General features: G+C 40.6%; 1 protein-coding gene across 2 annotated transcripts; it reads right to left on the minus strand.

The window, feature by feature from the left end:
- Positions 1–15,577: 15,577 nt before the first annotated feature.
- On the minus strand, positions 15,578–53,353 carry LOC145537100 (plastin-3-like). Of its 2 annotated transcripts, XM_081567769.1 has the most exons (13): positions 52,710–53,353; positions 49,992–50,299; positions 36,889–36,970; positions 35,949–36,114; positions 33,899–34,041; positions 26,203–26,298; positions 22,401–22,596; positions 20,749–20,827; positions 19,907–20,021; positions 19,586–19,719; positions 18,620–18,743; positions 18,273–18,397; positions 15,578–16,809 (listed from the first exon to the last, which is right to left on the minus strand). In XM_081567769.1, the coding sequence occupies exons 2-13, from the start codon at positions 49,994–49,996 to the stop codon at positions 16,677–16,679; spliced, it is 1,398 nt and encodes a 465-aa protein (XP_081423895.1). In that variant the 5' UTR covers positions 49,997–50,299; positions 52,710–53,353; the 3' UTR covers positions 15,578–16,676. The 2 variants fall into 2 exon arrangements, with proteins under 2 accessions (XP_081423895.1, XP_081423896.1); XM_081567770.1 differs by lacking the exon at positions 49,992–50,299 and having other exon boundaries at positions 52,710–53,028.
- Between the last annotated feature and the right edge of the window lie 18,736 nt (positions 53,354–72,089).

Consider the following 72,089-nt stretch of genomic DNA (forward strand, 5'->3'; position numbering starts at 1 on the left):
TCAAAAATAAATAAATTTAAATTTTAAAAAAATTAATTGCTTTAAACATAACAGAGAAGGGCCATTAGAAGTAATATTAAGTCTGAATAAGATGATATGGTTAGATAGCATCATTGATTCAATGGATATGAATTTGAGCAAACTCGGGGAAATAGTGAAGGACAGGGAACCCTGTGTGCTACAGGTCATGGGGTCACAAAGAGTCGGACATGACTTACCAACTGGACAACAAAAAAATCTGACTTGTAGGATACTTTTTGAATAACTATAATAAAACAAATGCAAATAGCTACTGCTAAAAAAAAAATAAGATCGAGAAAGGAGTACAATAGGGCTGTTTGCAGTCACCTTGTTTAACCTGTACACTGAACACTGCATGAGAACTGCTGGGCTGGATGAGTTACAAGCTAGAATCGAGATAGGCAGGAGAAACATCAACAACCTCAGATATGCAGATGATAGCACTCTAATTGTAGAAAGTGAAGAGGCACTAAAGAGACTCTTGATGAGGGTGAAGAAGGAGAGTGAAAGAGCTGGCTTAAAACTAAATATTAAAAAAACTAAGATCATGGCATCCAGACCCATTACTTCAGGGCAAATAGAGGGGGAAAAGGTGGAAGTAGTGACAGATTTACTCTTCTTGGGCTCTAAGATCACTGCAGATGGTGACTGCAGCTATGAAATCAGAGGGCACCTGCTTCTTGGTAGGGAAGCTATGACAAACCTAGACAGTGTTGAAAAGTAGAGACATTACTCTGCCGACAAAGGTCCATATAGTCAAGGCTATGGTCTTCCCAGTGGTCATGTACACTTATGAGAGCTGGACCGTAAAGAAGGCAGAGTGCCAAAGAGTTGATACCTTGAACTGTGGTGCTGGAAAAGACTCCTGAAAGCCCCTTGGATAGCAAGGAGATCAAACCAGTCAATCCTAAAGGAAATCAGTCCTGAGTATTCATTGGAAGGACTGATGCTGAAGCTGAAACCCCAGTATTTTGGCCATCTGATGTGAACAGCTGACTCATTGGTAAAGTCCCTGATGCTGGGAAAGACTGAGGGCAGAAGGAGAAGAGGGTGTCAGAGGATGAGATGGCTGGATGACATCACTGATGCAGTGGACATGAACTTGGGCAAACTCCGGGAGATTTTGAGGGACAGGGAGGCCTGGCATGCTGGAGTCCATGGGGTCAAAAAGAGTTGGAAATGACTGGGTGACTGAACAACAGCAACAAGTACCTCATATAAGTGGAATCATATAATATTTAACAATATTTGTAACCTTTGTATATTGTCACCCTGCTTATTTAACTTATATGCAGAGTACATCATGCAAAATGCTGGATGGATGAAGCATAAGCTGGAATCAAGATTGCCAGGAGAAATATCAATAACCTCAGATATGCAGATGACCCCACCCTTATGGCAGAAAGTGAAGAAGAACTAAAGAGCCTCTTGATGAAAGTGAAAGAGGAGAGTGAAAAGATGGCTTAAAACTCAACAATCAGAAAACTAAGATCATGGCATCTGGTCCCATCAAATTAGTTCATTTCAGTTCAGTCACTCTGTCATGTCCAACTCTTTGTGAACCCATGAATTGCAGCATGCCAGGCCTCCCTGTCCATCAGCAATTCCTGGAGTTTACCCAAACTCATGTCCATCGAGTCAGTGATGCCATCCAGCCATCTCATCCTCTGTCATCCACTTCTCCTCCTGCCCCCAATCCCTCCCAGCATCAGGGTCTTTTCCAGTGAGTCAACTCTTCACATGAGGTGGCCAAAGTATTGGAGTTTCAGCTTCAACATCAGTCCTTCCAATGAACACCCAGGGCTGATCTCTTTTAGGATGGACTGGTTGGATCTCCTTGCAGGCCAAGGGACTCTCAAGAGTCTTCTCCAACACCACAGTTCAAAAGCATCAATTCTGCAGCGCTCAGCTTTCTTCACAGTCCAACTCTCACATCCATATATGACCACTGGAAAAACCATAGCCTTGACTAGATGGACCTTTGTTGACAAAGTAATGTCTCTGCTTTTTAATATGCTATCTAGGTTGGTCATAATTTTCCTTCCAAGGAGTAAGTGTCTTTTAATTTCATGGCTGCAATCACCATCTGCAGTGATTCTGGAGCCCAAAAAATAAAGTCAGCCACTGTTTCCACTGTCTCCACTGCTTCCCTATCTATTTCCCATGAAGTGATGGGACCGGATGCCATGATCTTAGTTTTCTGAATGTTAAGCTTTAACCCGACCTTTCATTCTCCTCTTTCACTTTCATCAAGAGGCTCTTTAGTTCCTCTTCACTTTCTGCCATAAGGGTGGTGTCATCTGCATATCTGATGTTATTGATATTTCTCCCGGCAATCTTGATTCCAGCTTGTGCTTCCTCCAGTCCAGCATTTCTCATAATGTACTCTGCATATAAGTTAAATAAGCAGGGTAACAATATACAGCCTTGATTTACTCCTTTTCCTATTTGGAACCAGTCTGTTGTTCCATGTCCAGTTCTAACTGTTGCTTCCTGACCTGAATACAAGTTTCTCAAAAGGCAGGTCAGGTGGTCTGGTATTTCCATCTCTTTTAGAATTTTCCACAGTTTATTGTGATCCACACAGTCAAAGGCTTTGGCATAGTCGATAAAGCAGAGGTATATGCTTTTCTGGAACTCTCTTGCTTTTTTGATGATCCAATGGATGTTGGCAATTTGATCTCTGAGTACACTTCTTAAATGAATGACCTTGTCTAATTGAAGTGTACCCCACAGTGACCACTGTGATTCTAGGTGGTCTTAGTAAGATTCTGCCATTTTTGTAGGTAGTGATAGCTTCAGAAGGGAGTGCATTACTGAAACACAGTTTTAGCAGGTGTGCCAGAAGATGGTGTGCTTAATTCTTTGAAACTTGAGGATGCCATTTCTTCAGCTAAGTCTTAGGTCTCTCGGAGACAAATTAATACCTAAGAGGAATGTGCTACTGGGTTGGGGATTTTGTGGTGTTTTACAGCATACCTCTTTGTATAGACCTTCACCCGCCTGCTAATGCAGGAGACATAAGAGATGCAGGTTTGATCCCTGGGATGGGAAGATCCCCTGGAGGAGGGTATGGCAACTTACTACAGTATTCTTGCCTGGAGAATCCCATGGAGATGGGAGCCTGGCAGACTACAGTCCATGGGTCACAAAAGTTGGACACGACTGAAGCAACTGAGCATGCACACGCTTCTTGAGGTTGGCAGGTAAGGTTAGAGTTAGGTAGCAAGCACTCTTAAGGGCTTTTAAGTGCTTCACCTGTAGTCACCAATTTTGTGGCTATGGTTTCCAAGATTTGCATTAGCAATAGATCTATTATTTCTTTCACAAGATTTCTTTACAGTGGCAGACATCCTAATGTTTTTAAATAGTCTGACATGTGCCTACTTAGATTCTGATGTATCACTGGTCAAAGCAGTTAGAATTTCTTATCTTGTTTCCCCGAGTCCCCCTTTGGTTTATGCTGTGGACTTACCTTGAAGATTTGCAAAGCCCCTAACAGTGCCCATCTTGTTTTCTTAGATTGAAGGGTATCCATTATTTTCCCTTGTTGAAATAACCCTCCCTAGTTCAATGAGACTTACTGTTTCTGGCTGCCTGTGCACGGCTCATGAGACCTATCAAAACCTCCTGAAGTTGGCTTATGTGCTAGGGGAAGTTGGCAACAAACTCACATGCTGTGGCCCAGTAAGTCTCACCTAGAAAAGTCTGGAGTCTTTCACGCCCCAATTTTCCACTCAGAAGGATTAGGAGAAACAAACTCCAAAAGCTCAGAACACAAAATAAGCAGGGATAAACCTGAGAGAAGCTTACCTGAGATCCCAGAGAATGGCTGCTGCTGCTGCTGCTAAGTCGCTTCAGTCGTGCCTGACTCTGTGCAACCCCATAGACGGCAGCCCACCAGGCTCCCCTGTCCCTGGGATTCTGCAGGCAAGAGCCCTGGAGTGGGTTGCCATTTCCTTCTCCAATGCATGAAAGTGAAAAGTGAAAGTGAAGTTGCTCTGTCGTGTCTGACTCTTAGCGACCCCATGGACTGTGGCCTACCAGGCTCCTCCATCCATGGGATTTTCCAGGCAAGAGTACTGGAGTGGGGTGCCATTGCCTTCTCCGAATGGCTGAAGAGGCAGCAAACCAACAGGGTTCTGTGAGTATCTTCACCTGTGTTTTGGAGCAGTTCATGGAATCTCAGTAGCTCTCTTCAGGTCTCAACTCATTGCCAAAACTGTCAGTTGATGAAACAAAACAATTTGGTTACGAGTTTGATGTCCTTTATGTAGGGGAAAACAGTCCCTGGATGGTGAAGTGCAGTGCCTCACAAACAGTGAAGCGCTCTTCCTGAGGGATTTTGGGAAGAGCAAGTTTTATAGAGGTAAAAGAGGCAGTGCCAAAAGACGGCATGACTTGCTAGGAGGTCGGGGATTTCCTTCTAAGGCTAGTAAGCCCTGTTTTCTAAGGTAAATCTTAGTTAAAGCGGAGTTGGCGGATAGTTATCGGTGTGTAAGGATTCCTTGACAGGTGTTTCCTATAAGTGCCTGCTGATTTAGGTTTATATTTGTGATGTGGGCCTGGCCACTGGGGTCCTGATATATGACTCACCTTTATCAATAGGTACAGCAAGGAGTGTTTGCCATAGAGTAAATTCCACTTTGGCTGGTTAAGAGGTTATCAAGGCCTGAGTGATTGTCCATAGCAATCCTGATGGGTTTAGACTAGTTTGTCTTTCAAAGTTGAAATTGTATTACTTATGATTTATTAAGGTCTAAGGCAAGTTTTGGGCTGTGTTTGTCAGTGATATTACTCGTCAGAGGGAATTTCCACTTATAAAGTATGCATTTAACCAGAACTTCTGGAGGAGTTGTTTTTTAATGAGCTTGGGTGCACTGCATTTTGAAGGTTTCTGGGTACTATTTTTTTTCACATGATCCACAGGAAGGATGGTACCTTTAAATATGTAGAAGTGCCTCATAATTATCCTGAGTACACAGAATAAATCAGTGTGTGGCAGATCGGTGGAAGCCTATCCATGTAAAATGGAGTACCCTAGTTGGAAGTAGACTATGCTGGAAGTGTAAGTATCATTTATCACAAGGGAAGACCAGCTTGGTATCCTTCAAGGAAGATACTTTTTTTCTTTTCAGAGTGCATTTTTTATTTGTTGTTGTGGTAGAATATGCATAACAAAATTCACCATCTTAACAATTTTTAAGTGTATAGTGCAATTGTATTAAGTACGATAAGACATATCTTTTGAGTGGAATTAAATAGGTCAGCAAAGCAGGGTGTTTTCGAAAGAGGGTGAACTGACTGTCATGGTCAAGAGGCCTCAATATTATTGTCTACTACTGACTAGCAGGTCTTGCTGATGGTATTATAAAAACCTTAGCAGAAGTGTTCTGATACTGTAAGGTCAAGGTCCATTTTTATAAGGCTGAAGAGTGGGATTAATGATATGAGGGGAGCTTAAGTGCCAAAAGGGGCTTATCAGAGAGTCTTCCTTCCAAGATGTTTAAAGGAACTTATATTAAATTAGTGTCCCCAGGGTCTGGTGGAGGATATTAGATCTAGCAATCAGATAAATTCAGAGCAGCAGCTATGACTGGGAAAAACATATAGGAGAGTTTTGTTTTCCCTAAAGTGGCAGAAGAGGGCAATAGGGGTTTAAAACTAACTGGATGGTGATAGAGTATCTAACAGAAGATAACATATAATGGGATGAAATAAGAAAAGATTAAAAAAATTAAAAAGATGAAAATAATAGGATGAAGATAAGCTTTAAAGAAGGCTTCGTGCCGAAGAATTGATGCTTTTGAGTTGTGGTGCTGGAGAAGACTCTTGAGAGTCCCTTTGAGAGCGAGGAGATCAAACCAGTCAAACCTAAAGGAAATCAACCCTGAATACTCATTGGAAGGACTGATGCTGAAGCTGAAGCGCCAATACTCTGGCTACTTGATGTGAAGAGCTGACTCATGGGAAAAGACCCTGATGCTGGGAAAGATTGAGGGCAGGAGAAGGGAGTGACAGAGGATGAGATGGTCGGATGGCATCACCGACTCAATGGACATGAGTTTGAGCAGTTTGAGCAAACTCCAGGAGATGGTGGAGGATGGGGAAGCCTGGTGTGCTGCAGTCCATGGCATTGCAAAGAATTGGACATGACTTAGTGACTGAACAGCAATAGAAGAGAGATCACAAGAGTGTTCCGGAGGGTGTAAAAGTGTCATAATAGGTAATATCAGTAGAAGGGTAAAGGGACAGAAAGAGTGTTAAAAAAAGAGAAAATTAATCTCCATTCTGTCATCTTGGGTGGAACCTATCCAGTTCTGAAGACAGAAGCTTTTGCTGTCTCGGGCAGAAGCTGCCCACTTCCGCAGTTAGCAGCGTCTGGAGGATTCCTACAAATCCTCAGTCTAAGGTCTTCTGATGAAATGAATGTCCAGTAATGTGGGAGGAAATGATGTATATCTTTTAAGGTAAACATTTGATATACTTAAAAAAAAAAGTCTAAGTATCAGTATCTTGGAGTTTTACTGATATATCGGTTGTTAACAGTACCAACAAGATACTTTTCACTAAAACTCAATGAAGTTTTATCTCTGTTGTCTATTTCAGAAGACCAAACCTCCAGGTGGCAGATCTCACAGGGGATGTTTAGGTAAGTAGTTTGAAGATGTGCCTTATATCCATTATTCATAAAGTTGGAGATATTTCATAAGTCTCCTGGAGTACTCAGTCACATTAGCCTGTAAATAAAGTAGAATCTGGAATTGGAAGTGAAATTCCCAGATGCACGAGGCAGCTTTTTATTAACATACAAGGAAGAAAACTGTGGAACCTTGAGTGGCCTGAGTTTATCATCATAGGGCTAATGGCAGTACTTTAGGCCTGGGAAGTCCAAGGGTTTTTGAGAGCTTTAATAGCTAAAATTCTAGAATTCTCCTAACTTTCTTTATTTTTTGAGATTGAATATGGTATGTACAGAGGAATTTCTGAGTAAAATGTTAATACTTTAAAGGATTTAAAAATAACGATACCAGCAAAATGTGTGTCCCTGTTACTAGAGAGATACCTTGGGATTTCTAACATCAGGAGTTGGAAATCATTTCACTTGGCTCTCCAGCAGAGAGGCCTCAAACTACCCCAAGAATATACAATAACCAGAACCCAGTCATCGCCCACTTGGAAATGTTTAAGGGGACCTTGAAGTTTGGGTTCCTATTTCCTACATTTACAGACTTTGAGAATGTGTGAGATTGCAGGTAGGACATGCCCTGAAACCACCCTCAGCAATACTTCTTACCATTTCCCTGACTGTTAGTTCAATGTTGTGGTCAAACTAGCTCTGCTATTGAGTGTGCTACCATGAAGCAATTTTGCTAAAATCTGTTTTTATCAAGGTTATCTTCTTAGATAATGGCCAAGCATCTCAAGGTCTGTTAAATCATTGTTTATTTTATAGGGGTTCCTGGAGAAGTCAGGAAATCTTTGTTTCTATACCATGTAGACATCATGTAGTTAACCTAAAATCACCTGTTTACTATCAATATAAAATATTCTCTTAAATATTTTGTAGGTTAGTCTGAGCACAGACAATTAATTGAGCCATAAGAACTGATTTAATTTCTATGAGAAGTTTTCAATATTTCAAGGGGATATTTAAGTCTGTAATAGCATATCTTAGGTAGCAATTTTTTGGTTTTACTTTTTCTGTTGGAACCATTAACAAATACAAATGCATCACAGTTCTTTGAGTCTCTAGGAGGTCTGTCCAGGGCACATAGACAGTCTCCTAAAAGCCATAAGCAACCATAGCGGTTTTCCGTTTCAGGTGAAGGAAGGCGCGTGACTAGCTCTGAAATATTGCAATATTTCTTAGGTGACTAGCTGAAAGGTGGTGAGCGCTTTTCTTTCATGGAAGAGTGTATACAGCACTAGAGCAATTACATTTAGTGAAGACTTGAGAACCAAGTTACTGAAGTTTTCACATGTTTTGTTGTTGCTGTTACAGCTTGCAAAGAGGGTATGTCTTGGTTACTGAATCTAAAAAATAGACTTTTCACCAATCCTATGTAACTGAGTCAGTACCCCCAGTGCCTACCCACAAATATTTTGAACAAAAAAGAAAAACAATCCGTGAATCCAGAATCCTGCAAAAATACTTGGCAGAGTCAGTGCGTCAGTCTCTGTGCTTAAATGTATGTTTCTTTTAACTTGAAATGTATTCAGTCATTGAAAGACATAACTACCATGCTTTATTTATGCAAAATTAACATAGGAATAAAAACTCTTAATTTGTCAAGTTGATCATCACCATTATTTTTAGTTTGGACTTGATTAAGTGGTAGAAAAATTTATTCTTATATAGAATTGAGACTCAAATCTTCATATTCTCTAGTGGCCACTTCAGGACACCCAAAGATAGTTTAGGCATAGACGATGTCTTAGTAATTGTATGATTCTGAATTTGGAGCCTAGATTTGGGAAAGGCAAAATCAAGGCTAGTTGTCAGAGAAGACAAGGTGTAAGTCCTAAGTATCTAAAGACAAGAAATATTTATAATCAACACCATAAAACCACACTAGATTTTACCAAGGCTAAAGCTGTATTAGGGAAAAGATAGCAGCAGTACCTCCTATCAGCGAGGAGAGGATGTTTGCTCATTTCTGAGACTTAGAGGACATTCATGTTTTGTCTGTGTTCAGACAAGATTACACAGTGGCCTTGTTTTGGTCTCATTTTGTCACCACCCCAGAGGGGCCTTGTCGGATGTTGGCGCGTGAATTTCTTCATGCTCACGAGAGAACAGACTGAGCCGTGAATGCCAGGCCAGCTTCCATAGGCCAGGGGCTATTTTCCGCTTTCTCATCGGTGACAGACTCTGAGAGGACTGTCTTATCTATATTTTAAGTCTTGGCTGTCAAGCCTTACAAGGGGCCCCTTCCATGAAATTCAGCCAGTTGTAGCAGTTTTGAAATTAAGATTTTGAAACCCAGGAGTAAATATGGGTCAAATCTGTATCTCAAGAAGAAGCCTGCTGCTGCTGCTGCTAAGTCGCTTCAGTCGTGTCTGACTCTGTGTGACCCCATAGACGGCAGCCCACCAGGCTCCGCCGTCCCTGGGATTCTCCAGGCAAGAATACTGGAGTTGGTTGCCATTTCCTTCTCCAGTGCATGAAAGAGAAAAGTGAAAGTGAAGTCGCTCAGTTGTGTCCAACTCTTTGCGACCCCATGGACTGTGGCCTACCAGGCTCCTCCATCCATGGGATTTTCCAGGCAAGAGTACTGGAGTGGGGTGCCATTGCCTTCTCCGGAAGAAGCCTGCAGGATTTCGAAAAACCTTTCTGGGACCCTTTATCGCCAATCAAATTTGCAAGAAATAAATCAGCAGCTAAAGCATCACTTTGCATTGGGGATTTTGCCAAGTACCATGACCCCAAGCCACACACATTGTCTACCCCTGTCCAAATTTTCCCTTTTTGACTTTGTACTCTGGATACAAACTTCCACAGTCACACTTTAACCTAGTGGTAAGTGTTCATATCCCAGATCTGAAACTGTTGAGCTCAAGGAAAAGAATGGGTCTCATTCATTTTATTCAGGCCTTAGACAAAAGCCTGAAATTAAGCAGTTGCTCAGTATTGTTTAACTGACCATTAATGAAAAATATTTTAACATAAGACTCAAAGTAAAATGTAACTTGGAGAACTTCTCTAGGCACAGGAAGTATATTGAATAAAAGGTGACAAAGAGGAAGACTGAAGTCCTAAATTCTTCCCTGAGGGACATTTCACAAAGTGGACAAAATCTGATAAATACCTCATGAGTTGCTGCAAGTTCCTTTACCTGGGGTTTAATGGTTTTACTTAAAAACCTTTCACCAATACTATTTGCTTTCCAGTAAGTGGTCGTCATCTCCATCTTGCTGATCCTTGAAATAAACCTTCCCATGCAGTGCTTCTGGGAAAGTATATGAAGGACAGAGAACCACTTCCCATTAAATTAGCAATGATTTGTTTTTAACTTTAGGAACACTTAACATGAGATCTACCGTCTTAACAGATTTTTGCTGATGACATGATTGTCTGTGTAGAAAGTCCCAAAAAACTTACCCAAAAACTCCAAATAAAATGAAATACTTAGGCATAAACTTTAAAAAATGTACTGAATCTGTATACTAAAAAATTTTAAATGCTGATTAAATAAACAAAGAAGACCTAACTAAATGGAGAGATATGCTATACTAAATGTCCATTGACAGAGAAATGGATAAAGAAGATGCGGTATACATATATAATAGACTACTACTCAGCCATAAAAAACAATGGATTAATGCCATTTGCAGCAACATGGATGGACCTAGAGATTATCACACAAGCCAGACAGAGAAAAACAAATATCATATGATATCACTCATATGTGGAATCTAATTTAAAAAAAAGATACAAATGAACTTGTTTACAAAATACAAACAGACTTACAGATGTTGAGAACAAACTTATGGTTACCAAAACAGAACCCTGGCAGGGATGGATAAATCAGAATCTTGGGATGAACACATACACACTACTACACATAAGATAGATAACCAAGAAGGACATACTTGATAGCACAGGGAATACTATTCTTCAATATTCTGTGATAACCTGTGTGAGCAAAGAATATAAAAAGAAGGAATATATGTATAACTGAATCACTTTGCTGGACACCTGAAACTAATACAACATTGAAAATTAACTATCCGCCAAGAAAAATTTTTTAAAGATATTTTTGGAATCATCTGGAAATTTTGAATTTAGACTTTGTATTAGACATATCTATGTTATACTTTGGAGATATCATGACAATGTTGTTGTAGCATGTGGGTTCAGTTCAGTTCAGTCGCTCAGTCGCGCCCAACTCTTTGCGACCCCGTGAACCGCAGCACACCAGGCCTCCCTGTCCATCACCAACTCCCTGGGTACACCCAAACCCATGTCCATTGAGTCGGTGATGCCATCCAACCATCTCATCTTCTGTCGTCCCCTTCTCCTCCTGCCCTCAATCTTTCCCAGCATCAGGGTCTTCTCCAATGAGTCAGCTCTTCGCATCAGGTGGCCAAAGCACTGGAGCTTCAGCTTCAACGTCAGTCCTTTTTCAATCAACACCCAGGGCCGATTTCCCTTTGGATGGACTGGTTAGATCTCCTTGCGGTCCAAAGGACTCTCAAGAGTCTTCTCCAACACCATAAGTTCAAAAGCATCAATTCTTTGGCACTTAGCTTTCTTTATAGTCCAACTCTCACATCCATACATGACTATTGGAAAAACCATAGCCTCGACTAGACGGACCTTTGTTGACAAAGTGATGTCTCTGCTTTTTAATATGCTGTCTAGGTTGGTCATAACTTTCCTTCCAAGGAGTAAGTGTCTTTTAATTTCACGGCTGCAATCACCATCTGCAGTGATTTTGGAGCCCAGAAAAATAAAGTCAGCCAATGTTTCCCCATCTATTTGCCATGAAGTGATGGGACCAGATGCCATGATCTTAGTTTTCTGAATGTTGAGCTTTAAGCCAACTTTTTCACTCTCCTCTTTCACTTTTATTAAAAGGCTCTTTAGTTCTTAACTTTCTGCCATAAGGGTGTTGTCATCTGCATATCTGAGGTTATTGATATTTCTCCCGGCAGTCTTGATTCCAGCTTGTGGAGAATGTCCTTATTCTCAGATTTATGATGAAATATTTAAGAGTAAAATGTCACAATATCTACAATTTACTTTCAAATGGTTCAGCAGAGGAACACACAGATACAAAACAACTATGTCAAAATGCTAACAACTGAGGAATGTAGGTAAAGAATATATACATGTTCACTATAACACTCTTAACTTCATTGTAGGTTAAAAAAATTTGTGTTATTTGCCTGAGTATGGTAATAGTGTATTTTAATCTTAGCCTTCTGATATTATAGAAATATGTAATATAAAAAGTAAAAACCCCTTGTTAATCACACTCCATCCCTCCAAGTATAACTACACAAATATATTTATGGAATTTCTAACACTTTTATCTATATGAAAGTGAAGTCGCTCAGTCGTGTCCGACTCTTTGCGACCCCATGGACTGTAGCCTACCACGTTCCACTGTCCATGGGATTTTTCAGGCAAGAATACTGGAGTGGGTTGCCATTTCCTTCTCCAGGAGATCTTCCCGACCCAGGGACTGAACCCAGGTCTCCAACATTGTAGGCAGACACTTTACCGTCTGAGCCACCAGGGAAGTCCCTTTATCTATATATATACTATCATTTATTTTTCTAAAGTGGGATTAACACAGGACATCTTTCCTCGTCATTACAGAGTCACAGCCATCTTTTTTCTAAACTTTTTATTGGAGAATAGTTGACTTACAATATTGTGTTAGTTTCTGCTATGCAGCAAAGTGTATGTTATACATATATCCACTTTTTTAGATTCTTTGCCCATACAAGTCAGTGCAGAGTATTGAGTAGAGCTCCCTGTGCTATACAGTAGGTTGTCATTAGTTATCTATTTTATATATATAGCAGTGTGTAAATGTCAATTTTATATATAGTAGTGTGTATATGCCAATCCCAATCTCCCAATTTATCCCCTCCTTTCCTTGTAGTAACCAAAAATTGTTTTCTACATTCGTGACTCTACTTCTGGTTTGTAAATATTTGTACCTCGCCTTTTTTTTTAGATTCCACATAAAGAACAGACTTTTGTTCTAAGTGGGAGAAGGTGAGGGTGGGATGATTTGAGAGAATAGCATTGAAACATGTATATTACCATATGTAAAATAGATGACCAGTGCAAGTTCTATGCAGGAAGCAGGGCACTCAAAGCCGGTGCTCTGAGTCACAGCCATCTTTTTAACAACTACATAACTATTGCATTGTGTAGATGGACCATATTTATCTCACCAACCCTTTATTATATTACAAGATGTATCATGGCACACTGCTGTACTTGCTGGCTGCACAGAGTTGAAGGATATGCTAGTTTTTGGTTTCTCTGTAATTACCAACTTGCCTTCAACAAGCTATAAACTGATCACTCTTCCATCTGTGGTGTCAGAGAATGCCTGTATGCTCATACCTTCATTAGCATCAAATAATTTATCAATTACTGTTTAAAAAAATCAATGGCAGGCAGTTCATAAAAAAGGCAGTTCTATTAAATGCCTATTACTCAGTGAAAGAAAACAATCTGAAAAGGCTATACTGTATGATTCTGACATTCTGGAAAAGGCAAAACTATGGAGATCGTAAAAAGATCAGTGGTTTCCAGGGGTTAGGGAATAGGGAGGGATGGCAAGGCAGAGAACAGAAGATTCTAGGGCAGTGAAAATCCTATATATTATACTATAAAGGTAGATTCATGTCATTACACGTTTGTCAAAATCCACAGAATATCCAAGGTAAACTATGGACTTTAGGTGATTATGGATGTGTCCATGTAGGTTCATCAACTATAACAAATGTACCACTCTGGTGGGGGATGTTGTTAGTGAGGGAGGCTCATGCATGTGTGTGGGCTGGAGGTATGTGGAAAATCTTTGTACATTTTACTCAATTTTGCTGTGAACCTAAAATTGCTCTAAAAATAAAGTCTACTAAAAAAGGCAGCTCTTTGTTGGTTGAAACTACATAACCCTCGTTACTTTTTGAGAATCAGCATTCCCTTTTAATGTTCTTTGTTTGATTATAGGCTTTGAATTGGATATTGATCTCCTTTGCCCATTTTTCTAATGGAACTTTCTCTTTTACAGATTTGTTAGATTTCTTAATATATTAGTGATTTTAGCCCTTTATTTGGAGGAAAGAAGAATGGTGTGTTCAGGCCAACTGTCTCATGTGAACACTTAAGTAACCAAAGGTGCATTCCTACAGATGGTGGGCTCTGTACAGTGAACCACCCAAGAAACTAGCTCCTGTTTTGAATAAAGGGCAAGATGGAATAAGTCTTTTTTATTAATATCTTGCTTCAAAGCCACTTCAAGGCATTACTTACAGAGAACTTTTGTACCTGGAAGGAAACATATGTAGATAAGCATGGGAAATACAAAGTAGAAGACAGGTCATAAGGGATAACTGTCCTGTCTTATCAGTTACCCTGGTATATATTTGCAGAGACTGGTCTTTTATCCTTATATTAAGAAAATCCATCATACGGGTACTATAGACTAAATGTTTCAGGCTCCTCCAAAATTTGCATGTTGAAACACAATCTCCCAGTGTGACGGTATTAGGAGGTGGGACATTAAGTTATAAAGGTGAAGTCATGAGTGGGGTTAGTGCCCTTATTAAAGAGACTCCAGAGCTCCTTGTCCCTATCACAATGTGAGGTTACAGCTAAAAGACAGCCATCTGTGAACTAGGAGGTGTGCTCTCACCACACAGCAAACCTTCCAGTGCCTTGATCTGGGACTTCCAGACTGCCTAACTGTGAGAAATAAATTTGGTATTTATAAATCACGCAGTCTATGATACTTTGTTACAGCAGCCTGAATGGACTAAGACAATGGGACCAAACATTTTTTCTCAGTCATCTATATTGTGACTTTGCTTACTCATTTATTGCAAAAGTAGAATTGTCACATTTATCTTTCTTTTATAGCTCTGGGGTTTATATCATATTAAGAAAGGTCTTTCTTATTCTTAGGCTGTAAATAAAAACTATTTTATAGTATCACCATGTAGTTCCTTAAAGGATTGCATTTCATATTACTGATTCACACAAAACGTTAAAACGGTACCATAAACAACATTTTGTCAACTAGAGATGATTTTGCCCCCACCTTGGAACATTTGACTGGTTCTGGAGACATATTTGGTCTACACACTGGGGGTATGCTACTGACATCTAGTGGATAGAGGCCAGGGACACAGCTAAATGCTCTGCAATAATGCACAGGACAGCTCCCTCCCACCTCCAACAAAGAATTATCCAGCCCAAAATGTCAATAGTGATGAGGCTAAGAAAACCTGTCATAAGCCACCTCTCCTCCCTGGTTGTTTGGATCCCCATTGTTTTGACCTTCTGTATACCATAGAACAGGCGTCCCTGGTGGCTCAGCAGTAAAGAATCGCCTGCAATGCAGGAGTTGCAGGAGATGCAGGTTCTAGCCCTGTGTTGGAAAGATCCCCTGGAGAAGGGAATGACAACCCACTCCAGTATTCTTGCCTGGAGAATCCCATGGACAGAGGAGCCTGGCGGGATACAGTCCATAGGGTCACAAAGAGTCCAACAAGACTGAAGTGACTTAGCACGCATGCAAACACATATCGTGTCATTACTGAACACTGAAAAGATTGAATGACATGAAAAGAAAGAAAAAGGGAGAAAATGGACTAAGAAATTTTGGTAAGTTGGAGAAAACCATCTTACCTCATTGAGGATTATAACCTTAATCTGTCCATCTGTGTAATTCAGCTCCAAAAGCATAAATTTAACAAACATCATATTATAAAGTACACCAGAAAATGAGTTAGAATATTGGAGAAAAAAAACTGGCAAACATTATAGGCATACTAAGAAGGGACAGAGGCACGAAGAGACTAATTATGTAAATGCCTTTATTTGAACTAATAATCGCTACCAGATTACATTAGAGTTAGAGTAACATTATGATCTTAAAAACTATAGCAAACAGCTTGACAAAGCAAGAGTACATTAGAGTACATTAAGTCCTACATATATGTTTATTTTTTAGTGACCACATCTCCTTATCTTAGGTGTAAAATTAGAAAATTTAATATACACTTAGCATACTTGGCCTACCATATCCTTCCTAAATTCTGAGCCCACTCTCTCCTCAAAAGTGTCATATTCAACAGCATTTTAAATCTAAAGAGAGAGTTTGATGGTACATGTTTTAAAACAAATAAGCATATATTGAACCAATGTTTCAGGACAAAATATGTCAAGTGTTTACAGCTTTAGTGTGGGAGGGAAGATGGAAATTCAAGGTACATTTCCCTCTATGTTTTTTACTTACTTGAAGACCCCTTAAAAAAGTAGCAAAATCAGCAGTCTTATTTAACGTAATCAAAATATTCTTAAATGTACAAAAAAGGATCATGTAGACAGAATACTGTAAAAAGATACTGATTTTAAGAATAAAAGAATATGAAAAGCTTCTATTACATTCTGCACAGCCAGTTACTTCTGTCAATTTTCAGTACTAGAAAGATAAGCAAAGGATACTCATATACAAATACCCTCTGACCACAGTTCTTGAATAAGAACTAGCATACTGGATGGAAAGCAAATTATTGCCTAATATCAATAATATTCATATTCAATCATCTAAGCAAGTCCCACGAGGTGGACATTCTAAGAGGAAAACAGATACATAGAAATACGTACAGCAATGGAAAATGTCAAGGGCAGCGATCTATGAGGAGCGAGTAAATGATTTGACTACGGGCACATTTCAGGTGGGCCTGACAAATCCACCTTGACTATGGGAAAGAGGAGTTGTTGCTACTAAAACTCTTTCACCTGAGGGCTCCCATGATGAGCTTAGTCTTGTGAAAACTAAAAAGTCCTTTCAATAACCAATAGTTTCTTAAGCCATGAGCACTTCGGCCAGAAATTGCTGTACTGCTAATCATGCACCTGGGAGCAAGGTTGTTTTTTATTCAAATTGGTTATTTTACACTCTCTTCATACCCCTGCCCATCAAGCATGCAAACACAGTCATGACCATCTTGGGCTTTACTTCCACAAGGTCTTCTGGGAGAGCGTACACCCTGGTTCCAAGTCTTCTAGCCATCGACACTGCGTACCTATTTTTTGGAGGAAACAAAAATTGAAGTGCAATTCTGGTCAGTCATGGGCACTGACATGAGGCATCTATTTCCTCTTATATACTCAACTGTCTAGGATGCAAAACTTCTACAGTGAGAGTTCAGATCAGAATGACTTTATTTTTCATTGTCTTCTCTTTTATTTTTTGAGGTCACTCATAAGTGATACCAGATTTTTAAGCTCTACTATTTGGGGCTGATGATATTTATTCACTCCTTTTCTACAATGTAAAATGAGAACAATTTAGGAGCACTGATACGAAAAAACACTTTTCTAGAATATGTGTGTGTGTGTGTATATACATATATGTATATATACCCAGATGTTGAAAATATGTATATATAATTACTCAGATATTGATATTCTCATTGAGCATGTAATAAGATAACAGTGGCTATCACGAGATCTTAGAGACACAGAATGGAAAACTGTGCCAGATGCAAAATACAATTTCATAGATGCAGTGAATACTTCGAAATATCCAAGGGAGGAGAGACAGTCTGTATGGTACATGCCAGTGTGGCTGAAGCAAGGAATGAAAAGGGTAGAAAAAGGAAAGGAGTTAAGAACTGACATGTCCAGCCGAGGAAATTTGCAGGAGCACCCCTCAATTAATACACAAGGCATTTCTAGGTGTTCTATAACAGGAATCTTTAAATATGATCAAGTTTCTGGAAAAAGAACTTTGAGGAGTTCTCTATAAATCTTTATCATATTATGCTGCAAATATTTTTTTCAAGGAGGGAAGAAATGATGTGATGCAGTATGTGATGCCAAAATGAAGTTTTACAGTAATGCTTCTTAGCTATCTTGTGAAGCCCTGTTGGGAGCTGATTTTCAGTGTATACTAGGAGAGCTTTCATGGGTTGCCCATGAAACCAGATCACAGTCTAGATCTTTGGAGAAGAAGGGAAGAGGCAGGTGGGAAGGACCTTCTGCATGTTGTCAAAATGCAGGGAACTTTCAAGGCACGGTTTCAGCTGAGGGTTTAGCATCCTGCCCACTTAAGGGACCAAGATAAACTCAGTGTATGTAGTAAGGTGGGCTATGCACAGTAAGTTTTAAAAACGTTTGAAAAGAGTGCAACAAAAGAAAACCCTATCAAAGGCATGGTTATCCTTAGCCCATTTTTCTTCTGTTCTAAGTTTGCAGCTAAGTTGCTTTAACACATACATTATTTCTATAACCTACAAACCAATGGCTGACTGAGCACCTACCTATTAGGTCAGGTGCAGCAATGTTAGGCTCTTAACGTATTTTACTCATTTCAAAATCTCCAAGGTAAGTATTATTGCTCCCATTTTATGGATGAGGAATCTGAGGCTAGAAGATGCTTCCCCCAGCTGACACCATTCTTGAGTGGCAGAACCTGAATGATAATGCAGATCTGCCTGCCTACAATGTCTATGCCCTTATGAGGATATTAGGCAGCATCCCTTACTTGGCATTATTGTGCTTGTCATCTTCTGTCAGAGTGCCACTCTTAACAAGGTCATAGTTTATACAGCCTGGCTGGATGGCGTCAATTAAATCCACAACTGCCAAACTAGAGCTGATCGTCTTATCCTAGAGTAAAAGGACAATACATTTGAGAATTTCCATGTGTACAAATTAATGCATGATCACTTATATAACGCTGTCAAAAACAAAGTCTAGTGAATTAGAAAAGAATCATGTCGTTAGCCCCACAATGATCTCACTCACAAAGAATCCAAAGGCTAGCTTTCCAAACTATAGATACTTTTTATAGCAAACATAACGTTTAATAGTCAAACATGGAATTCTTACCTTAAAACTCTGAATGGAGGTTGATTTTCCAGCTTCATTCAATGTTCTGTTCACCCAGCTTACAATGATGTCGTCATTAGCTTTCTGACCATCACCGAGATCTTCCAGGACATTGAGGGTATATCTAAATGAAGCAGCAGAAGAAATAGGTAACTAATGAGAAGCTACTGCATAGGATAGGGAACTCGACTCAATGCTCTGTGCTGAAAAAGACGGGATATATTTAAACATATAGCTGATTCACTTTGCTGTATAGCAGAAACTAACACAACATTGTAAAGCAACTAAACACCAATAGAAATTAATTTTAAAAAAGCAGCAGAACAGTTTCTGTCCTAGTTTATTAGAAAAAAAATACAATTATTAGAATGCTTTATCTTTCATTTCTTTTCCTTAGGTTTGAGAGATTAAAGGAAAGATTTCACGAGAAGACATTCACACTATATGAAAAAAAAAATTTCAGGCAGTAGTGGCTTGCCATTGAGCTGCCTTTTGCACTGCTGGTGGGAAGATTTTCAGCGCTCTACTGAGTAAGTCCACCAGTCTACTTACTGCAGGCTCACTGTGTACTAGGCCAACCCCTGGTAACGACTTAAAGTAAGCTGTGCTTTGGCTGGTACCCAGTTATAATGAATTGCTTTTTAGCATTACAGTTAAGAGATCTTCTTTCTCAAATGTATACATGTTCATAATTTTTGCTGTTTTTATTCACCAACTCTAAATGAGGCTCAGGTCTGTGTCAGGCAGATTATAAAAAAGGGAAATATTCACAATTCTGTTGCCTCACTATCGAGAAGGCATTTCCCATTGACCATCCAACATATACTCATTACTTAAACTCACTTCGGAGTCTAAACATAAAAATTTCAAAGGTGTAGTCATTGATACGTTTCCTTAGAAATAGTAAAGACTAGATCACAGACCTGTATGATAGTGAACTTGAGCAGTTAAAATTGTATACTATACCTTCTCATCAGCTGCCAGACCAAAGCTAAAGTCAGGGTTTGATTTCCATCATTCAGGTCTTGCCCTCCAATGCCAACCAGGGAGAATTTGGCAGGATGCTTCCCTAATTCAACAGCATAGTTGCAGTTTTCTAGCTGCAAACAAACAAAAGCAAATGATTAAAGATTTTCACTTGTTTAATCTTTATATGCAGGTGCGCACAAAGTAAGACACAGTTTCTGTCCTCAAGAAGCTCAGAGTCAAAGAGTTTCCCAAACAAAAGAAACAAATTGAGAATAAAAACAGTCCGTAACAAATATGTGCAGCAACTTAATTAGCTACCTTTTTCATGTTGGCTCCAAGTTTCGGGTATGGAGGTTTATTCACCTTACTCCAGTCAACAGGAACTTTAATTCGTTCATATAGCTGTAAGATTACCAGGGCATCTTGCAGGTCACTGATGATTTAAAAAGAGTTTGATCAGTGTTTTCAGAGAGCAGAGCCTGTTTCCTTAAAAACAAGGACACTACACTGTCAAAAGACTCATGTATTTTATTAATCTGTGCTAAAAATGGAGCTAACACCATCCAATTCACTTAAAAATAGTTATTGAGAGCTTATTGTTTGCAAAGAACTGTTCTAGAAGCTGGGCTCATAGGAGAAAAATTCCAGGCCTTTAGAGTCAGAGAAAGAAAGAGAATAAACAAGTATATGGATAAATGGGTTAGGGGAATGTATTTAATTGCTATGAAAAACAAAAAGAAAGAGGTTAGGAGTTAGGGAGTGGTAGGTGGTGGTTAGGATCTGAATCAGCGGCTTGAATATAGCAAGGGAATAAAGCATTTGATGTGGAAAAGAACATTCCAGGCTGAGAGAACAGTGAACACAAAGACCTCAAGGCATCATGGATGGTCTACTTAATGTGCTCTCTGGTCTCCGTTTCAAAATATAAAGTCTCTGTTCCCTAGGGTGTTAGAAAGATATTTATACATTTTTTCACTTAATGACCATGTAAAGAAATAATCTGGGCTTTTGTGTATTTGGGAAATGATAACGGAAGTCACCACATTTTCCAATAAAGTAATGGCTACAAACTAACATTTAGAAAAGGTTTAGAGCTATAATTATTTATGCAGCATCCATTCATGATGTTCAAAACTTTACAAGAGCATTGGAAGGCTTACGCATAGAGATGGTTTACATGGGGATTAACACCAAGAGAGTTCATCCAGTTACGAAAGGTTCTTTCTTCGCGAGTTTCTCCTATTAAAAATATTCACAGTGTTTATATAATCATTAAACACCTTGCATATGTGCATATAACATCAACCCACAATTAGATGATTATTTTTTTTTCAGATCTAAAGGTTTTCTCCAATATGAATCTCTAAGCAGTCTCTCTAAATACATACTCTCTTGTTTTTTAAATTGGATGACTTTCTTTTAAAAGTAAAAATATAACCTTATTATAACCAGCTAAGAGGTATATGAACTTTTTATACTCTCTTCCCTATCTCATCCTTCTCCAGTATCTCCCCAAATCCCCATACTTCTAAAGTAACTGATATTATTGGTTTAGTTTTTATTAGAAAAATTTACCATGGTCATACAAACCTCTATACTCACATTAATTTACATCTTCTCTCTACCCATTTAAAAATACTGATACTAAGTTACATATATGTACTTTTTTTTACGTGCCTATATTAGAGCAACAAATTATTTGAAACTTCAAAAGCATAAAATTTAAAGATTTTACAGTAATCCTAGTATATATGCAATGAGCTGCTAATTGAGAGTTTGAAGTATTAGTCGCTAAGTTGTGTCCAGCTCTTTGTGATCCCATGGACTGTAGCCTTCCAGAATCCTCTGTCCACGGATTTCTTAGGCAAGAACACTGGAGTGGGCAGCCATTCCCTTCTCCAGGGGATCTTCCCAACCCAGGGATTGATCCCAGGTCTCCTGCACTGCAGGCAGATTCTTTACCATCTGATTTCATAATAATGCTAGTGGATATGCAATGAGCTACTAATTACATTTGTTAATTTTTAAGTACTATACTTCATGCATATATAATCTGGCAAAGGTATACTCTGCCTTTCCCAAATTAAATGAATATTTACATGCATTATTATTATTTTTTGAGTAGGTTAAAGGTGAAAGGAAATGAGAGCAGTTTCAGTTAGTCTGACTATGCAAGAATGAATCAAATACTGCAGATTTACATAGGTCAAATTTTATGCACACGTGCATTTTTTTGGAGGGAGGTTTAAAAATAAGTGACCTAAATACAAAATATTAAAATAAAACATTGGTTTACTAAGTGGCCTTATACTAAGTGATCCTAGGCTAGCTTACTTTAAAAGTTCCCAGACTTCCTTGGTGGTACAGTGGATAAAAGTCCTCCTGCCAAAGCAGGGGACACAGGTTCGATCCCTGGTTCAGGAAGATCCCCTATGCCATGGGGCAACGAAGCCCAACTACTGAACCTACGCTCCTCAACAAGAGAAGCCACCCCAATGAGAAGTCTGAGCACCAAAACAAAGAGTAGCCCCCGGGTGCAGCAACTAGAGAAAGCCGACACGCAGCAACAAAGACCCAGAGCAGCCAAAAATAAGTAAATTAAAATAAAAGTTCCCTTGTATCATCCCTTTCTATCAGTTGCCACTTTTTACTCAGCCCTTGGGACTACTTATAGTAGACAGTTGCTAAAGGAAAGTAGATAAGGAAACTTATTAAATCAAGATTATGAAATCATCGTGGCCTATGTATTTCTACTGTGTAGCCCCAAATATAATTTAAGAAACCTGTATACTAAACCTGTATACTCTATTACCTTCTAATAGAGTCCAATCAATATCTTGGTTCTCTGGCTTAGTGAGTGCTGGGTATTTATTAAACAGGTTAGCCACAAAGGCTAAGTTCAGTTTGGGGTTCCCACTGACAACATCAGCTGGGGTAACAAACTTTCTGCAACCTAATTTGTCTGCTTGTTGAAGCATACTCTCAGCCCTCTTCAAATCATCTGTTTCCTGTTGAAGTAAAATAAGACTTTTTTTTAAAAAAGGCCATACTAAAAATATAGAAACTTTGCCCTACAATGATAAGCTGGGTATACAATTCTATTTTTTCTTAGCCAACACATGGTACTTATATTACTGTTTTGAATGCAAAAAAAAAAAAAAAAAGTTGCCTGTGCTGGATATGCAGTACCTTGAAAATACCCTAGATGGCACCAGATCACGAATCTAAGGACAGGATACATTTCACTCAACTGAAATTACTTCTCTCATGCCAAAATTCATTAAGAAAAAAAGTGAAACTTGTTCAGATTTTAAATTTAGGCCCTAAAGAGGGTGTAAGGCTGAAAAAGATGAAGGAATTATGAAGAAATTTTTTACAATAATAATCAAGGATACCAGGCTCCAATAATTTTGAGGTTTAAATTACATATTTCAAATTATCATCTTTCTCTTAAACTAGTTTTTGATTTTACTTTTCCATCCAGGAAGCAAAGTTGTCTATTTCTGTGTAAAATACTTACTTTCAGCTAATTCCTAGGACTCCTAACTTCTTCTCTGTTTTGTCCCCCCCACCCCCTCAACCCCAACTTCTTTCCTTTTGGAAAGATGCATGCTGATTTCTTGACTAACATACAGTTTGGTGAGGAGTATAAGTTACAGATCTGATAATTTCATACCAAATTAAAGATAGTTTCCCAAGTGCTCACCATCCCCACCTCCCAACAATAAAAGTAAAAAAAAACTGGAGCTGCAGGAGGAACAATTGCTTTTGGATTATTCGTTTCCAGTGATCTGCCCCCTCTAGACTTCTCTTGGCAGTTACTATAGATGTGGCCACCCCAGTATGCCCCAGGGTAAATGTATGTCTTCTGGAAAAGAGTGTCAGGTAAGAAGGGATTTTTATAATAAGGGGGAAATAAGAGATAAAGGAAATTTGAGGAATGTTACTTACAAACCAACACAGTTCAGATTCTATAATTTGAGTCTTAACTCTGTCTTTAATGGGTGATGCTATCTTTACTTTTTTCATCTCCAGTGAGGGGCCTCGATCATCTAGGTCTCCAGAAGAATGGGTATTTACTGTGTTACCCTTCACTGTTACCATTGCAGAGCAATCAGTAACCACCAGCAGATGAGCAGTTGACTGGGATTCAGCCTTTGGGATTCTCCATGAGCCTAGTGAGTTCATCTCATAGAGCCTATTCTATTTTCTGTTACTTTAATACTTCTGGTTCATGCTATTTACTATCTTTATTTTTAAATCTCATATTTTTTATCATCTCGGCATTCTTAAACAAAAAGCATTGATGATATTGGAGTAGAAGGAAACGTTGAAATAGCAACAATTTTAAAAAATTAAGATACAGAATAATGAAACAAAAGACAATCAAATAAATATATATATATATGCCAAAAAGAACTTCAGCCCATACCTCACATCATATTCAAAATTAACCTTCAATACACACACACATGTAAATGTATAAACCCAAAACTATAAATAAAAAACTAGATATAAAACCCCAACTATAAACCCTCTAAGAGGAGACATAAGAAATGTTTGTGACCTTGTGTTAGGCTAAAATTTCTTAGATACAACATCAAAAGCATGATTTGTCAAAGAAAAAAAATGACTAAATCTGACTTTGTTCAAATTAAACAATGCCTGTTCTTGGAAAACCACTGGGACTAAGTATCTGCAAATCACATATCCAATCAAGGACTTATATCCAAAATATATAAAACACTCAAAACTTGATAAGAAAACAAACAATGCAATTAAAATGGGTAAAGTGTTTAAACAAAGATGTATAGACAGCAAATAACTACATGAAAAGATGTTCAACATCATTAGCCATTAGGGAAATGCAAATTAAAATCACAATGAGACACCTCTACCACTGCCAAAATTCTTAATGTTTAAACTAACCACATTAAAGTGTCAGTGAGCATGTGGATGAACTGGAACTTTCATGTGCTACTGGTAGCAATGTGCAATGGTACAACCATTTTGGAAAACAACTTGGCGGCTGCTTAGAAAAGTTAAACGCACATATACCATTACCCAGCCATTCTACTCCTAGGTATTTACCAAAGATAAATGAATGCATAAACTCACACAAAGACTTGTATATGAATGTTCAGAGCAGCTGTATTTGTAATAGCCTCAAACTTGAAACAATCCAAATGTTCATTGGGGTGAATGGATAACAAATTATAGCATATCCATTCACTGAAATATTATTCAGCAATAAAAAGGAATGAATTTCTGATTTATGTAACAACACAGATGAATCTCAAAATAATAACGCTGAAAGAAGCTTGATTAAAAAAAGGGCACCTATTATATGATTCCATAAAATTCTCAAAAATTCAAACTACATTGAAAGAAAGCAAATCAGTGGTTGCCTGGGATGGTGGAGTATGGAGGCAGAGAGGAATCACAAAGGATCATGAGGAAACTGGATGTTATGATGGAGATACATATCCCTAAAGAAGGTATAAGACTGACAAAGATAAAGGACACTGAAAAACAAAGGAAAAGCATGATGAAAGGCTCAACAGTAAAATGAATGTGTGGACAGAGCAGTAGGAAATTGCCCTGGCTAGAAGAAATGGAGCAAGATGGTGTAGCAGGGCTTCACGTGCACAGCAGAACATTTCAGATTGAACTCTTAAGTCAACGGGGAATCCTTAAAGGATTCTGAGGAGGACAGAGACAGCGAAGGGAGTGCTTTAAGATCAACCAGGGAGAAGTGACTAGAGAAGAGCTGTATCATAATCAGAATCAGTACACTGGTGTTATCTACCCAGGCATAAGATCACCTGGCTAGCCATCCCAGATAGCTTCCTTCATGCACAGGAGGGCCCCTCATTTGTGCCAAGAGGGACCTGAACTGAAGAATTTCAGATTTAAAAACAGACAGAAATGTAAGTACTACAAGTCAGTGACAAATTCAGTTCTGATAAGGGCTGCATAAAATGTTTAGCAAGTGTAATCCACTCAATCCTGAAGTGGATATGAAATATGCTAGAAATGTGCATTTTTTAAAAATCAGTAGAATCCATTCCATATCTAATGAATACAAAGAACAACAGGATCCTAGAAAGTTGAGACTCAATAGTCTAGGCCAACTTGTTACTTCATGTATGAACAAAGGAACTTGTCCAAGGTCATTGAGCAAATAAGTGATGTAACAAGGGAACATGGTCTGTGACAGTAATTCACCAAATTGGATTTGAGAGATCAGGAGTTTGTAAACACATTCACATTACTCTCAACATAAGAATATGTTTTCATTAAATCTATCATTGTGATTATAATCCAAACACTCAGAAAAGGTTAGCCTCTAGTGCTTATTTCCCCACACTTACTCTGAATATTTTATGCCATCCATAAAAACCAACAACACCATAACTACAGAACTCACCAATAAACTATTAATATAAATCAAAGCTGGTCTTTCTGTCTATAAATTACATCTACAGTAATAAAATTTAAGATAATACTTAAAACTGCCAACATCACAACATGCAATTATAAGCATTCTTGTTATCTATAAGAAATTGACAATTTTGTAAGCTTGTAGAATTCACAAGAACATCTATACTTACATTGAAACCCGACATGTTAATATCTATCCGTGGTTCACCTTCCTTTTGTCCTTTTGGTGCGATTTGATTGAGAAGATGAAAATAGGCTTTGGAATCCTAAAAATGAATTGCAAATGTCAGTGAGATCACATTTACAAAGAATGAATGTATCCTATTGTCCCATGTGTGGAAGGATATTTGCATTGGATTTTGTAAGAATGTGACACAAATCTCTATCTTCTTATTTAACAGTTCCTTTTCCCAGAAAAGTCCACCTATCTGGCCTTATGTCTGCCTTGAATATGGATGAACTGGATTTTGTCATGACTTTACAATTTATTGAAATCATCAATATAATAATGCTAGAAAACATATAACTAGTTCTGTACCTTCACTGAGTTACTGAAGTCAATAAGCTTGACAGATAAAACAAGCACGAGAAACAAGTAGGATAGGAGAAATCCAGGAAGCATAGGGAAAGAGAAAATAAACAGGTTATATCATTACAAAGCATAATATGTATATACCATAACCTATGGAGAAGAGATTAGTTGTGTTAACAATGCATTAAATTATAAATTGAAATGACAAAAATTTTTAAATGATTTCTACTTGAGGTGGTGAAATAACAGTAAACCCTTAATCATCTGAATATATTTAACCAAATGAGCTTCTCTTTGTTTTAAGCCCTTGACCTCTTTCAACACTGGAACACTTTTACTTGGAATACCAATACCTAAAACAAAATGGTATTGCTCATATGGGATGTGGGCTGGGTGAATTCAGGCTGTGTGGATGCTACACAGAACAAAACCTGAAAACCACTATATTAGTGTAAACATTTAATGAGGGTCTCCAACACACATGTCAAGTACAATTCTGCCTCTCTGGAATACCAGAGGACAGGAACTGGAGTGAAGTTTCTTTATCATGTTGAGGCAGGACATACATGGGCCCCAGGCTGAAGTTTCTCCCTGTGGACAGAAACTCCATAATAGTAATAGCAGAAACTCCATAAAAGCTGGATGATGGAGCAGGCTGGGCCCTGTCCAGATAAGAGATAGAAGAGGTAGCATCACGGTGATTTTGGGTAGCCTCAGTCCACAGTGCCTTGAAGCAGGGCTTTGGTTCCCAGCCAGAAATTGAGGTGTTGCCCCCTTCCTTTTGACCTCCATTGAGCCTTCCTGTGCCTGTGTAGTCAGAAAGGTATCCTTGACTTCAAGAATGAGGAATATATGGTCTTTTATTTCTTATCTGGGCAAGGCCCAGCCTCCTCCATCATCCAGTTTTTATGGAGTTTCTTCTATTATAGAATTTCTGTCCACAGGGGAGAAACTCTTCAGTCTGGACCCATGTATCTCCTGTCTCAAGCTCATAGTAAGTGATGTCAACCTACCCATAGGCCTCTTCACTAGAATCCATCTTGGCTAAGAGATACACATGCACACATGGGAGGATCCTGAGATAAACCAAACACGGACTCAGAACCAGACAAAGCAAGATGACTGGCAAAGGGAAACCCAGAAGAAATGCTCCATGAAAGTGACTTCAACCACCACGAGGGTGCAACTGTCTCTCTGAGCCCACCCATGTGAGTCTATTCACATATACGTTTTCCTCCTAATAAACACTTGTTTTACTTGTCTCAGTCTCTATGTGGAAATTCATTTCTACACAGCTGATGGGCCAGGGCCTTGGTCCCACTGGTCCCTCGTGGTCTAGTGGCTAAGATTCAGTTCTCTCACGGCTGTAGCCTGACCTCAATCTCTGGCTGGGAACAGAATCCCTGCCTCAAGCTGCTATAGGCCGAGGCCACCTGAGATCAATGTTACATCTGAAGATCACCTTCCCAGCTTTGGTAGTTTTCTATTACTGGGCCTTGACAGTCCAAACAGATTATAAAGGAATGTTTCTCATGGTAACTCCTATGGATTGTGTACACCCTAATCCCCCAGGGAAGTTGCTGAATATGGAGATGGCCAGATGTAAGCTCTGACCTGCTAAGTACAGAGCTCTGGGAGAGGCCTAGAAAGCTGTATCTTCAATGAGCCAACTATGTACGTTTGATACACTTGTCAGAAATTATTCTAAGAATGGGGAGAATCAGGTGAGAGTGAAAGCCACTGCAGAGAAATTCATGGAACGCAAACCCAGATCTTACATTAGTGGCACAGAGGTTATCTCCTAAGGAGTAGGGCATTACAGTTGTGAAAGTGCTTTCACTTACAACTATCTACTAAGGGTGCAGAAATAATTTGTATGTGCCTTCTCCCTATGCACTTGAGAAAGACAGGTGAAGAGTAAACCCCAAAGAGTCTGTAACTTACTACCCCAAAAAGGGGCTTTAGGTGAAAATTTGAATGTGAACATAAATTGGAACTTCCTTTTCACATTACCCAGAAATCCTCTGCTTTTTAAAACTATTAAAAGCAGAATATTTTTTTAAAAAAATATCAAAGGAGAATTTTTTACAATATTCATTTAAAAATAAGATTCCCTTTCCAAAACAGCAGAATACACTTTTTTCTCAAGTGTACACGGAACACTCTCCAGGACAGATCACATCTTCAATCACAATCATCAGGAAATTTAAGAAAACTGAAATTGTATCAAGCATTTTCTCTGAACCACAATGCTATGAGACTAGATATGAATTACAGGAAAAAAAAAAAAAAACACAAACACATGGAAGCTAAACAACCTGCTTCTAAATAACCAACAGGTACTGAAGGCATCAAAAAGGAAATTAAAAATACCTAGAAATAAATGACAATGAAAACATGACAACCCAAAACCTATGGGACGCAGCAAAAGAGGGAAGTTTATAGCAATACGAGCCTACCTCAAGAAATGAGAAAAACATCATAAACAACCAGACTTTATGCCAAAGCAAATAGAAAAAGAAGAACAAAAAAAAAAAAACCCCTGAAGTTAGTAGAAGGACAGAAATCGTAAAGATATAAATGAAAAATACATGAAGGAAACAATAGCAAAGATCAATAAAACTAAAAGCTGGTTCTTTGAGAATATAAAATTGACAACCCACTAGCCAGACTCGTCAAGGAAAAAAGGGAGAAGACTCAAATCAATAAAACTAGAAACAAAAAAGAAGTTACTACAGAACGCAGAAATACAAAGGATCATAAAAGACTACTGTGAGCAACCATATGCCAATAAAATGAACAACCTGGAAATGGATAAGTTCTTAGAAAAGTACAACCTTCCAAAACTGAAACAGGAAGAATTAGAAATCACAAACGGACCAATCACAAGCACCAACATTGAAACTGTGATTTAAAAATCTTTCAGCAAACAAAGGCCCAGGGCCAGATGGCTTCACAGGTGAATTCTACCAAAAGTTTAAAGAAGAGCTAACACCTATCATGCTCAAATTCTTCCAGAAAATTGCAGAGGAAGGAGAACTCCCAAACTCATTCTATGAGGCCACCATCACCTTGAGAGCAAAACCAGACAAAGATACCACCAAAAAAGAAAATTACAGGCTAATATCATTGATGAATATAGATGCAAAAATCCTCAACAAAATTTTAGCAACCAGAATCCAACAGCACATTAATGGATCATACACCATAAGCAAGGGTGATTTATCCCAGGGATGCAAGGATTCTTCAACATATGCAAATCAATCAATGTGATTGACCATATCAATAAACTGAAAGATAAAAGTCATACGATCATATAAATAGATGCAGAGAAAGCTTTTGACAAAATATAATACCCATTCATGATAAAAACACTCCAAAAAGTAGGCACAGAAGGAACCTACCTCAACATAATAAAGGCCATATACGACAAACCCACAGCAAGCATTATTCTCAATAGCGAAAAACTGAAAGCATTTCTTCTAAGATTAGGAACAAGACAATGGTGCCCACTCTTGCCACTATTATTCAATCTAGATTTGGAAGTCCTAGCCATGGCAATCAGAGAAGAAAGAAAAAGAAACAAAAGGAATCCAGATTGGAAAACAAGAAGTAAAACTCTATTTGCAGATGACATGATAACATAGAAAACCATAAAGATTCCACCAGAAAATTACCAGAATTAATCAATGAATATGGTATAGTTGTAGGATATAAAATTAATACAGAGAAATCCCTTGCATTCCTATACACTAACAATGACAAATCAGAAAGGGATGTTAAGGAAACAATTCCATTCACCATTGCAACAAAAAGAATAAAATACCTAGGAATAAACCTACCTAAAGGGACAAAAGACCTGTATGCAGAAAACTGTGAGACACTGATGAAACAAATCAAATATGACACAAACAGATGGAGAAATATACCATGTTCTTGGATTGGGAGAAATATTGTGAAAATGACTATACTACTCAAAGCAATCTACAGATTCAATGTAATCCCTATCAAACTACCAATAATATTTTTCACAGAAATAGAACCAAAATAAGTTGCAACTTTTTTTTTTCAAAATAAGTTACAACTTTAATGGAAACACAAAAGACCCTGAAAAGCCAAAGCAATCTTGACAAAGAAAATCAGAGCTGCAGGAATCAACATTCCTGACTTCAGACTATACTACAGATCTACAGTCATCAAGACAGTATGGTACTGGCACAAAAACAGAAACATAGACCAATGGAACAAGATAGAAAGTCCAGAGATAAGCTTACACACACCTATGGGTACCTTATCTTTGACAAAAGAGGCAACAATATACAACGGAGAAAAGACAGCCTCTTCAATAGGTAGTGCTGGGGAAACAGGACAGCTACAAAAGAATGAAACTAGAACACTTCCTAACACCATACACAAAAATAAACTCAAAATGGATTAAAGACTTAAATATCAGGTCAGAAACTATAAAGCTTAGAAGAAAACATAGGCAGCATGCTCCTTGATATAAATCACAGCAAGATCCTCTGTGACCCACCTCCTAGAGTAATGAAAATAAAAACAAAAAAAAACCTAATAGACCTAATTAAACTTAAAAGCTTTTGCACAGCAAAGGAAACAATAAACACGATTAAAAGATAACCCTCAGAAAGGGAGAAAATAATTGCAAATGAAACAACTGACAAAGGATTAATCTCCAGAATATATAAGTAGCTCATATAGCTCAATATTAGGAAAACAAACAGCGCATTCAAAAAATGGGCAAAAGACCTAAACAGACATTTCTCCAAAGAAGACATACAGATGGCCAAGAAACACATGAAAAGATGCTCAACATCATTAATCCTTAGAGAAATTCAAATCAAAACTACAATGAGCTATCACCTCACACCATTCAGAATAGCCATCATCAAAAATTCTACAAACAATAAATGCTGGAAAGGATGTAAAGAAAAGCAAACCCTCCTATACTGTTGGTGGAATGTAAACTGATACAGCCATTATGGAGAACAGTATGGAGATTCCTTAAAAAACCAGGAATAAATACCATATGACCCAGCAACCTCACTACTGGGCATATACCCTGAAAAGGATCCATGTACCCCAATATTCACGTGTGCTTAGTCACTCAGTTGTGTCTGACTCTTGCGACTGCATAGACGGTATCCTGCCAGGCTCCTCTATCCATGGGATTCTCCAGACAAGAATACTGGAGTGGGTTGCCATTTCCTTCTCCAGGGGATCGTCCCAACCCAGTGACTGAACCTAGGTCTCCTGCATTGCAGTCAGACTCTACCGACTGAGCTACGAGGGAAGCCGAACATTCATAGCAGCAGTATTTACAACAGCCATGACATGGGAGCAACCTACATGTTCATCAACAGATGAATGGATAAAGAAGATGTGGTATATATACACCATGGAATATTACTCAGCCATAAAAAAGAACGAATTTGAGTCAGTTCTAGTGAGATGGATGAACCTAGAGCCTGTTAAAGAGAGTGAAGTCAGTCAGAAAGAGAGAAACAAATATAGTAGATTAATACATATATATGGAATCTAGAAAAATGACACTGATGAACCTATTTACAGGGAAGGAATGGAGACATAGATACAGAGAATGGACTTGTGGACACAGTGGGGGAGGGAAAGAGTGGGACGAATGGAGAGAGTAGCATCTATATATATATATACACACACACACACACACACACACACACACACACACACACACACACACACTATGGAGTGTAAGATGGATAGCTGGTGAGAAGTTGCAGTGTAGCACAGGGAGCCCAGTCTGGTGCTCTGTGATGATCTGGAGGGATGAGATGGGGAGAGGGGTAGGAGGCCAGAGAGGGAGGGGAATGTATGGCTGATTTGCGTTGTGGTATGGCAGAAACAAATATAACATTGTAACATTTTTAAAAATATATTTAAATTTAAAAAATAGGGGCAGGGTTGAGGTAAGAAATACAAACATACATAAGAGTATATAACTACCCCCAAGAACTGAATGCCTGAAGGAGGGAGCACATGACAGAAGAGGAGCCAAATAAGAAAGGGAATGGGGAATCCTGAGGCCCTTTCTCTCTAGGCCTTTACTAACACAGATCCACTGAGGCCTGGGAAAGGCAGTTAGGAACAGAAGTCATGACTGCCGATCTTTTCGTACAGCATGTTGAACAGTAGGCAGAATAGAAAATGTTAGCACTGTAATATTTAAACCCCTTTCCACAAAATGAAAGCTAGACTTAGTGCTGGTGCTCTTACTTGGCTCAGTCTCTCTACTGAAATCTACCATCAGGGCCTAGAGGCAACAAGGTTGGGTGATAAACTCATAGGATTTTCCCTCCTTTAAGCTGACCTGAAGTCTCCATGTTATTATGTCCCTGTCAAGTATTTAACTAAACGGTTAAGGCTGTATATTGTCACCCTGCTTATTTAACTTATATGCAGAGTACATCATGAGAAACGATGGGCTGGAGGAAGCACAAGCTGGAATCAAGATTGCTGGGAGAAATATCAATAACTTCAGATATGCAGATGATACCACCCTTATGGCAGAAAGCGAAAAACTAAAGATCCTCTTGATGAAAGTGAAAGAGGAGAGCGAAAAAGTTGGCTTAAAGCCCAACATTCAGAAAACTAAGATCATGGCATCTGGTTCCATCACTTCATGGGAAATAGATGGGGAAACAGTGGAAACAGTGGCTGACTTTATTTTTCTGGGCTCCAAAATCATGGCAGATGGTGATTGCAGCCATGAAATTAAAAGACGCTTACTCCTTGGAAAGAAAGTTATGACCAACCTAGACAGCATATTATAAAGCAGAGACATCGCTTTGTCAACAAAGGTCCGTCTAGTCAAGGCTATGGTTTTTCCAGTGGTCATGTATGGATGTGAGAGTTGGACTATAAAGAAAGCTGAGTGCAGAAGAATTGATGCTTTTAAACTGTGGTGTTGGAGAAGACTCTTGAGAGTCCCTTGACTGCAAGGAGATCCAACCAGTCCATCCTAAAGGAGATCAGTCCTGGGTGTTCATTGGAAGGACTGATGTTGAAGCTGAAACTCCAATACTTTGGCCACCTGATGCAAGGAGTTAACTCATTGGAAAAGACCCTGATGCTGGGAAAGATTGAGGGCAGGAAGAGAAGGGGACGACAGAGGATGAGATGGTTGGATGGCTTCACCGACTGAATGGACATGGGTTTGGGTGGATTCTGGGAGTTGGTGATGGACAGGGAGGCCTGGCGTGCTGCGGCTCATGGGGTCACAAGGAGTCGGACACAACTGAGCAGCTGAACTGAACTGAAGTATTTAACTAAACAGTTACCTTGATGTCAGCACTAAAATTGTTGATTTTCTGCCAGCCTGAGTTTTCCAAATGAAAATTTGCCCATCTAAGCAGAAGCTCTTCTGGAGATAATTTCATAAGCTCCTCCAAAGTCTCACCATCTCGAAGTAAAGCAGCCAAGGCTACAAAGGAAAAAAAGAAAAACCCAACCGATATATTATATGGTAACAGTCATTACATGTTTATTGAGTCTTTTGACACTCTGTTAAGTAAGTAACAGAGGTACAAAAAGTACTGTGACCTAGTTCCTGGTTTTCAGGTACTCACAGTCTAATAATAAAGATAAATGAAAGTATATAATGAGTTATAAGATGATACAGATAGAAACACTTAATTATAAGAATACACAGCATTACATATTTTAACATCTTGATTATTCATCACATTCCAAATACCAAGTAAGTTCTAGCTTTAAGTTGAACATTGTTACATTATGTCATATATTTACATAAACTATTCTTAAATAATATTAAAATCAGAGGCTTGGGGGAGTATGTTTAAAACTTTGGAGCCTTTTGATTTAAAGAGTATTCAAACCCTATGGTATTTATATTTAAGCATAACTAACTCTTGAAATGTTACACCTGGTTTTTTAAATTAATTTAATTGGAGGCTAATTACTTTACAATATTGTAGTGGCTTTTGCCATACCTGTTTTTAAAGAAAAAGAATTCAACTTTACATTGTCTATAGCACCTAATATGTAAAGGTTCCTCAACACTTTTTTGTTATTGAATTAAATGTGCAGAAGAAGCCAAGGGTTTTTGGTTAAATATCCCCAGAGATAAGAGGTAGAAGCTTGGGCATCTGCACAGAGAATTGTCTAAATTTAGGTACTGTTTTTATGGAGAAGTTGTATAGTCCTTATGCAATAATTCCCTCCCATAGGATAAAAGGAGATTTACACTGAACAAGAAGACTAAAACTGCCTGACTTCCAAAGAGGTCTAAGTAATATCTCTAATGGGCAAACTTCATCTTTCATAGACTCCACTTCACACCATGTCACTCTGGCACTGAGGGATTTAAGTAAAGGCAGAGGCAACATTGTCACTTGTACAGAAACCTCCTCATGCTCTCCATCTCCAAGTCAAAAGGCTGGAAAGGATTAAACAGCCTGACCTCCCTGCACCTGAGACCTTGTCAGAGATAAATCATTTGACTTATTACACGAGCCAATGTAGTTTAATTTTGTTGTCTTCCTTTCCTTGTTCAATGGACTTTAACTCTAACAAGATAAACACTGCTCTGAAGAGGCTAGCAACTAGAAAAATTTTATTTGTTTAAATACAGCCCACTTTGAGTGGACTGAAAATTTTAAGTATCATAAAGTCTTGGATAAATGTGCAGAATAGGACTGTTGACAGGTATTGTGAGACCCTGAAATACTGAGAACTCCCAATATATATTCTTCCCCCAAAGTAACTGAAGATTGATATGGTGATTTCCGGAAAAAAACGTGAATATTTGGAGTGATGCTTAATATTTTAAACTTCAAAAGGAGAGGACAGTGTAGCACTTCCTAGGACCTTAGGACAATTGTATCACATATGCTTATACATTCTACAAGTCTATGATGTGATATCAAACCCTATGCTATAAAAACGGTGCTTCTGCTAATTCAGGAAATATGAGACCATCAAGGGCAGGTTAGAATATTTTTGAAGAGTCTTAAATCTATAATAGAATAGAAAAGGTATTAAAATTAATAGGAGATGGTGTGCCTGAGGGTGGTAATGGGGTGGGGACTATGTGAGTAGAGCAGAAAAGAACTTTGCACAAATTCCTTAAACTCTCTGGGTTTTCGTGTCTTTATTGTGAAATGAATTCTAAAGAGCCAGACAAATGTTAATTACTACTAAAGAAGAAAGTTATAATTAGGCTGTTTTCCTGAATAACACTATAACATTACCTTCTGTTAATTCTAATTATCATCTAATCACCTCAATTAGGTGAAAGCGTGACAGTCTGCATGACTAGAAAAAAATAACCAATAAACAATTTTCAAGATCATGACTGTGTTTCATTACCTTCATTCCTGCTTAATTCAATGTCAGCAAACAAACCGATCTTAATGATCTGCCACAGCAGTCCCAAAACCAGGTGAGGCTTCCCAGCCCTCAAATCCTCTGCACCAATGTTCACAACATGACATCCAATGGCAGAAGCTGAATTCAGTGCCAAGTTCAAGTTTTCCTGCAAGACAGCCAATTTATAACACTTGCTTCTTGACCTTTCTGTTTTTTTACAGTCTTTTTCTCCCTTCACTGAAATAACACTCAGTAATGACATTATGTATTAAGTTTACCCATACATGATCCACAGAAAGTAATATCCAAGCTTTGGTGTTAAAAGCATAGCTAAAACAAATCTATCCTCATTTTTATAGTCTTTTCCAGATTTCCAAGGCAAGTTAACAGCATTTTTAGTTAGCCTCGATTGAAAGATACCGACCCTAAAGGAAAAGGCTGAGTTACTAGAGTAAGTATATCCATGTGGGTTATGTGTTGAATTTTTTAAAATGCCTAAATGAGAGGTCTACTGAATACACATGAGAGTTCTAGAAGTTCTGAATCTCCTCATCCCAAGAGATGGCCTTGCATGAGGAAATACTGCTATATAACGCCCTAATACGAGATGGAAAATAAAAGCCTTCTATTCTTCAAGCATGCTAATTAACTAAGAGCTTAAACATGCTTGCTTATTTCTGTATGTTTGAACGCAAAATGTAATGAAAAGAATATAGGGCTTTGCAGTTACACCTGGATTTGAACTTTAGTTCCAGCACTATTAACCTTGGTACAGCTCTGAAATCTTTCTGCATCTCAGCTTCTATGAAATCTGGAAAATAATCCTCAACTCAGAGCTGTTGTAAGAATTAAATGAGACAATGCAAAATGCAGAGCCTTCAGTCTGTAAAACAGGTCCTCAAATAATAGTTTCATGGAAGGAGAGGAGAAGAGTGCATACCTGAATGATGAATGGTGTGAGTTTCTTCTTGTTGATTGCTCTCTCATCAATTGTATCAGGAACTGAAAGGTTGATCATTTTACTGAAACAGAAATTTTAAAATAAGTTGACTTATTTTTTAAATAATCCATAAATATTCACAAATATTTTAAGGCTTATTATAATATCTATCTCATGTAATCTGAAAAAAAAGCAATGTATGACTTTAGTCAGGTTGATCAAAAAACCATACATATAAAAATGCAAATAAAGGAAAGACCAAAGTGCTTATAGTAGTTGAATATTTCTGAGTTGGGGATTGGGGCATATTTTCTTATTTAATGTTTTGTACTTCTCACATTCTTTTAGAAGAATGAATTACTTGGATATTAAAAACTTTGTTGAGTAAGTGTTAAAAACAGATAATATCCCACATTGGAACTGAATCTCTCTGTTAGATCATATAATGTATAATTAAAATGATTTCATCTACAAAGACTGAAAATTAGTTGAGCATGAGATTCTTTCATTCACCAAATATTTATTGAGTACCTAGATGATGCACCTGGAGAAGGCAATGGCACCCCACTCCAGTACTCTTGCCTGGAAAATCCCATGGATGGAGGAGCCTGGCGGGCTGCAGTCCATGGGGTCACTGAGTCGGACACGACTGAGTGACTCCACTTTCACTTTTCACTTTCATGCCCTGGAGAAGGAAATGGCAACCCACTCCAGTACTCTTGCCTGGAGAATCCCAGGGACAGGGGAGCCTGGTGGGCTGCCGTCTATGAGGTCGCACAGAGTCGGACACGACTGACGCGACTTAGCAGTAGCAGTAGCAGATGATGCACCAGGTACCATATTTGGTGCTGAAAATACAGTGATAATATCGATAGAAAGAAAAGTTGTATTAATTAGGGCAGGATCTGACTTAGAACAACCTCATTTGGTAAAATTTGGAGTTAGACTCTAACATTTTAGATGTTTATACTACTGTCCTAAAACAAGTTATTTTGCATAGAGAAAACCGTGCTTATTTCCATGCAAAATTTAAATATTAAACAAATAGTATCATATGAGTCTCTCTATTAAAATATATGGGAAATTATTTCTTTACAGCCTATAAGTGGCAAGTAAAAGGGTATCTCACATTTTTAGAAATCATCTTTTTAAATAACCAAAATGACCGTATTGGAAAAAAACAAATTTTATATATTGTACACTGTCATCAGAAATATACCCACTGTACTGTTCTAAGTGTTCCAATATGTACTTACTCAATGCTCACAACAAATTTCTGAGCAAGCACAATAATATGGGGATCATAATGGATGGATCCTGAAATGCAAAGCAGTCAAGTACCTTTTTTTTTTAATACTTCTTCCCTACTATGGAAAAGGTCAGTTTTCATTTCAATCCCAAAGAAAGGCAATGCCAAAGAATGCTCCAACTACCGCACAATTGCACTCATCTCACACACCAGTAAAGTAATGCTCAAAATTCTCCAAGGGCTTCAGCAATACGTGAACCGTGAACTTCCAGATATTTGAGCTGGTTTTCGAAAAGGCAGAGGAACCAGAGATCAAATTGCCAACATCCGCCGGATCATCGAAAAAGCAAGAGAGTTCCAGAAGAGCATCTATTTCTGCTTTATTGAGTATGCCAAAGCCTTTGACTGTGTGCATCTCAAGAAACTGTGTAAAATTCTGAAAGAGAAGGGAACCCCAGCCCACCTGATCTGCCTCTTGAGAAATCGGTATGCAGATCAGGGAGCAACAGTTAGAACCGGACATGGAACAACAGACTGGTTCCAAATAGGAAAAGGAGTATATCAAGGCTGTATATTGTCACCCTGCTTATTTAACTTATATGCAGAGTACATCATGAGAAACGCTGGGCTGGATGAAGCACATGCTGGAATCAAGATTACCGGGAGAAATATCAATAACCTCAGATATAAAGATGACACCACCCTTATGGCACAAAGTGAAGAAGAACTAAAGAGCCTCAATGAAAGTGAAAGAGGAGAGTGAAAAAGTTTGCTTAAACATTCAGAGAACTCATGCCGTCTGGTACCATCACTTCATGGCAAATAGATGGGGAAAGAGTGGAAACAGTGGCAGACTTTATATTTTTGGGCTCCAAAATCACTGCAGATTGTGACTTCAGCCAGGAAATTAAAAATGCTTACTCCTTGGAAGAAAAGCTATGACCACCTAGACAGCATATTAAAAAGCAGAACATTACTTTGCCAACAAAGGTCCATCTAGTCAAGGCTTTGGTTTCTCCAGGAGTCATGTATGGATGTGAGAGTTGGACTATAACGAAAGCTGAGCGTGGAAGAATTGATGCTTTTGAACTGTGGTGTTGGGGAAGACTCTTGAGAGACCCTTGGACAGCAAGAAGATCCAACCAGTCCATCCTAAAGGAGATCAGCCCTGGGTGTTCATTGGAAGGAGTGATGTTGAAGCTGGAACTCCAGTACTTTGGCCACCTGATGCGAAGATCTGACTCATTTGAAAAGACCCTGATGCTGGGAAAGATTGAAGGTGGGAGGAGAAGGGGACGGCAGAGGATGAGATGGTTGGATGGTATCACCAACTCAATGGACATGAGTTTGGGGAAACTCCGGGAGTTGGTGATGGACAGGGAGGCCTGGCGTGCTGCCGTCCAAGGGGTCGCAAAGAGTCGGACACGACTGACATTGACTGACTGAATAAACTGAACTGAACTGATGTACCCATGGGTTAGTTAGACAAACAACATCAGAACATTGCAGTTTAAGGAAGAGAGCATTTTCTTGCAGGGCCATGCAAGGAGATGGGTGGCTTATGCCTTTAACAATCCTGAACTTTCCAAACACTTTCAAGAATGCCCACTTATACAAAACTTGAGGGAGGAATGTGATTAGCTCTGACAACCTTCTTGCTGTCAGATATTCTATTCTTGAAGAAAAGTCATAGTGAGGTAACTGTGTTCTGTAAACCTCTAGCAAAACAAATATTAGTCTCAATGCTGAAAGGTAAGATTCCAAGCTTGACTTTCACATCCAAGGTCCTGTTTAGGAGGAGGGGCTTCCTGGGCAAGCTGATTATCCTGCCTGAGAGCATTCATCCAGCACCCAGTCTTGGTCCTCCCACCAGTGGCCAGTCACAGCTGAAGATGCAGCTCTCAGTCTCTGGGCCCTCCTCTTACCAAGGTCCCCATACCCTGCCCAGCCAGTAAAGGAGGGAGCCAGGTGCCCAGCCCACAGTTGCCCTCAGTCTTCTCAGTCTACCCTAACTTTGGGGGGGAAGCTGGGTCTTGTAGACTCTGACCCAATCAGATTATTGCAAGCTCTGGAGGTGGGGATGGCAAGGTAGGTTGCCTAGTGCTCTGAACCCTGGGCCAGGCCAGTCTGTCTCTAGCAAGGTCTCTGGACCTCTGCAAGACTCGGTGGCCTGTCCCCAGGCTCCACCCCTTGCTACCCAGACCAAGGCCAGAGGACCTGGAGGGCCATGGACGAAGGCTGAAATATACCTTTTACTACACTCTGCTGAGAGGCTGACTATTGGTGGACCTGGTCTTCTAACCTCTATGGTCTTTAGCTAAGGACGGCAGCTCCATGCCCATCTTGCCCCTATTACAGTATCTTCCTTGGTGAGATTATACAAACTTTGACTGAAAGTGGGTAACTTAGACCATCATGGTCTATTTCCACTAGCCCAAGATAATCACATTCTACTCTGTTTCTATAACTCAGGTAAATTAACTAACAATATCATGTGATGATATAGTTTTTATCTTCCTCTAACTGAAATATTATACTTAAAAAGCATAATGTCCCCTCAGACATATATATTGCAAATGGGGGAACCATTTATTCATTCACTGCTGGAGCTATAGTTGAATTGTTATATTTTGAAAACAATTTTTATTGGAATGGAGTTGCTTTACCATCTTATATTAGTTTCCGTTGTACATCTAAGTCAATCTATTATAGGCATACATAGATCCCTTCATTTTTGGATTGTCTTCCCATTTAGGTCACCACAGAGCACTGAGTAGAGTTCCTTCCACTTTTTTCGTTTTTGAATTCAAATTAAGTTATTTGTATTAACTGGAGGATAATTACTGTACAATATTGTGATGCTTTTTGCCATATATCAACATTAATGAGCCATAGGTATACATGTGTCCCACACATCCTTAAGCCCCACTCACCTCCCTCCCCACCCTATTCCTATGGGTTGTTCCAGAGCACTGGTTTTGAATGCCCTGCTTTATGCATATATAAACCTGAATGATGATTTTCCTGAATGATGAAATATGCAATTTTCTCTATATCACATATGAGTTATGGGTGTAGTTTTTTCTACATTAAATTTGATATCTGTATTTATGTTTGGAAATCTAGCTGTATATTTTTGGTCATGATAGATGGACTATTGTATGTTTCACATCTGGATATCTCTGCACTCTTTTCCCTACATAAACATGGAATGCTGTATTCTTCACATAGGAAAATTTGAGCACATGTTTTCCTGAATAAAGTATGGAATATTTTGCAGTTTTCTAATGAAAATCTCACTTAAGATTTTCGGACATGAAGTATATAATTCTCCATAGTCCAAATATGAAACACCGAGGCAAATTTTCATTACTGAACTAGGAAATTTGTACATCTCATAAATGATCATCTAGGTAAAGATTTTCCTACATGAAAGTTGGCATATTTCATATTTCACATAAAGAAATATGGACACAGATCTCCTTGTTTGGGGATACTCTGTATTTCACATATGAAAACATGGGTGCTGATGTTTCTACACTAAATATGTAACTCTCTATATTTCCCATTTGAAAATCTAGACACAGGTTTTCCTGCATGAAACATGCAATATGCTATATGAAAATCTGGAAAAAGGTTTTCCTGCTTAAATACTGAATGTTTTATTTTACACTTATTAAAATCTGTGTGCACATTCTGCACATGACATATGGAATTCTCTTGTGTTTCTCTTTGGAAAATATAGACATTCAGGAACCTACATTAAATATTAAATTCTCCTTAGAACTCATATTAAAATATTGGCACAGGTGTTGTGGGCCTAGGTTTTCACTGTGAAATTATATAATTCTGTATGATTCACGTGTGGAAATCTGAGTGCAGATTTTCCTAAATGAAGTATGAAATCATGTATATCTTACAGATGATAAGTTAAGTGTAGATTTTCTGCTATATTGCTATATGGGATTCTGCATATTTCATATAAGAAAACCTTAATTATGATTTTTTGACATAGAATATGTAATTCTAATTTCACATATAGATATCTGGGAACAGATTTTCCTACTTGAACTATGACATCTCTATATTTCACATATAGAAATCAGTGTACAGATATTCACGCATCACATATGAAATTTTCCACGTTTCGTATGTGGGACTCTCAGGCCAGATATTTTAGAAAATATATGGAACTCTCTATATTTCCCAAGTAAAAACAAGATGAGGAAGTTTTGAGATGAAATATGGACGTTTGTTCATTTCTCATATGAAAACCAGGGTACAGATTTTCTTACATGACATATGAAACGTGTATATTTTAGATACGAAAATTTGAGTTCATATTTTTTACATGAATTATGGAATTTTCTATGTTTCAAATATGGAAAACTTACCTTAGATATGCTTCTATGAAATATAGAATCCCTATATTTCCTATATGACATGTGGACCCTGATTTTGCTCCATAATATGTGCAATTCGCTACATGTCATATATGAATATCTTGGTTTAGATTCTCCCACATGAAATATGGAATTCTCTGTATGTCCCTTGCAAAACATGAGGGCAGGTTAACTTGACGAACAATGGAATTCTTTATATTTCACATTTGAAAATCTAGGTGCAGATTTTCTACATGAAATATGAAATTCTGTACATTTCTTGTATTAAAGTATTAGTGCAGATTTTCCCACTTCAAATATGGAATTCTCTATATTTCATATAGGAAAGCCTGAAAGATGACTTTCCTACAGGAAATATGTAACTTTCTATATTTCATACACGAAAATATGGGTACAGAATTTTCTCCAGGAAGTATGAAATCTGTATTTCATGTCTGAAAATCTAGCTGTATATGTTTGGTCATGATATATGAAATATTGCTTGCTTCACATATGGATATATGTGCACGTATTTTCCTGCATGCATAGGGAATTCTGTATTATTCACATAGGAAAATTTGAGTATCCATTTTCCTGCTGAATCATGGAATTCTACTTTCATAAATGAATTTCTCAATTAAATTTTCTGACAAGAGATGTACAATTCTCTATCATTCAAATATGAAATTCCAGTAGCAAATATTCATTCCAGAAATACGAAATGTGTACATTTCACAAATGAAAATCTAGATAGAGCTTGTCTTACATGAGGTGTGGTACTCTTTACATTCCATATAAAAGATCTGAGCACAGATTTCCTTGATTGAAATATAGACTAATCTATATTTCACATATGAAAATATTGGCGTTGTGTGTTCTACAATATATGTATTTCTCTACATTTCACAAATGAAATGTTCAATTCTTCGTATCGCATTTATAAATATTGGCTGCACATTTTCCTACATGGTATATGGAATTCTCTGTGTTTAGCATTTGAAAATATAGACTTTCATTTTCCTACACTAAATATTAAATTCCCTAAACTTCACATATTAAAATATTAGCATGGGTTTTGTAGGCATAGTTTCTCAAATGTGAATGTGGAATTTTGTGTTTTGCATGTGGACATCACATTAGAAGTTTTCCTAAATGAAATATGGACTTCTGTATATTTTACAGGTGATAATTGGAGGAAGGGTTTTTCTGCTATATTGATACATGGGATTCTGTATTTTTCATATATGAAAATCTTATGATTTTATTACATAAATATGTAACTGTCTATATTTCACATTATACAACACTGGGAAAAACTTTACCTACATGAAATATGAAATCTCTACTTTTCACATATATTAATCAGTGAACAGATTTTCACACATGACATAAGAAATTTTTCATCTTTCATATAAGGAAATCCCATCCCAGACATTCATACAAAAAAACCCTGAAGTCTATATTTCATATATGAAAATACAGTTGCCAATTTTCCCACATGAAATGTGGAGTTCTCTCTATAGAATCACATGTGAAACCTGGACACCCATTTACCACAAAATATGAAATCTTCTATATATCATATAGGAAAATCTCTGCTCAAATTTTCCTCTAGGCAGTACTTAACATTATGTATGTCACACATGAAAAACTGGGTGCTAATTTACCCATGTACAATCCGGAATTGTGTATATTCTGGATATCAAAATCTGTGCACCAATATTACTACCTAAACTATGGAATTCGGTATATTTCACATATGAAAATCAGGGTGAAATTTTACTCAGTTAAAAATGGAATTCTCTATATTTTACATATGAAAATGTCAGTGCTGAATTTACATCATGAAATATTGAACTTTTTGTATTTCACTTTAGGAAAATCTGGATGCTGAGTTTCTTACATGAAATATGGTATTTTCTATACCTCATATATGACAATCTGGGTGGTGACTTCCTTACATTAAATATGGAAATCTCTATATTTCACAGACGAAAATCATGGCGTTGGTTTTCTTAAGATATGGAGAACCTATATGGTATTGGAGTTCTCTCTGTTTCACAAATGAAAATATGTGCACCACTGCTTCTTCGCAAAATATGGAATTCTTTGTATTTCTTCTATCAAAATCTAGGCTTGAACACTCTTTCATGGAAGTTGGACTTCTGTATATTTCACATTTGAAGATCAGAATGGATTTTCCTATGAGAAATATGAAATCACTGCATTTCGTGTGAACCACTGGTTCTTCAGGTACTGACACATTTGTTCCCTGTTTGTGTCCCTGTGCCTTGCACATGCGTGTGTACAGGTGTGTGCTTGTGTCACCTGTGTTTGCGTGTATGTGCATGGGCCCAGCCCCCTGCTGACATGGGAGATGAAGGCGAAAGAACATGAGATGTCTAACAACGAGAAGAGGAGGCAGGAGACGTCTACAGTCTAGGGGAGACTGGTCCACGCATCTCTGCGGTGACCCTGTTCAGGACAAGAATGAGCAAAGGATGGCCAGTGACAACTCTGGGTAGTGAGTCCACAAATCTGCAATTACCTCAGGAGACAAAGACAGGCTCACAATTTCTGCTGTGCTGTTGTGTGTGTTTGTATCCGCAAGAGGGGTTGGAGGGTTTGCAGAGTCACCCAGTGTAAATCAAGTGGTGGGGGCTCTAAAATCATGACCTGTGGACCCCTCAGTCTGTGGGGGCATTGGCTCTGATTAAAACTCTTCAAGAAATGGGCATAGAAGGAACCTACCTCAACATAGTAAAGGCCACATATGATAAGCCCACAGCAAATATTATTCTCAATGGTGAAAAACTGAAAGCATTCCCCCTAAGATCAGGAACAAGACAAGGGTGTCCACTTTCACCACTATTATTCAGCATAGTTTTGGAAGTCCTAGCTACAACAATCAGAGATGAAAAAGAAATAAAAGGAATCCAGATCGGAAGAGAAGAAAGTATAACACTCACTGTTTGCAGATGACGTGATGCTGTACATAGAATACCATGATACTATCAGAAAATTACTAGAGCTAACCAGTGAATTTAGCAAAGTCGGAGGATACAAAATCAATACACAGAAATCATTTGCATTCCTACATACTAACAATGAAAAATCAGAAAGAGAAATTAAGGAATCAATTCCATTCACCACTGCAACAAAAAGAATAAAACATCTAGGAATAAACTTACCTAAGGAGACAAAAGAACTATATACAGAAAATTATAATTTGATGAAAGAAATCAAAGATGATATAAACAGATGGAGAGATAATCCAGGTTCCTGGGTAGAAAGAATCAATATTGTGAAAATGACTATACTACCAAATGCAATCTACAGATTCAATGTGATCCCTATCAAAGTACTAATGGCATTTTTCACAGAACTAGAAAAAAAAAAGCCACAGTTCGTACGGAAACACAAAAGACCCTGAATAGCCAAAGTCATCTTGAGAAAGAAGAATGGAGCGGGAGGAATCAACTTACCTGCTTTCAAATTATACTACAAAGTCACAGTCATCAAGACAGTACACAAAAACAGAAATAAAGGCCAAGGGAACAAGATAGAAAGCCCAGAGAAAAACCCACACACATGTGGGCACCTTATCTTTGACTTAGGAGGCAAGAATATACAATGGGAACAAGACAGCAGTTTCAGTAAGTGGTGCTGGAAGAACTGGACAACTCAGTGCAAAGAATGAAATTAGAACACTTCCTAACACCATCAGTTCAGTTCAGTTCAGTCGCTCAGTTGTGTGCGACTCTTTGCGACCCCATGAACCGCAGCACGCCAGGCCTCCCTGTCCATCACTAACTCCCGGAGTCCACCCAAACCCACGTCCATTGAGTCGGTGATGCCATCCAACCATCTCATCCTCTGTCATCCCCTTCTCCTGACCTCAAACTTTCCCAGCATCAGGGTCTTTTCCAATGAGTCAGCTCTTCCCATCAGGTGGCCGAAGTATTGGAGTTTCAGCTTCAACATCAGTCCTTCTAATGAAAACCCCGGACTGATCTCCTTTAGGATGGACTGGTTGGATCTCCTTGCAAACCGAGGGACTCTCAAGAGTCTTCTCCAACACCACAGTTCAAAAGCATCAATTCTGCGCTCAGCTTTCTTTATAGTCCAATTCTCACATCCATACATGACCACTGGAAAAACCATAGCCTTGACGAGACGGCCCTTTGTTGGCAAAGTAATGTCTCTGCTTTTTAACATGCTGTCTAGGTTGGTCATAACTTTCCTAACACCGCACACAAAGATAAACTGAAAATGGACTAAAGACCTAAATGTAAGACCAGAACCTATATAACTCTAGGAAGAAAACATAGGCAGAATACTCTATGACACAAATCATAGTAAAATCCTCTATGACAAACCTCCTAGAATAAAGGAAATAAAAACAAAAATAAATAACTAGGTGCTAATTTAATTTAAAAGTTTTTGCATAGCAAAGGAAACTATACACACAGTGAAAAGACCACCCTCAGAATGGGAGAAAATAATAGCAACTGAAACAACTGACAAACTATTAATTTCCAAAACATACACACAGCTCATACAAGTCAATACCAGAGAAACAAACAACCCAGTCAAAAAGTGGGCAAAAGTCCTAAACAGATATTTCTCCAAAGAAGACATAGAGATGGCTAAGAAACACATGAAGAGATGCTCTCCATCACTCATGATTAGAGTGTTAGTCGCTCAGTCGTGTCCAACTCTTTGCAAGCTCACGGACTGTAGCCCACCAGGCTCCTCTGTCCATGGAATTTTCCAGGCAAGCATACTGGAGTGGGTTGCCATTTCTTCCTCCAGGGGATCTTCCTGACCCAGGGATTGAACCTGGGGCTCCTGCACTGCAGGAAGACTCTCTACCATCTGAGGCACCAGAGAAGCTCATTATTAGAGAAATGCAAATCAAAACTACAACGTGATATCACCTCACACCAGACAGAATGGGCATCATCAAAAAGTCCACAAGCAACAAGTGCTAGAGATGGTGGGAATGTAAATTGATACAGTCACTATGGAAGACAGTGTGGAAATGCCTTAAAAAACTAGGAATAAAACCACCATGTGACCCAGCAATCCCACTATTAGGCATATGACCTTCCAAAAACCAAAGCTGAAAAAGACACACGTACCCCAGTGTTCACTCCAGCACTATTTACGGTAGCCAAGACATGGAAGCAAGCTAGATGTCCATCGACAGAGGAATGGATAAAGAAGCTGAGGTGCGTATATACAATGGAATGCTACTCAGCCATAGAAAAAAAGGAATGCATCTGGGTCAGTTCTAAGGAGGTGGATGAACCCAGAGCCTATTATACAGAGGGAAGTAAGTTAGAACGAGAAAAACAAATACCGTATATTAACGCATACATGTGGAATCTAGAAGGATGGTACTGATAAACCTGATCCCAGAGCAGCAATAGAGACGCAGACATAGAGAACAGACTTGTGCACAAGGGTAGGGGAGGAGAGGGAGTGGGTGAGATAAATGGAGAGAGTAGCATGGATGAATATACATTAACATATGTAAATAGATAGCCAATGGGAATTTGCTGTATGACTCAGGGAACACAAACGGGGGCTCTGTAATAACCTAGAGGGGTGGGAATGAGCGGGAAGTGGGAGGGATTCAAGAGGGAGGGGACATATGTACACCGAAAACTATGGTTAATTCAGGTTGAGGTGTGACAGAAATCAAACCAATACTGTAAATAATAATCAATCAATGAAAAATAAATATTTGTTAAAAGCTAGAAATAGGTTAATTTGGAAATTACCTAGAATGTCACAATTGAGAGGGAAAAAACCCCTTAATATGTGATCTATTGCCTTCCAGGTTCCGTTCTCTTCATTTTTAAAAAGTATGAGATAGGGGAGTTAATGTCTTCATGATACTGTATCTATTATTTGGACCAGGAACTGTTCTCTGTGATATGTGCATGCTGACCTGACATCCCATGGTCTTTCATGCACTTAGGAGACACTGTGTTCAATCCGTACACGGTAAAGTTTCCTGCGGATGGACATGTGGATCTGCCTTTTGATCCAGAGTACACTAGACACCGCAATGTGTTCCAGATTGGGGGTCAGATACAACACGTCTCTGTTCCTCTCCACCTGGCACCAATCTGACTCAGCTCTTGCCAGGGAGGTGACTTTGGGTAAATTCATTCACCCGTTAACCGCTACGTGTTTCTGCTTCCTCAGCTGCCGAAAGGGATGACAGCATTAAAAATGCTACCTCATAGTGTTGTGATGAGTACTCAAAGACTTCATTATACGTGCACACATGGAGAGCTAACCACGGTTCAGAAGGGTGAGCTTATCTTCCTGCCTCTCTTCACTTCCGTTTCTGCTTGTACTCACACCCCCGTCCCCGCCCCCACCCTTTTCCCCTCCCACCCCAACTCCGCTCTCTAGCACCCGTGTTCCATCCTCAGACTCTCCATCCAAAATCATGGCTGACGATCTCCTCATGATTTACCTCAGAAAATATCCATACCATTACCCTTGGATTAAAAATCATGAATATTAGCAGAAGAAATAAGAAACACACTAAAACTGGCAATGTGAAAACTAAACAAGAAATAAAGCATTAATGATGAAAGTTTGACTATTAACATTTTCATATCTTCATTAGATTGAGATTTTCAGAATTTGATACAGGGGAATTACACTTGATAAAAAGAAAGCCAAAATAAAAAAAAACCTATGTGAAGAAGTTTCTTGGCCTTTAAATGACCCTCTGTAAGGTTTTTAAAACTTTATATACTCTAGTTCTATAACTGGCCAGTGACCACTTACTTCCTGTCATTATACATATCATAGGAAGGGGTCATTAGACTTGTAACTGCATAGAGAATATGCACTAAATTTTTCCATACGAGCACATGATGAAGCCTCAGTGTTGTATTTAGGCTTCACAATGTCCCCACAGGAAGAGCCGAATACTCATTATGCTAAAAAAAAAAAAAAAATCCTTCCCCCATGCCTCATACAATCCATTCTTGAGGCCCTGAAGGGCTGAAGTGATGCTGCAAGGTCCATGCGGTGAGTCAAAGGTGGTCTTGACACTGTGTCCCTGGAGCACTATCCAGGGAAATGTGGAACAGCAATAATATTAACTACAGTAATGACAACAGCTAGAATTGACCGGGAACGTACCATATGGCACATACTGTTCTGACACTTTCCCCTGTCTTAACATGGTCAGTGTTCTACACTGCCCCATGAAGTAGTTAAATTTACCCAAGCTAGTGCTTCTATGTGGCTAATGGAAGAATGAGGCACAGAGACACTATGTTACTTGCTCAGAGTCGCCCAGCAGTCAGGGAACCACCGGTCTCGAGGCATTGTGGAAACCTCAGTGTGTTCTGTATTTATTCAGTCAAGGCTAAGATCCAACGGCTATGGCAAAATATGTAGAATAACAGCTACCACATAACACAAATTGATCTTACCTCATAGAAATGCACACGAAATAGAAATCGGATTTCTTCAGAAATCTTTCAGATAGAGGCTTGGCAAGACTGCATCAGGATGTTTTGTAGAAAGGATAGTCTGAGAGCCTCCTCAGAACAGCAGACAGCAGGTCAGTGAGTCTCCTAGACTGGAGGTCTTGGGTTTGTGCATCAGAGAAGGCAGCAAACCCCTGTCACCTACACATGCTCCCAGTGGAGACAGAGCCTGGCAGGAGGCAAAATAAGACCATTCCTCTGCTCTAGTAGTGCCTAGACAAGTTGTCCATGTCAATCAGAACTGAGGAATTCTAAAAAAAGAAAAATGGAGATTTCATGATCCGCACTCGGTGCATCTCACTTAGTGCAGCTACAATAGTGCCCTAGAATCTGTCCGTTTTCACTATGCTTGGGAAACTCTCAGGGACTTTAGTAAACCTCATTAGTAGCGAGACTGTCAGCAAAATAAGGGAAATAGCGATCAGAACACATATCAGAAAAAAAAAAAAGTAGAGATGATCAACAAAACCCAAAGCTGGCTCTTTCAAAAGATCAATACAAATTCATAAACGTCTACTCATGTAGACCAAAAAAAGCAAGATATCTAAAGACAACACTTACGAATATCGGAAGTAAAATAGATTTCAGATCTCACAGAAATTAAAAGGATTCTGTGAATGATTATAATAACTACATCTGGCAATTTCGGTGAAAGGAACTAACTAACAAAGTTGAGCCAAAAAGAAATAGATAATCTATTTAAAAATCGAGCTTGTAGTTGAAAAATTTACAGAAATCTCCAGGCCCAGGTGGTATCCCTGGCACAACAGACAAAGGGAGGGAAAAAATGGGTAGGGACAGAGAAAAGGTGACTATATTCTAACACAACCAGTTACTCAAGGTAAAATGGGCCAAATCCAAGCAATGTGATGAAGCCATTGGTTTTATTTTCTCATTGTCCTCCAGCTTCTCCTTCCTGCCTCCCTCCTTTGCCCCAGTTGCTTCCTCCTTCTTAAGTCCTGCCCTGCATCAAGAGTAGCAGTGTTATGAGGCGCGATTCCCATATTGTAACTGATATCCGCTGGCTGACTGACATTCAGCTGGATGCTATCATCCCTGCAGCTGGTATACTCAAGCTTTCTGTCTCATCATGGACCAGAAGGTTTCACTCCTAATTTCAGGTATAGCTAGGAGAGAAGGTGCAGGGCACACGTTGGAGCCTTGAGTCCTTCATCTGTGAAATGCGGATGACCACAAATTGTGGGAGAAACAGAGATTTCGGCACCAGACCCTTTGCAATGAGTGCTAAACCCAATGAAACATGACAAACTCAGAGCATCACGGGACTCCTTGACATTCAGAAGCACCTCAAGTAGATTTCCCTGCCAGGACTGTTGCGTTTATTGCTCCTTCAGCCTGGAATGCTCTTCCCTTAGGTAAGCCCATGGCCTGCTCCCTCACTTCCTCCACATCTCTGCTTAATTGCCATCTTTCAGGGAGATTTTCCCTCATTATCTTGAATAAAATAATAACATCATACCCCACACACCCCCTTTCCCCTGATCTAGTATTATCTTTCTTCATAGTGCCTGCCACCCACCCTTGATTTACTTACTGACTACCAGGTCTCTGAAACGAGAGACTTGGTCCGTTTTGTCCTGTTACAAACTCCTCGAATAGCGCTCTGGTATATGGCAGGTGCTCAGAAAACATTTGCTGAAGGACAGTCGGGAGCCAGGCCCTTTACACACATCGCTAACATGCACAGGTACCCTCCAAGACCGACACTGGCCCCACTGAATTAATTATCATACACGCTCAATGACACACAGTCAGCATGTCAGGTTCCAGGCTTCGGAATCATATCTGCCAGCTTCCAAATCCTCAGCTCCTGGACAGAGACCTCACAGCCAAGAACTCAAGAGGTTTTATTTCTAACACAACGACTCCAAACAGCTCAGGTAGATACCCAGACACACAAAAAAAGGTCACTGAGTATCTGCACAGAGAGCTCACAACTCGAGCCTCAGACCCTCAAATACGACAGAGACCAAACACACTGCGACAAAGAGCCTCCAAACAGACCAAGGTCGTCAAGACAGAAACAAATGAGAATCGCACAGATACTTCACATCACGGAGACTGACTTCCGAACCACTCCGGACACTTACTAAGTTAATACAGAAACCGCTAAGCAGAAAGACATAACTTTGAGTAACTCAAGAACATCATACAACCTGCAGATAAAGTTCCCAGACAAATGGAAAACCTGCACCCTGTGCGCAGACCCCAAGCAGCTGAGAGTTTCCACCTTAAGACAAACCCCTCCTCAAAGCAGCTCAGAGACAGCACAACTTGGGACCCAGAATCAAAAGCTCAGAGATCTCACATTCTGGGGCGCAGACGCCTACACAGACATCTCACACCCAGGGACTCAAGTGCCCCAAAGCTCCAAAAATGCACATCCCGGCACACAGGCACACACATCCTAGAGGCTTTGGACTATGGCTCTCAAAATCCACTCCGATCAAATACCCCATCACCCACAATCCTGGCCAATGGCTCAGAGAGATCAAGCGTACCCAAAACAGCATCTGTGATGTCACACGTAGCCATACACAACCCCAAGCTCCCTGACCCAGGTTACTCTCCAGGGAGAGACACGAAACAAGCCCTGAGACCTCTCCCTGGTCATGAATTGCATGCATCTGTGCGACTTACCGCGCGTTGCCATCTGATCCAGACTGAGGGAGAGCTCAGTAAGACTGAAACACGGTCGCCCTGCACAGCCACTGACTGTGCCGAACCTCGCCAGTAACCAAGGCAGCCATTCAACCCCTTCGGGAAAAGCGGTAAAACTCGGAGAAAACATGGCACACTCTGAAAAGCCGGGCAAACGAACGCAGGCGCACTGGTATACACACGCCTCGCGCCCAGAGGTCCAGCTCCGCGACCTCAGTGCCTGTCTAAGACAGGCAGCCAATGGGAACTGAGCAGGAGAAAAAGGAGGGCGGGAGTAGCCGGACTTCCGCGTATACTCGCGCTCCGGAAGAACTAATTCCGGCCATCTCCCGGTCGCCTTACCCCCAAAGCGGCAGCCAATCTCTCGCTCTGGAGCCATCCCCACCTTGGATGTGACCATGTCAAAACGAAGGGGTGGAGTTGGAAAAGAGACAAAGAAAGTTGCGGCTTAATATCAGTGTCCACTCAAATTCAAATGCGGCGGGAAGGCGGAGTGGAGCGAATGCGGTTGGACCCAGTGGCGCCATGAGTGCCTCCGCTGGGAACTGTGGTCGATGCCCGACGCGGTGTCAGGGGACCCTCTGTGTTGTCACACGCACTCTCCCAATGGTACCTTCCAGAGTGGGTGGTCCTACCGCTACCCCTCAGCGGTACATCCCAGGACAAAACTGTTTCATCTCGAGCGCCTCTTGGTGGTGAGATTGGGGAACAACAGACGTAGATTCCCCAACCTTCCCAGGATGATAATGCAAAGGGTGGAAAGACAAAGTCAGGAGGAAAACCCCACAGATTGCCACACTCTTGGACTCGGAAAAAAGTCTTCATAAACTGAAGATTACTCCTCTGTGGTGGCCACTATTGTAACAGGAAGCATTCAAAGAATTTTCTCTGTGCTGAGCATTGGCATTGGTGCTTGTTTGTGCTTTCCTGCTTAACACAGAATAGGTCTCATGGGGAAAGGCGGCCACAGTCCCCCAACTGGCAGAAGAGATAAAGCTACTGAGAATGGAATCCGAAGGCCTGGCGTGGGGACGGCCTCTGTCGCTGACTGCGAGTGATATGTGAAAGGACAACAGGACTTTCCATTCTGTTAGAAAAGGGGTCATCTCCAAGGGGACCCAAGGACACCATGTAGGTGAGATAAAGACCACAGCTTTGTCATCATCTTGTCATCCCTGAATATGTTCCCTAGCAGAATCCTCAGCCTGTCTAGCTGTGCCTCTCTCAACGAGTTTAAATTTATTCATTCTGTCATTCAGTCATGTGTGAAGCACATGTATGTGTGAAGCACAACTATGAGTGTTAGGAAGGAGAAAATCAACCTTGCCCTCATGGAATGTACATTCTGTTGGGATCATACACCCCCAAACTCTAAGTAATTTTTCAGGCGTTTGTAACTGCCGTGATTAAAATTAAATCGGGATAGTGAAATAGAGAGAGGGGATCATGTCTAGAAAGAGTGGTCACGGAAGTTCTTTCTAAGATTGTGACTTTTGAGCAAAAGCCTAGAAGAGATGCCTCTCTGGGAGAAGAGTACCCCAGACAGAGATAATGGCCAGTGGAAAAAGTGGGGAGTGGAACTCAGTGTCGTGTGTGTGAAAACAGTGAGGAGGCTGATGTGACTGTCACAGCGTGATGGAGGCAGAGCCAGGAGATTGGATGAGAGAGGTAACGAGGGGCAGGTCCCATAGGGCGTACTGGCCATGGGGAGGACTTTGACTTGAGCCCCAGGAGGGTTCCTACAAGAGAAGCCCCCATGCTTCCTTCAGAGGCCCAGGTCAGACAATGATTGTTGAGGAACGCCTGGTTTACCCCCAAGAAAACCACAGGCCCTCTGAAGCTGAACGTGCCTTTCCTCGAATCCCCACTCTCAAGGGGAATGCCCCCTACTGCTCCCAGTGAACATCCATGTCAATGGATGATACCCTCAGGAGAGCCAGAACAAGGACCCTCGTGGTGTGAGTGAGGTCACATTCAGTCTTACAGAGGCAAAGAGGGACGATGTAACAGGCACGGAGTTGTCAGGGAGAAAGACAAAGCTAGAGCATTAGATAGGAGCAGAGAGACTCTTTCTGGAAGCAAAGTGTCCCCACTTAGTTAGCAGCCACCTATGGGTGCCCAGCCCTGCTACTGGATGATGTACCTGTCTCTACAGGAGAAAAGAGGCCCCTCCTCGGGGACTGCCTCTAGGGAGTGATTGAGTTACCCATGGCCAGGGCATCGGTCATGCTCCCTTGACACACATCAGGGGCCTCTGCCCATCAAGACAAGGACATGTTCCAGTCATGGGGAGGCTCATGCTGTACACAGGGTCCCTCACAACCTCTTCTGTCCAGACTACACTCCTGCTGACCTCAGTGCCAATGAATGCTTTAATGGGGGAAAGAGAGGCAGGGGTCTCTGCATTTGTGGTGGAGCCTCATGAAAATTGCTGAGTGTGAAGTTTCTCCCCACCTGCTTGGAGCCTCACCTCTGTAATTTTCAGCACCACCTCCCAGGGGATGAGAAGGTTGCATTCCATATATCCGGTAACCAGCTGAGTGTGTGATGGGGAGACACAGAGAAATATCCTGACAGTGCGTCAGTCACAGGGTCCTTGCGGCCCTGTGCAAATGCCCCCCTCCCTCACTACCTGGCCAGGGTTGTGCTGAGTCTTCCCTGCCTCCTCCAAGGAACCCAGGCTTACATCCAGTTTCTCCCCTCCTCCGGTGCTGAGACTTTCCATCTGCACTGGGCTTTGGATTGGGCTCCCATCTACAAACAGTGCCCTCCTTGTTGTGGGTTGGGCAGATTGAATGAGTGAGTGTGTGAACACAGATTTGGTCACAGGGCCCCTATCAAGGGTGGTCATCATGTCAGAAAGTTTTGTTCTTATCAGAGTTATTTCCATGGGCTCCTGTGAACTGCACATCACTTACTCTCCCTGAGGATGGGGCCCCAAGCTTTCATCTCTGTAGGCAGGCATGGTAGAAATCATAGCAAATGTGAAATCACAGGTCTACTTCTAGACCCGTGAGAGTGGGGTCTATCCAGCCTTCATCTCAAGAACACTCTCATTTGCAGATACATGAACAGCTCAGAGGCCCATCCCTCTGGACAAAGACCACCCCTCCTCCCCATAGTTCAGAGACTCCATACCTGGGACAGAGATCCACAAATAGTTCCGAGCCTGCTCATCCTGGACACCAATACCAAGCAGCTCAAATATGTCACACCTGAGGACACAGACCCTAACCAGCTCAGAAATTCCCACTGTGGCCTCAGATGAGTTAGGATCCCTAAGACAAACAGCGTTGCTCACAGCCAGTTCTATCGGGTGAGGTTGTAACCTCTGTGGTTGCTGAATGACACTGCATCCTGAAGGAATTCAGAGTGAAAAACAGGATGAGGCACACTATGCTTTGGACCAGCTGGCCTTTATTTCGTTGCACGGATACCTCAGGAAAAGGTTCAGTGACGCCAGATTCTTGCATCTTCCCAAACACAGAAAAGCATGAAAAGCGGTAACTTGTGATATCTGATCTCTGTGTTTCACAGTAATCTTTCACCAATATCCATACTTGACTGAATGTATTTCCTAGCCAAAATCATACTGACTTCTCTGCTACCTCCTCAGAGCAGGTTCCTCAGAGCTAACAGAGTAGCTGTGTCCTGGGTTCTAGTCCCCAGAAGACCCTGAATCCAACTTAGACTCCCAACACTTCCACCGTATGTTTTTCTCTAAGTAGACACTACTCAAGCTAACAGCTCCCCTTTAGCTCGGAGGCGTCACACCCCTCCGCACAGGGCCGACAGGCTGCACCCTGGGACACAGAGCCCCAATTCTTTCCCTCTGGACTTCCGTGTGGGCAGTGGCACTGAGACTCTGTTAAGTCAACACCAAGGGAGAGAGGCCGCAAGTCTTGCAACCCCTGCAGTCTGCATTCACCAGCATGTCATTCTGAGGAAGGCAGTTTCACTCCAGGGGTGTGGTGTGCCTTAGAGCTGAGGGGTTCTGAAACTGATTTCCCATGTCTGGGTCCCTGACTTAGGCCCTAACCCTCCCCCCATCACCGGTCACCTCTGGTCATGGTAACTTTGTATCCTGCCCCATGGGAGGTTCAGAGTGAATCCCAGATCCAGAGAAGAAGCCCCGGGGACTTGGTCGTCTCTCTCAGCACCCACTGTGGGCTACTGAATTCTGGAGATCGGAGAGGGTTTCCCCTCACTGTGCCTATGACAACTCCCTTACATCCCTCTAATCATCTGTCATCTTCCAGAGTCCCTCTCCTGGTGACAGCTGCCACAACTCCTCTCTCTCCGCAAATTCCCACCCCTCCCCTCATCTTCCAAGAGGCCTCCCCTCCCACCTCAGGGGCCTCTTTAGCCCCTCCCCCAGCCCGACTCCCAGGGCCTCATTGACACCCTCACTCCATTTGTGGCCTCTCAGCTGGCACCCCCCTTCCTCAGAGGATCCCGTGAGGACCCTGTCTACTCCCTGCATTCTTCAGGACACCTCTCTCCTGCCCACACACAGGGGTCTGTCACAAATTCCTGCTGAGGGAGGAACGGAAAATCTCTCCAAGATCCAGCGAATATCCAGACCCAGACCAGGAGTCCAGGGCACTTCCCTCAGGGCTGCTGGGAAAGGGTGAGGGTCTGTGAGAGAAAGAGCCAGACTCAAGGTCCCACAGGTGTGACAGGGTTTTCTTCAAGGGACCTAGTGAAGAAGAAGTGAGATGGCACCTTAGAAGTGCTTAGGACACTGCAACTCAGAAGGATGATTACCTGAAACTCAGAGCCCCGCCCAAGGATGCCTGCTGACTCCTAGAGTGACCTCGCTAAAGCAGCCACTGACTGGGGAAGCCTCTCCAGCCTGTTGACTGGGCAGCAAACACTCCTGGAAACTGGGTTCCACTGGCCCTTCGGTGCTCAGGCCCCAGGCCCCCACTGCAAGCTCTTGCTCATCAGCCTCAGTGCCTGTGTGAGCCCTGGTCTGATCTGGGGTCTCTGTCGCTGTACCCCGCGAGAGCCTGAACCTGCGTTTTCCACGTGGGCTGTGCAGAGTGGTCTAGTATTCCTTGCCTTCCAAGCCCCACAACCAAAAACTGCTGCCTGTGTATGCTAATGTGCAGGGGACGGGCGTGGGCAAAATGGGGGTTGGAGTGGCCTCCTGGACATCTGAGAAAGGGGATTCCCCTCTGTCCGCCCTGAGAATGATGTGAGGAGGTAGGAAGCAAGCTTGACTTCTCCTGCACTGTAGATTGGACAGCGCTGTGGCAGCATCTATCAAAGTGAACACTCCTTTCAAAATCCTTGTCCTGTCCCTGAAGGAAGGATATTTTCTGTCCAGTTTTGTCAGTCACCCCAGTGCCCAGCACATAGTAGGTGCTCATTGGGTGATTGGTGACCGACTGAGTCTTGATCCAGCAGCTCCACTTTAAAAATGTATAATCAACACACCCACATTCGTAGACCTGTGTGTAGAAGGAAGGTGGTAGCAAATAATTGTGCAAAACCTCTTTATGTCCATTAATTGTCAATGATCTTTGGATGGTAAACTAACGGTGAGGGGTTCATGGTAGAGCATGCAGCACGCACTGGCCGTGGAACACAATGAGGGGACCAGTGTGTACTGATCCTATGGAACTGCTTCAGGAGATGCTGTTAATAGTTGTGGGGAGGGGAAGCAAATGGGAGATGCTCATAGTGGGGCCTGCTCTGTGTGTGTATTTGTCTGTGTGTGTGCTCTGCTGTGCTTAGTCGCTCAGTCGTGTCTGCCTCTTTGCGACCCCATGGACTGTAACCCTCCAGGCTCCTCTGTCCATGGGGATTCTTCAGGCAAGAATACTGGAGTGGGTTGCCATGCCCCCCTCCAGGGGATCTTCCCAACACTGGGACCAAGCTCAGGTCTCCTGCATTGCAGGTGAATTCTTTAGCATCTGAGCCACCAGGGAAACCCAAGAATACCAGAGTCGGTAGCCTATTGCTTCTCAGGGTTCTTCCTGACCCAGGTCCGAACCGGGGTCTCCTACATTGCAGGCTGGTTCTTTACCAGCCGAGCTACCAGGGAAGCCCTGTGTGTGTGTGTGTGTGTGTGTGTTTGTGAAAGCCGTGTGTGTGTGTGTGTGTGTGTGTGTGTGTGTGTGTGGTTTAAATACAGAGAAACCTGTTTGAAAGGAACAAGGAGGCAGTGATAACTAACCCCAGTGGTAGGTCCTGGGAGCAGAGAACGTGGAGTGAGATGACCTGTGTAGTCCATGTACTGATATACTAATGGAATCTCACCAGCCCCGTACTCAGATAATATTTGAGTAACTATTAATATATAAAGCAAGGTCATATGATGAAAACAATACCTGTAGCACAGAGCATTTGTATGTGAGGGCCTCTGGAAGATGTCCAGGAACAGGGTTCTCAAACTTACATGGCCCAGGGCCAGGCAGTTAGTGTGCATAAGGGAACCCAGCTCATGTGAGGGTAGGGAAGAGCAGCACATGGCCACGGTAAATGTTCCCTGCTGATCCGCTTCTGGTGTAGGTACAATAGAGAAGATGGGGTTGGTGCAGACTCCAGACCCTCGTGACAGCCTCCGCCGCATCATAAATAGAGGTAATTTTCAGGACTGCATCAAAGTTGTTACGTCTTTGCACTCATGTCAACTCCTTGGGAGTTTCCCTCAACCATTTCATCGCAGAACACACAAACACAGACACGTCATAAGGAAAGATAACTGACCCTCTGAACCCAGAATTCAATAACTAACTAAGATGGACTTGAGGGGACTTCCCTGGTAATCCTATGGTTAAGAATTCACGTTGCAGTGCAGGGCATGCGAATTCGCTCCAACCACTGAGCCTGTGGCACAGCTAGCGAGTCCGTGCACCCCAAATTGAGTTGCGGATCTTTCCTTGCGGTGCACAGACACTCTATTTATGGTACAGGTTTACTATTGTGCTAATAAATTATGTCTTTTACAAAATAGATACAGAAATGTAAATTGTAAAGACATCAATTAAAGATAAACTTTTTAAAAAAACAATTATCCAATTAAAATAAATAAATACATTTTAGAAAACAACAAGACTGACTTAGGAATTGGTTCAGCCCATGAGGAGTTAACAGGCTTGTATTTATCCTCCCACTTTAAGTAACTGAAATTTTGTGATGGTTCTCATACATAGTAGAACCTGCAAGATGCTGATGCCTGAGAGAAGGGGGAAAACGAGGTGAGAACTACAATTTTCCCTGGCTTACTTCCTGAAGAAGTTTTCAAGCATTAGTGCAGGAAGAGGGAACCCACCCAGAGGCCAGCACTCTGCCAGATCTGACGAAACAGAGTACAGCATTCAGGGAGGCCAACACAGCTAGAAATCCTGGAACACAGGACAAGAGAAAGGGGAGCTGCACCTAGCAGGGAGGACTGCAGAGAGAGAGAGAGAACAGGAGCGAGCGCTACCGATATTTGTACAGGGTTCCCTGGGAGCCCCCTGCTCCATTCCGATCAGCTCATATGTGTGAAGAATGCACCTAAGGCCACGAAAAGAACCACCGAAAAGGAGTGGGTGGAGCGATCTCAGAGTTCACAGAGGGATGGAGATAGTTCTTCTTCTTACCTGCCAGAGGGAAGAAAACACTCATAATATGCAGGTATCTTGCACATTACTCAGCAAGATATTACCTCAGTAGCGGGGCAAATTAGCCCTAGATTAGTGACTGCTCTGGTCCAATCTAACAATGATTGAAAGCAAGCCTGAAAAGGATAAATCTCCTTCTAAGCATCTGAAATGCATCACAGGCTCGGTCTCAAAACTACTGAAAGGAATTATTATTATTGCTATTACTATTATCATAAAATCCAGAACTCAACAAGGTACAATTCTCCATGTCTAGAGTATAGTAAAAAACTGTATTGCATCGAAAATGTCTATAGACAGAAAACAACTGAAGGCCAGCTCAACTACTGAAAAGATTGACTCAAACATCAGCAGCGACTCTGATGTGACATCAGCAGTGGCAGAAAGAGAAACAAAAAGACACGTTTCATACACAGGAACAAATTTGAGAAAGCAGAATTCTCATCAGAATTTATACCACCCAGAATTGTCTAATCAGTGCAAATGCTGTTTGAAACGTGAAGATGAAGTGGAAATATTTAAACCAATGACTATCAAACTAAAAATCTAAGAATATTCATTGCTAACAGATCTGCCATACAAAGTCTTTTAATGAAGTTCTTAAGGAAGAAGGAAAAGGATAGAAAAACGTGGGTCTGTACAAAGAATTGACTCATACTGGAAATAGTAATACTTTTTATAAATATACATTTTAAAAGTAGTTAATCTCATATGATAATCATTGAAAGCAAAAATATTAAGCGTACCGTGGTGTTTGTTACATATGCAAAAATAAAATGTAAGAAAAGAATAGCAGGAAGGAAAGGGAAACACACAGTTTTAAGGTTCTTCGATAGGAACTGGGTATAGTATTAATTGAGGGCTTATTGGAAGAAGTATAAAATGCATATTGTAAACTCTAGAGCCACCGCTAGAAAGATTATTTTGGCTGTGCACTCAGCTCGTGGGATCTTAGTTCCCTAACCAAGGACTGGACCTGGAGCCATGGCAGTGAAAGCACCAAGAGCTAATCCTTGGAGTGCCAGGGAATTCCCTAGAAAGATTTTTCATAAGATGTATAGCTAGAAAGCCAATAGAGGCAATAGAATGGACTAATTAAAGAAAACAACCATCTAAACGAAGAGAAGAAATGGACAACTGGTCACTGAAAGAACATATGTGATATAAAGAAAAGCATATCCAGATGGGAGATTTAAAACTGAACTGTGTACACACTAATTGTAACTTGCCTACACATGTCAACTAAAAGACCTACTTTGGGGGACTCCTCTGGTGGTCCAGTGGTTAAGGATCTGCTTTCCAATGCAGGTGACACAGGTGTGATCCCTGGTCTAGGAGCAAAGATCCCACATGTCTCGAGGCAACGAAGCCCTTGTGCTGCAACAAGAGAAGCCCATACACTGCAACTAGAGAGAAGCCTGCACGCAGCAGCGAAGGCCCATGAAGCCAGATAAATACTTAAAGACCTAGTTGGTCAGATCACATTATGTATGGTCAAAAATGATCTCACCCTAAAAAAGTTAATAATTTAAAATTAAATGGGTGGAAATACTTACACCTTCAAATTCCAAATCAAATCAAAGCTGGAGAGGCTGAATTAATCCCATTAAGCTATACTTCAGAATGAGGACTTTTACTGAAGATAAAGAAGGACAGTGCATAATGATAGAGAATTCAGTTCATTGAGAAGACGTAACAATCATGAATGTGTAGGCTATTTTAAAAATATAGGAGCCAAAAGCTGATAGAATGGAAAGGAGAAACAGACAAATCCACAGTTGCAGCTGGAAACTTTAACTTTTCACTCCCAGTCGTTAATACAATAAGAGAGCAAAAAAATGAGAAAATATATAGAAGACTTGAATAATACTATGAACCAGCTTGACCTAATTGATATTTATAGAATGTGCTCAGTCACTCGTTTGTGTCCAACTCATTAAGACCCCACGGACTGTAGCCTGTTGCATGGTTAGTCGTATTGGACTCTTTGTGACCCTATGGATCGTGGCTTGTCAGGCTTCTCTGTCCGTGGAATTTTCCAGGGAAAAATACTGGCGTGGGTTGCCGTTTCTTACTCCAGGGGATCTTCCGGACCCAGAGACTGAACCTGCGTCTCTTGCCTCTCCTGCGTTGGCATGCAGATTCTTTACCACTGCACCACCTGGAAAGACCAACAGAACAACAGCAACCAAATACATATTCTTCTAAAGTGAATATGGAAGTTCATGAGATATGCGATTTTAAAAACGTCATGAGTTCAAAAGGACTGAAATCATACAAAGTATATTCCCTGACCACAGGAGAATTAAAGTAGAAATTAGCTGTGGAAAGATAGCTAGAAAATCACAAACTATTTGTAAATTAAAACCACTTCAAATTAATGCCAAGATCAAAGGAGAAATAGGAAATACAACAGATCAAAATTTATGAGGTGACACCAAATCTTCAAAGAGGGAAATTTATAGCATTAAATCGTTGTATTAGAAAAGGAAAAAGGCCAATGATCGTTCAAAGACCAATAACCTTCTTACTGAAGAAGCTAGAAAAGTACAATAAAATTTAATCCACAACCAGCAAAAAAAAAAAAAAAAAAAGATTAACAAACATCTGAACAGAAATCAATTAAATAGAAACCCGAAAATCAGTAGTACCAGAAAACTCCATGAAACCAATTGTTGATACCTTGAATAGATTAACAAAATAATAAACTTTCAACCAGGTTGATTAAAAAAAGAGAGAGAAAAAGCAAGTAGTGACACTAATTACCAATTTCAGTAATGCCATAGGGGACATCAATACAGAGCTTTCAGATATTAAATGCACAATGAAGGAAGATTTTTAAAGTATTATTCAAAATCTGTTGCTTGTTTAGTCGTATTGGACTCTTTGTGACCCTATGGATTGTGGCTTGCCAGGCTCCTCTGTCCATGGGATTTTTCCAGGCAAGAATGCTAGCTGGAAAATTTCCAGGCTCTAGAGTTTACATGGGTGGCCATTTCCTCCTCCAGGAGATCTTCCTGGTGCAGGGATCAAACCCGCATATACTGCAACGGCAGGTGGATTCTTTACCACTGAGCCACCTGAGAAGCCCCGAAATTTGTTAAGAGTATATCTAATTGTGTTCTCGCTATACATACACACATTTGTGCGTACTATGTCGTTTCAGTCACAACCAGCTCTTTGAGACTCTGTGGACCATAGCCTGTCAGACTCCTTTGTCCAGGGATTCACCAGGCAGGAATACTGGAGTGGGTTGTCATGCCCTCCTCCAGGGGATCTTTGCAACCCAGGGATCGAACCCACATCTCTTGTCTCCTGCACTGGCAGGTGGGTTTTTTTTTTACCACTAGCCCCACCTGTGAAGCCCCCTACACACACACGTAAAACCTAACAAAAAAATAAAATAAAATAAAAGGAAACAAGACTGCATCCAGGAAATTAAAAGATGCTTCGTGCAGGAAGAAAAGCGCTGACCAATCTAGACAGCATATGAAAAAAGCAGAGACATTACTTTGCTGACAAACTTTCCTCTAGTCAAAGCTGTGGTTTTTCCAGTGCTCATGTATGGATGTGAGAGTTGGACAGTAAAGAGAGCTGAGCACTGAAGAAATGATGCTTTTGAACTGGAATATTGGAGAAGACTCTTGACAGTCTCTTGAGTTCAAGGAGATGAAATCAGTCCATCATAAAAGAAATCAGTCCTGAATATTCATTTGAAGGACTGATGCTGGAGCTGAAGCTCCAATACGTTGGCCACCTGATGTGAAGAACTGACTCATTGGAAAAGACGTGAATGCTGGGAACGTTTGTTTGCAGGAGGCCAAGGTGATGACAGAGGATGAGTAGGTTGATGGCACCAACGAGTCGATGTACAGGAGTTTGAGCAAGCTCCGGGAGTTGTTGATAGACAGGGAAGCCAACAGAGAGTTTAGGCAACTTCCCTAAGATCAAAGACCTCAGACGTGGAAGCCCAGAGAGGTCAGACAACTTGTTCAAGATCACACAGCTCTTAATGTTAAGACCAGAGAAGTCAGGCCGGGTGCTGAGATCACATGGGTCAGAAGTGGAAGCACAGGGAGGTCAGCCAACTTGCCTAAGATCACACAGCTCATATGAAGAAGCACAGAGAGGTCAGGCAACGTGCCTAAAATCACAGAGCTTCAATGCGGAACAACAGTGAAGTCGGGCAACTTACCTAGGGTCACATAGCTCATAAGGACATAAGCACATAAGCACAGAGAGGTCTGACAACTTGACAAAGAACACAGCTCAGAAGTGGAAACACAGAGAGATCAGACAACTTACCTAAGTTCACACAGTTCAGAAGTGGAAGGAGAGAGGTTAGCAATCTTGCCTAACATCACACAGCTCACATGCAGAAGCACAGAGAGTTTTGGCAACTTATCTAAGCTCACACGGCTGAAATATGAAAGAACAGCACATACAGGCATCTTGCCTAGGATCATAGAGCTCAGGAGTGAAAGCAGAGAACGGTCAGGCAACCTGCCTAAGATCACACGGCTGAGATACGGAAGCACGGATAGGTTAGGCTACTTGCCTCCGATGGGATGGGTGCAATCTCAAAAATGAGAAAAAGATCTCTGTTCGTTTCCAAAGGAAACCATTCAATATCACAGTACTCCAAGTCTATGCCCCAACGATAATGCCGAAGAAGCTGACGTTGAATGGTTCTTTGGTGGGCTACAAGACCTTCTAGATCTAAAACCAAAAAAGATGTCCTGTTCATCATAGGGGACTGGAATGCAAAAGCACGAAGTCAAGAGATACCTGTCATAACAGGCAAGTTTGGCCTTGGAGTAAAAAATGAAAAGCAGGGCAAAGGCTAACAGAGTTTTGCCAAGAGAACGCACTGGTCATAGCAAACAACCTCTTCCAACAACACCAGAAACAACACTACACATGGACCTCACCAGATGGCCAATACCAAAATCAGATCGATTATGTTCCTTGCAGATGAAGATGGAGAAGCTGGATACAGTCAGCAAAAAGAAGACTGAGAGCTGACTCTGGCTCAGATCATCAACTCCTGATTGCCAAATTCAGACGTAAGCTGAAGAAAGTAGGGAAAACCATGAGATGGTTCAGGTATGCCCTACATCAAATCCCTTAGGATTTTATAGTGGAAGTGACAGATAAATTCAAGGCATTAAATCTGATAGAGAGAGTGTCTGAAGGACTATGGACGGAGGTTCGTCATAGTGCACAGGAAGCCGTGATCAAAACCATCCCCAAGAGAAAGAAATGCAAAAAGGCAAAATGGTTGTCTGAGGAGGCCTTACCAATAACTGGGCAAATAATAGAAATGAAAGGCAAAGGAGAAAAGGAAAGATATAGCCATCTGAATGCAGACTTCCAAAGAAGAGCAAAGAGTTTAAGCCTCCTCAGTGATGAAGGAAAAGAAATAGAGGAAAAGAGTAGAATGGGAAAGACTAGAGATCTCTTGAAGAAAATTAGAGATACCAAGGGAATATTCCATGCAAAGATAGGCACAATAAAGTACATAAATGGAATGGACCTAAGAGAAGCAGAAGATATTAAGAAGAGGTGGCGAGAATACACAGATCTATACAGAAAAGATCTTAATGACACAGATAAGTCCAATGGTGTGATCACATCTCATACTACACACCTCTTTTCCCTGTTCTTGTGGATCTTAGCGTTTCACCCTATTTGGGTTCTGACTCCCCATACTAGGCTACTTTGTCTTCATGGATATCCTCTTCATCCCTACCATCTCATCTGGCCCACTATAGTACCACATCCCCTATCATGGATGCCTGTCTTGATAGACCTCACCAAATTGCTTTATGAATAGTTGCTTTATACTTTGGGGTATAATCCCAAAGGATGACTTACTTAATTTATTCCGTTGCTCATCCTGTTCTAGTTTTGGCCATTGGAAGCTCATTCCTGTCTACTTTGACATAACCCCATTACTGTGGGGCTTTTTTTTTTTTCACTTCCGTTTTGATACCATAAGATGCCCCAGACTCCTCTTCTATATTTCTTCTCTGAGCCCTATAATCAGCAATTTCTCCTAGAAGCCTGGTTCCTTTCCTTGGGGAAAGTATTGGGAACCAAAATGTGTGCTTATTTCTACATCGTTGTTTCTTTCAGGTATGGGGAGTATCATTCCTCTTAGACTCTTTCAGCTCACAGAACAAAGAAATGTATGTATGTATACTCATGTGCCATCTATTTAACAGTTTAATTCATGTACGCATGTGCAACCATATCAAGATTGTTAACCTGTATCACTACTAGAAAGAACACGATCAACTAGATTACAGTGCTTTTATCTTTTGCTTTCAGTCTTTCAAACTCTGTTCATTTCCAAAGTTACTTAAGTCAGGGAATCTGATTGAGGTTGTTTTAAATATTTGCAATATAATTGGATAGTTTAGACAGATTCTGTATTCCATTCTTGAGGTCAAAATTTGTTTAATATGCATACATTGATTCACTCTATGTGCTGTAAGATTCTGAGGGTTTTGGGAAATATGCAGTGTCATCTATTTACCATAACATCATACAGAATAGTTTCACTGCCCTAAAACATCCTCTCTGCCAGGAGAAGAAAATGGCATCCCACTCCAGTATTCTTGCCTGGGAAATCCCAGGGACAGAGGAGCCCGCTGGGCTACAGTCCATGGGGTCCCAAGGAGTCACTCACGACTTAGAACAGTGAAGGCCACACAAAACACCTCAGCGGCTCCTAGTTTGCGGTCTCTCCTTTACTATCTTTCTTTCCCACTTGGCCCTCTGTTCCACAGGGCCACGTGCCCATGGGTCTGCTCTGCTCACCCAGTGTCTGGATTTAACAAATGGAAAAATAAAAATGAAAGATAGACCCACCCTCCCAGTAGAGCACCAGGTTCAGAAAGAATACACTGGCAAGGAGATGGCATTCTGTCACCCCCCAACCCTTTTGCAACTACCCGCTGGAAATTTCACCATCTTCCTTTAAGCCCTACTACCAGTTGACCTCTGCAAGCCTCCTTATCCTCTGCCCTGAAGTCATCACAATGGCCTCATGGGTTCTGGATGGGGCAGGGCCTCTAAAACGTCACCAAGGGCCCAGCCCTGGCTGGACCTCAGTCTCCAGGTGCCAGGGCAGACCAGCGCACCAGGAGCCATTTCCTCTCGGCTCACCATGTGGTCTCTCAAATCGTTCCTGTGCTTTTCCATGGGTGTTACCTGTGTCTACGCCTTAAAGTTTACTTCTCTGAGAGAGAAAGCTGAAGAACCCCAGGGGAAGCTGCTCTGTGGAGGGCACTTTTTAATTCGGCAGAATCTACAAGAGCATGTCCGAGACTTGCTTGAGATCACGTTGCTTTGGCTTTTCTTCATTGTGCTGATGTACGTGACAGTGAAGTTGGCAGGAGAGAGTGGCGAGAGTAAAGTGCAGCCTCCTCCTGCAGCCCATTAGGACCGTTCATTTGGCTCTCTCAGAAGGAAAAAGGAAAAGTCTTCCTCTGAAGAAGACTACCTTTTCCATACCTTAACCCTGCTCGAGATGGACCTCGTGAAATTTGTGTCCAGTGTGTGGAATCTGAAATTCGCCACGTCAACTGGTGGTAACCACCGCCCCCACAATGTCGAGGTTCCTGCAGACCTATGAGCTCTGGGGCAACGAAGAATCCAACTGACTGGATTTGTGAGTCAAAGTAGGAGAGGCATTGTTAAACGTTGACATACATTATCCAAACTAATAAAACTATTCTGAAGCAAAACAAAAAAGTCTCTGATATTTTTCATTCACTCTATAGTTTTACCTTTTCCAGAATGTCATATAATAGGCAGCATGCAGTGTGTGATCTTTTCCAGGCTAGCTTATTTTACTTTATAACATTCATTCAGGTTTCATCCATTTCTTTTTGTGATTTGATAGCTCACTTTGTTTTATTCTTCAATAATATTTTCTTATGTTGATGTACTACAGTAGTTTATCAAGTCGTCTATTAAAGCACACTTTGGTTGCTTCCAATTTGTGTTTGTGTGTGTGTGTGTGAGAGAGAGAGACAGGGAGAGAGATAGCATGAATTAAGCTGTTATAAAATTCATGTGCATGTTTTTGTGTGGGCAGTGGCTATCAAATCGTTTGCTGAACTATCTAGGAGCACAATGGTTAGATCATGCGGTCTGACAATGTTTAGCTCTGTAAGAAATTGCTTCCAAATGGCATTCCCACTAACAACGAATGAGAGTTCCTGTTGTCCCTCATCTTTGCCGGCAAATGGTTTGTCAGATTTTTGTATCTGACCATTCCAATAAGTCTGTCGTTGTATCTCAGTGTTCTAGTTTCACCAGTCTACTCTAAAAAGTTATCTTATTTCCATATTTCCATTGTGTTTTATTACCATAAATTCTTCGGGTGTTTTTTCTTTAACCTGAGGTTTAATCTCACTCCTGACATCGCCTACATTTGGGGCCTCCCTGGTAGCTCAGACGGTAAAGCATCTGCCTGTAATGCGAGAGATCTGGGTTCGATCCCTGGGTTGGGAAGATCCCCTGGAGAAGGGAATGGCAGCCCACTCCAGTAGTCTTGCCTGGAAAATTCCATGGATGGAGGAGCCTGGTAGGTTACAGTCCATGGGATCACAAAGAGTCAGACACGACTGACCAACTTCACTGGTTTTCTGAGGTTTAAATAGATCTTCTGCTCAGCAAAACTTCTGCTTCTGTTTATGCCATCAGTGATTACTTTCCTTCATTAGTCCTCTAATAACTTTTTCATGAAGGACCCGTAAGTTGAAATCATGCATATTAGAAAAAAATATTTTTAATCGAACAACACTGAGCACATTTTCTTTTCCTGAGTATTGCTTTGTCCACTATTCTTCAGCGTTTCCACACAAAACTTGAAGTTCAGGATGAACTTCTCCCCTTTTTCTTTGGTTTGTTTTGATTCTCTTCTATCCTTTCGAGATGTTAACCAAATCGGTATGCGTACCAGTTGCAGTTGCAGTTTTACATTTATCATGAAGTTTCACTACAAGCATATGTGTATTTTATATGAGTCTTCACTGTATTATGTGTGTTCTTCATAGTGTTTGAAAAACTATTGCTCATTATTCCAGTTTTTAACAGTCTGTGCCTCTTCTCCATCGAGATTCAAACGAACCCATTGATATAATCTTTGAAAGAGAGAACAGCCATAAAATATGTTGGTATAGTTATTGAAGAAAATAGACTTCAAAAAGAACAGTAACTAAACTGTTTGCTATTGAATAGCCGAATTAATTTTCTCTCAGTGTATTTTGTATTTATGAAAGTCCAAATGTTCTTGCATGTAGTCTATACAGAGAAGATAAATTAGAAAGCACCTCAATAGAACATAGATTTACAGAAAATCTAATGTTCAGTTTTAACTAGCTCAACTTAGAGCTTTGTTATAGTTCAGTTATCCACAGCCTTGGTTTCGTGTCAGCAAATAGAATGTGCTAGTTCTCTTTGGGGGGGAAGATATTTTAATCAACCTTTTCATATGCTTTTGATTTTCAAGAGAAGAGAAATCTAAAGACACATGTTTTCATATGTCTGGTACTGTGCCTGATGAATATTTTTCTATTTAATATGTTATCATGAGTCAAATGTACGTTTTGCTTACTTTCAATACTGATTTAAAGTTGGATTGGCATTACTGACTCAATGGGCATATCTTTCAACAGGCTCCAGGAGATGGAGAAGGACAGGAAAGCCTGGCGTGCATGGGTCGCAAAAAATTAGACACGACTGAGTGACTGAAATGATCCTATTAAAGCACAGTCATTACAAAGGTTACAAAGTAACATGTATTCCTCAAAGAAGACCTGATGACAACATTTGTCACCGTTCTTTTGTCCTAAATTCACCTGGTAATTTGTTGTAGCCATCAGTGTTTGGAAGAATGATCAATTGCACATAATTTAATGACTGAATGTGGTTTGGGAGTGAGGTATTCTCTCAGATAGTTACCCTCTTCAGAAATAGGACTTTAGGTGCTACTGTTAATGAATACCAACGTACCCAGTATAGTTAGGCCAAGCAATATCAGAACATTGGAGCTTAAAGCAGAGAGAGTTTTATTGCAGGGCCATGAAAGGATGGCATATGGCTTTAAAAATCCTGAACTCCCCAAGGGTTTTCAGCCAAATACACTTCTGGGAGAGGTGAGGGAGGGGTGTGATTAACCGTTGCAAACGTATCCCTGTCAGATCCTCTGCTAGTGAAATAAGGTCACGGTGAGGTAACAGTGTTCATGTAAGCCTCTATCGAAACAAATATGATTCCCTATGCTGAAAGAAAAGCTTCCAAGCGTGACTTTCACACTCCAAGGTCCTGTTTAGGAGTGGGGGGGGGCCCTGGGCATGCTGGTTATCCTGACTGGGAGCATTCATCCAGCACCCAGTCTTGATCCTCCCACAGGAAGCCAGTCCCAGCTGAAGAGGCAGCTCTCAGTTCTCTGTGCCCTCCTCTTACCAAGGTCCCCATACTTTGCCCAGCCATCTTCAATGAGGGAGCCAGGTGTCCAGCATGCAGCTGACCCTCAGTCTCCTCAGCGGGCAGGGGCTGGGTTCGGTAGACTGACTCATGCAGAAGCCACAACCGTTCAGTCATGGAGGTGGGGATGGGAGCGCTTGGCTATTGCTCTGAACCTGGAGCCAGGCCAGTGAGTGGCTCTAGCAAGCGGCTCTGGGCCACTGCAAGACACAGCCTTTAGCCTGTCCCCAGGTGCCCTGGCTTGCTACCCGGCACGAGGCCAGAGGACCTGGAGGGCCCTGGGCAAAGCCTGCAATATATCTTTAACTAAACTCTTCTGAGAGGCTGACTCTGGTGGAGCTGGATTTCGAACTTCACTAATGGACATGAGCTAAGTGTGCAGCTCCATATTCCTCCTGCCCTCTTACAGCATCTTCTTTGGTGAGATTATTCAACGTATGACTAAAGTTGGTATCTTGGGCCATCATGGTCCATTTCCACTAGCCCTTGATAACCACATTCATCTCTCTGTTTCTATAACTCAGGTATTTTAACTAACAATATCATGTGATGATCAAGTTTTTGTCTTCCTCTAACTGAAATATTTTACTTAGCGGAATGCCCCTAAAGACATATACATTGCAAATGGGGGACCCATTTATTTATTCACTGCTGGAGGTCTAGTTGCATTGTAATATTTTTAAATCAATTTTTATTTGAGTATAGTTACTTTACATTGGTGTATTAGTTTCTCCTGCACATCAGTGTGAATCAATTATATGCTAACATAGATCCCTCCGTGTTGGATTGTCTTCCCATTTGTGTCTCCAGAGCACTGACTAGAGTTCCTTGTGCTTTTCTTTCTGATTTTGTTAGTAAGTTAAGTTGATTTCTTTATTTTAACTGGAGGATGATTACTATACAACATTGTGACGGTTTTTGCCATACATCAACCTTAGTGAGCCATAGGTACACATGTGTCCAACAAATCCTTAAGCCCACCCCACATCCCTCCCCACATTATTCCTCTGGGTTCTTCCAGATCACTGGCTTTGGATGCCCCGCTTCATACATATGTACACCTGAAGGATGATTTTCCTGCATGAAATATGTACTTTTCTATGTTTCACAGATGAAAATATGGGTTCAGAGTTTTCTACATGAAATATGAAATCTGCATTTCCCTTTTGAAAATCTAGTTGTATATTTTTGGTCGTGATACATGGCTTATGGAATGTTACGCATCTGGATGTCTGTGCAC

Source organism: Giraffa tippelskirchi, chromosome X (genome assembly GCF_054371585.1).
Source record: "Giraffa tippelskirchi isolate mGirTip1 chromosome X, T2T-mGirTip1v1.2.pri, whole genome shotgun sequence".
Taxonomy (NCBI): Eukaryota; Metazoa; Chordata; class Mammalia; order Artiodactyla; family Giraffidae; genus Giraffa; species Giraffa tippelskirchi.

What these genes read in the sequence shown, in the direction of transcription:
- LOC145537100 (XM_081567769.1), bottom strand. An exon ending in CCTCCATTCAGAGTTTTAAG is followed by an intron (nt 18,398 to 18,619) that starts GTAAGAATTCCA and finishes CTTTTACTCTAG; the next exon opens with GATAAGACGATCAGCTCTAG. An exon ending in GACAAGCACAATAATGCCAA is followed by an intron (nt 16,810 to 18,272) that starts GTAAGGGATGCT and finishes TCCAAAAAATAG; the next exon opens with GTACGCAGTGTCGATGGCTA.